The sequence below is a fragment of the Oxyura jamaicensis genome, chromosome 7 (genome assembly GCF_011077185.1).
Source record: "Oxyura jamaicensis isolate SHBP4307 breed ruddy duck chromosome 7, BPBGC_Ojam_1.0, whole genome shotgun sequence".
In the NCBI taxonomy this organism is placed as follows: domain Eukaryota; kingdom Metazoa; phylum Chordata; class Aves; order Anseriformes; family Anatidae; genus Oxyura; species Oxyura jamaicensis.
In genome coordinates, this window is record NC_048899.1 from 33,833,469 (window position 1) to 33,905,349 (window position 71,881).

Consider the following 71,881-nt stretch of genomic DNA (forward strand, 5'->3'; position numbering starts at 1 on the left):
TACAATGCTGAGTAAAAATACATGGCAATAAAATCATGGCTTACAGCTAAGTTACAAAAGCACCAAACACCGAACCCATAGCAATAAATCCGAGCTTATATACAGCTAGAACGAGGACACTATACAGAATACAAAGTAGAACATCTTGTAGGAATTGACGATAATCGACAAACTAAAAAACATCATTTAGAACAGGAGAGACTCTATAAAATGGAGGAAAACATTCAGATTTGTGATGAAACAAAACCACACATTTAAGTTTTTCACCTAAAGAGAAAAACAAATTAACCATTACCTTTATATTTTTGACAGAATAAATCTTTGTGTGTGACTTTACCGTGGAAATCAGAATTAATCTCATGAGCGAGTCCTTCAGAGCTGCCAGTCATTTGTCTGGGTGCATAACACTTGAGCAAAGTATTTTAACAGTTCTTCATTTAAGCTGCGCATAGCTTCTTGGGCCCTGCGTGTTAATTTGATTATAGGTTAGAAAAAGCACTTCCTCAGCCAGCTTTTTGCACGGGACCTGTAATATCAGGCTGTCACAGGGGTCTGTGATAGCAGACCGGCAGCAGCAGTAAAATCAAAGAAAGCCCAGGGGATTTGTGCTTGGCGCTGCACCACTGGAGCTAGCTGCTACTGACTTCAGAGGGAGCGATAGCTGTGCTACTGAAGCACATCCACAGCCAGACCCTAGGTTTTTACAACTAAGAGATGCTTTCTGCACAAGGTGTGAGTCTGGCTGAGTGTTTTCATATTGATAGCAATTGTTTAAAATCTGCTTTATGAGGTGAAGATGCATAGATTTTTGTTGTCCACTTTGTTTTTCATTGCTTATGTATTGACCCTCGATATGCAATGCAATGCTAAGGAAGACAACTGGGTGCCGTCAAGCAGAAAGATCATGTTACTCAGGTGTCATCCTTACGCTGTGATGTATTTTCCTTGCCACAGTATAGTGGTAGCGAGACAATTGCTTCCTCTGAGGGAAAACCAGCCCGTTACCATTTTCAGACTTAAACAGAGATTATCTTTTTCCAGGGTATGTACACTCTCTATCACCATGAAACTAGTACTGGTGGGTGTGTACAAACACTTGAGAATGACCAAAACCAGTGATGACCACAAAAGGAAGAAATGTACACCAAACCTGCACACCTGGTGGGTCTAATAAACTAAAACTCATCAATGTTTAATTACATCATTGCATATCCATGGGTAAAAGTCTGAAGGAAGAACTACTCACTCTTCACTTCAACAAATACGTACAACTACTACAACTCATAGAAATGCAGCTTCGTTTCATTTTCTTTTTTCTAGAAATAACACTCAATATTTGGACTTGATTCTTTGAGCCCTGTGTGTATAACATTCTTTGTGAAATTAGTGGGAGAGCTGTTTATTTAGGTTTGCATATAAACAGCTGAGAGTCGTCCTTACCACTTGTTCTTTATATTGTCACCTCCTAAAGTTCCCAATGAGAAACAGGTTCGTTTCCTGCTAAGTGTTGTCCAATTCAAGTAAAAGATAACCTCTCTGCCATTGAGTCTTCTTTAAAAAAAAAAAATATTTTCACGATCGATGCTCATTAAGAGACAAAATTTGCTTTGATTTCTTTTTTTCATCATGTGTCTGCCTGGTGGTTCCCTTGTGAGCGATGAGAGCGCTAAAGTGCAATGGTCTCAAATGAAAAGGATTGTTACATAAACAGTTTGATTATTTACGATACAGCACAAACACAGCTACAGTTTTAAAAGACTTTTTAACCTGATTGGAAAACATATTTCTCCAGAAGGTTAATGGGAATGCTGATTTTTATGACTGATGCTGGATCTCTGCAGTTGGTGGCCGCTGTGTCAGCCAGAGGACAGGTACGGAGTCTCACTGTGGTAGTTGTAATCAGGACAGACCTTCTGCACCAGTTTGTAATCTACGCTGTAAAAAGCAATGTAAATGCAGATAACTTTAAAGGGTTTAGAACACAACCAGGAGACATGGCTTTGAGTCTGCTCTTGATAGCAGATCTTGGAGGGGTCGAAATTGCACAAGGCAGTTTTTTTAGCGCGATCTGTTTTTTCGTACTCGATCCGGCAATTGAAGGACTTGGATTCCTTGGTCTCCAGCGTTGACTGCGGAGACGACTCAAACTCAACCACCTTGGAAGGTGGCACCAGGCTTACAGAAACGTTCCCGAGACCTGTGGAGTTATGTCGGAAATAAACACTGAAGGTGCCGTTGCCATGATCAACGATTTTCCCTGTGATCAGGAGGTTCAGTTTAACAGTTTTGATGTTAGAGTGGAAGTCGCCCCATCCAAACATCTTCTTGAATTTCCCAGTTTTTACGATAGGTCTGCGTTTAGTTCGTGCGAGAGATTCCTGAACTTCCGTGATGTTGGACAACCAATCCCAAAAGTTTTCTGTGCTGTCTGAGTAGGACACCTGGCCGTGTTTCAGTACTGGGGATGGCTTAACAAACAGGCGTAAGGGATTGATGATCCTGGAGTGGACCACGTTGTCGACCAATGTCTCTGCAGCATCCTTGTCTTCCCAGTCCAGCACGTCCGTGGCTTGCACGACTTGATTAGCATCACAAAATACCTGTTTCAAAACAGAAGAAGAATCGTATGAAGTATAAAAATAAAAATGTCAAGATCCAAAAGGAGCCATTAATATTTCTTTTTATATCAGTGGGGACTGAACCACATCTGTGCCAGTCACGCAGACTTCTGTAATGAGTAATTTCTACCGCCCCATGAAAGCTCAAGGATTTTATTCACAATAGCTTACAGCAGATGCAAAAAGCTCAATGGGAGCCATCCAGGGGAACAAATGCATAAATCTCTGGACAGGTCGAGGACTGTCACGTCTCAAGCACACTTTGCTCACAGATGTTAAATAAAACCATGCCTAAGGATGCAAGAAAACCTGAACAGCAAAGCAGCACCTCTGCTAAAAGATGGGGTGACATAGAAAAGCAGATTTTTTCCATTCTGTTTTCTTTCCTGCCAAATGCTTAAAATCCTCCTATCTGCACAATAACATGTTTATTATACATTTGTATTTTTGGTCTTGCCTCTTCCGTTCCTTCCCTAACGTGGTATGCCCACTTGTGCTCTCAGTTTGAGGCAGACTGTGAACGCAATCATAGCTTTTGGTGCATTGGTTGCAGGTGCTAAGCTGCCTGTATTTTGCCAGGCCTAACGTGCACAAAGAGCTGAGCAACTCCACTCACAGAGCACCTCTCTTGAAACACGACTAGAGCAAGCTAAGTCTAATGCAAAATAGTTTGCAATCAGAGAGCAAATAACAGTTCGTAGCAGTGACAAAAGGTGTTAGCTTTCAGACCCACGTGTCTCAGTAAATATCAGGTTCCCAACTTAACGCACAGAGATACTGACCAGGTACATTCTTCCTGCACACACCTTTGTGGGTTCCACCCCCAAAGAAAAACTCCTTCCTCCTCCTCCTGGCAAAACACTGTCCCGAGTTCATCTTGGATCTCGCAGGGCCAGGCGCTGGATGGCGGGCTGGGGAGGAAGGCGCGTCCCTCTGTAGGTAAATTATTTTCTTCTTTAGATTGGAAAGGGGGAAAAAGACACCAGCGATCACTCTCAGCCTGAGACCTGGTATGTCAAGTCTCTGCCTCCATGCTACGTTTTTTATGGCTGAGCTACGAACTCGGGAAAATAGGAGATCCTAATGGAAGCAGAGACGGATGCTTATCGGCACCAGCATGAGTACCACTGTCATAACGATGCTGGGGGAAGCTGTCACGGTGATGGAAAGCTCCTGGTGAAGCACCGCATGTTTATGCATGGGTCCTCAGCCACTGCTAAGCCAGCCCTGGGTCTGAATGTGAGCTGGGTGGTGCTGGGAGCAGCTGGCACCCCAGGAGGGAGCTCCCCACCACAGGCCAGGGCTGGCACCGAGGATGCGGAGGTGATGCAGGCGGGATGCTGTCCTCTGGCAGCCCCAGGTTCCAGCAGGGACAGGGCTGAAACGCCAGAAGCTTTTGCTCCAATTCAAAGTGCTAACGACCACTTGGAGGCACAGGCACCCACAGCTGGCTCCTCTTCCAGTACCTGCCTGGGGTCTGCAGGGGGCAAGATGAAGGAGCTCTGCTGGCCCCAAAGCCGCTCGGTGTGCAGGAGGTCCCGGCTTGCTGTCCGCACGCAGCTCTGCCTGTCCTTTGGCAAGGGCACAGCCATCCTTCTGGGCTGCTCTCCTTCCGCAGTGCTTATTGGTATGTGTGTAGCAGCTCTTTGGCTTTCCTCCCCTTCCTTTTAGGAAGAGATCTAGAGGGCATTGAGCCATGTGTTAGCGGTAATGCTCGGCATATGGCTCTTCTGGGGGTGCTCACTCCAAATGAGATAGCAGAGCATTGCTTTTGGAAGGGCTTCTTTCCGCAGGCTCCGATATAAAAAGGAATATGTAGTATAAGGTTCGGGGGAGCTATAGGATGGGAAACATTACCGCATGCTACAACAAGTCAGGATTGTCACATCGGGAAGGTACGAGGGCACAGTTATTTCAAAACCGGGGTGGTGGAATTGCGGAATTGCACCACGCCAAGCCACTGCCATGACATTTAATTGGGTATGTGTTGCAGTGAAGGAGCAGCTGGATCACAGTGAGACCTGCTGCTGGAGCTGCAGTGACATGGGCTGGTTCATGTGGCAATGAACTGGCTTTCATAACACAGGAATACAAAATCATTAATGCGTTGAATCATGAGGATGCAATATTCCTGTTTAAGGCACATACAGCACCCAATAAGCACTGCAGCTTCCTTAAAATTACTATGTTTTCCTTCCTCTCTCAAACAGCTTGAAGACTACAGGACTTGGGCAGCCTTAATTCTTGTCTCTGCCTCCTCCTGCTGCTGCCCTGTTCCCTCATCTCGTTGTAGGAACGAGGCTCGGGGGCTGACAAAGTCGTCGGCTCAGTCAGTCACAGGAAAGGGGACTTTGCAAGCAAATGGTACATTTGTTGTGTTTTGCAAACGTTCAATAAATGGTGTCTAACAAAGAACAGCCTGGTTCTGCTCGGTGCCCAGCGCAGGAGCACGAGTGAGGGCGCCTTGTTCAGAAACATGAATAATATTTGTACAAAACCCTTTGTGTGTGTGCACAGATTTTTGCTATTTTAAAAAAGCCTTCTGCCACATGAGAGAACCAAACCCTAACCCATCATTTGCTGCTACGCATTGCACAGACCCCTCAGGTGATGACAGCCTTTTGCTATTAGCAGGGATGGCCCGATGCGTTTTGTTCAGCTGGTTATTCACTTTGGTTAGCAATTTCCGGGAAATAAAAAAATCCGTATCAAAAGAGTGCAGCGCATGCTGGAAAAATGACCTCCTCAGCATCTTCCCATCTCACTGTGATGCTTCTCTATAGAGGAAAATATTGCTAGGAGGGTATCTGAAAAAATACTAGCTTAGGGAAGTTGGTATATACATTTAAATAGATGGCTATTGCTGTAGTTCTCCTCCGCTGCACCTGCATTTTCCCATTCCCTCCAACCCATCAATTCCCAAGCAGAGGAAATCGTCTCATCTATTTTCTGCATTACAGAGGCTGTAAACTGTCACCTGGTTACCCCAAAATTTCCATCAGACCGCAGACACTTTCCCGTACCGGGCATTATTTTGGACCTGTCGCGCTGCGCAGAACCCACAACACGCCTTGCCCTTTTGGTGGGGTACGCTACCCACAGAAGCATTTCAGACCAAAGCATAACGTCGTGGTTATTTGGGTGGTTTTCAGCCTCAAACCACTGGCTCTTCCTGCGTGCTTCTCTGAAAGATTGTGATTTCTCTTCAAAGCCTTTCCCTTCCATGAATGATTCTGATCATGGCAGAAAGGCACAGGGTTAAATGAGGTCCCTGTCAACTATTTTTAAGAAATTACCCTGTGTTGAAGCAACACCGGTATCAGTAAATGCTGTACTTTTTTTGTATTTGCCCCGTTAAATTTGCTCGCTCACCTGGAACCTGCTCCCACACCTTCCTCTGTTGGCAAGGCACTAAATAAAGGAGGAGTTGCCATGCAAGAGTTAACAGCTGTGATACTTCGGGGACTTTATCCAGGTTAGTCATCAATCACCAGCAATCATTTCTATAGCTTCACCCCTGCCAGGAATCATTTAAAAACCGCCGGCAATTAGCTGAAATAAATAGGTCTGGTGGGATAAACTGCTCTGAAGCACCAGTCTGCCACTCGCCGGTGCTGCAGCGAGCGTTTTATCCCGCAGACAAGAGAAAAACTCATCCTGGGGGAGCTTCCAGTGGGCTCCGAGCTCTCTGCTGGTCCCAGCCTTGCCGCTGCATCGCGAGGGTTTGTATTCACCTCACTGCTGTAGCTGCAGAGGATGCTGCCCTGGCTTCCTCGTGCTAATCTCAGCATCTTGCAAGCCACGCGCTGCAAGAATAAAGCAGAATCATTGAGCGGCCTCACAAAAACCTTGCTCTAAATGGGGGGGTAGGAGGAAGAGAAATAGCTCTGCTTTATCTGTTTGAAAATTCAATGATTTCAACACATTTATCAAATTTTAAATAATTTATGTCTTGACAGGCCTTATCAATTTTGCAAAGCACACACATTAACCAGATACAATGATCTCATATTAGCTTTTTCAGCATCTTACACCAGAGCCCAGGAAGATTAATAAAAATTCAGACCATCATCAATTAAACGGAAAAACATAAAATTGTGTTCCATTAAACCTTTTTTTTTTTTCAAGAAAATGATGACGGCTTCTAATAATTCATCACAACAAGCTGAGTTTGAACTTTACCGATTATTAAATACATTTATCCCAAAGGCAGAGGCTGCGATGGGTTTTATGGCAGCAGCTGTGACTGCTGTCAGGAATGCTTCAAGGAATTTAGGAATTAAGCAACATCTTTTAGCAGGACTAGATCTAAGTGCCATGGTTGTCCCGTCCAGTCACAGCCTCATTTTGCAGGATGTTATCAGCACACTGGCTGCAATTTTAAGATGGTTTAACTCTCATTTACCACTGCAGCGTTTGCTAGGAATGAAAGCTTTGAATTAACACCCAGGCAAAAATTCTTTTGGATACCTGGATCTTCAGCAGCCCAGACTTATGCGCAGGTTTTTGCTTGGAAAACTTTAGATTTTGCTTCCCTTCTCCCAGAAATGCTGCTGGGAAACTTTTGGCTTTCCCTTGAGAAAAGAAAATAAAAGATAATGTAAAAAGATGCTGCACCAAGGAACGAGTCGCTGCTTGCAGCGAGGTGAAGAGGTTTCATTGCCAGGCAGGTCCAAGGTTTTGCACTGATTCCTCCTCCACTGGACTTTGCAGTCAGCTGTGGGCCCTGGTCCCGATGCACCGAGCCATGGACACGCGGCTGCAGCTGCAGCAGGTGGGAGGCTGAGCTCATTGCAGGAAGCACGGAGCATCCCGCCGTGATCTGGGGCTTGTGCCTTTTCCCAGGAGCTGTTTTAAATCAGATAGAGGAGTTGAGATAAGCTGCTTTATTAGAAATTATTAAGTTCAAAAGTGTCTGTAAATACCTGAGGGCCTGGCAGCAGGGAATGTGGCTCACATACTGGGAAAATATCGAGAGCTGCAAAGGAACGCAACTTCTGCCTTTCTCTTCAGCTGTGAGGAAAGTATAAAAATTCCTCAGAGATGAAGCTAAGCTAACACAAGGTCCTGTATTTGATTGCTGGCTTTACTTCCCGAGACGAATCCTTCTGCTGCAGTGATGGAGGAGCTGCTGGCTGACCCAAGGGTGCTCGGGGTGGCCGCAGGATGCCCTGGTGGGAGCTGGGGGTGCCCCTGGGCCGGCACCACGGTGCAGCAGCCTTTGAGCCCTTGGTGGTGGACAGGAGCAGACTGAAGAGGGAAGGAAGTACGTTTGTCACAACTTCCAGAAATGAAAGGAATGACAGAAGGCATCGCAACTGGAGGCAAAGATCAGGCACTACCAAGCCTTATAGCCCATTAAATTTCCCACCTGTAAAGGAATCCTGCAAGGAGATTTCCCTCACGGAGGGACGCTGTGCTCGGGGCCGCGCCACGTCCTGCTGCCAGCCACTGGCAGTGTGATGCCCTCCTGCACCGAACCTCCCCAGCAGCTCTGGGAAAGTGCCAGAGCAGTGAAACAAGGATGTGACAGGAAGAAAACGGGGACTGAGTCAATCGGACTATCGATCCACATATTATTTGTGGATATTTATATTTCCTGACAATGCATATCACTGCCTGAAATTCAACAAATCCTGATAAACACGAATATAAACTTAAATACCTGAAGGAGACACGGCAGTAACAGCAAGCCCGAAGCTTTCTTTTACTGCTTAGGCTTTTGCCTTTCAGGAGTTTCAGATTGTCGTGGAAAGTAAGGCAGAAAACATAAATTGGAAACATAAAAGCAAATGTGCAGATTCAGCACCATTTCCCCCACTATAATACAGCAAGTTCCTCTTTTATTCTCATGGCAGAAATAGGGGAATTGAATGAAGTGGGTTCGCTGAGCGCCACTGAAAGGTGCTCTGCCATTTTTCTGCAAAAGATCTGAGAGAGAAAACCTCTATCCACATCTATGTACCCCTGAAGGCTACGGAAGGTAACAGGTAGAAATCTTTACTTTAACAAGAATATAGCTAACATTCAAATAATCCACAGACAAACGTATCAATCTAAAACAAATGGGCATGCTGAGAGAAGTTCCAATTCGGGCTATGGTTTCACTGCATATTTTTCAACAAAATGTATCCTCGATATCGTATTTTAGAGCAAAAAAATATCACTTTAAGATTCTCCACTTTTTTGTGAGAAAGCAAGATAGTATTTTACTAAAACAGCACTTTAATAGGGAAATAAATTTGGGAGGAGGAAGAAGCAGAAGAAAAAAGAAAGAAAAAAAAAAAAAAAAGCTTGTAATTAATGATTTTTCCAGAAAGGTATCTGTGGAAAGCATTTGCCATTTTACCCATAACCCCTACTAGTAGTTTCAGCTTAAGTGTTCCCTGCAGCCTCAATTGGATAAATTGCGTAGATGGCTTTTAAATGATATCCCTGTATTGCATTGATCTACCTTTTTGCTGAAACAACAGAAAATTCATTCTGAGAAATGCTTCTTGCCAAAAAAATGCGCACAATTCTGCTGTTGAAGACTTCACCTTATTCTACTTAAATCCCTTAAAGATTCCCTTAAAGCTAAAATAGAGATCTCTGAGATAAAGAATGGGTATCTTATTTGTTTATAGAAAAAAAAAAGGCTCATAATTTTGTCTGACATTGATTAGATATAAATGTTGGTATTACTAAGTAGTTTTTCTCTTTGCCACTTGTGAGGCATCCGGCTCTTTTTGAAGGGTGGGGAGGTAGTAGAGATGTAAACCATTCTATGACTGATCTGAAAAGCAGTGTCAGAACACCTCAATCAGTCACGATAGATAAAGAAATCTTAGTTGGGATCTGTACTTATATAAGTACCTAAAATATTCGAGAAGCATGTGTAGTTGATGAGAGGTCAGGAAAGGGAATGCTGCGGTGGGGGGGCTCAGCGGGGCAGCATCTCTGTTAGAGATGAGCTGCCCTTCAGCAAGTGAAATAAAAAGGTCATCAAGTCTATGAAATACTAATGACATAATCTGCCTAGATGGGACTTCTGAAGGACTTCCAAAGTCAGACAGCTAAAAGCTGAAAATCTGACTTTAAAAGTGGAAGTGCACTTTTCTCAAGGCCAGTTTCTGAACCTGGTAAGGGGAAGGGGGAACCGAAAGCTGACCTGAGCATACAGGTTCCTCACTGCAGTGGGCCAGGGGCTCTGGCCATTCGCCTGTGTGCCTGGAATGCTTCTTCTGGTGGGTGCCTTTTGGCCCCATTTGCTCCTGCCCCCCTCGCAGCCTCCCCCTGACCACCCTGCCTGCTGCCAGTGAGGCCAGGGCACCAGTCCAGCTTTCAGAAGGAAACACCTCAGCTGCTGGGGAGGCTGCACCGAGCTCCTTGAGGTCTCTGGCCCTGCTCCCTGGGCACCCGCAAAGAGCTTCTGGTGCTCTTTGAATCACCGTGTTCAGCTGCTGGAAGTTCAGGCTGTGCTCATGAAACCTATTTTGTATGGAGCTTAACTGGTGCTATGGACATGTATCAGCTTGTGGGACTGAGACTTGTCCTTTCGGATGAATCTGGCATCCCAAACAATATTTAGTTATTTTTAGAAGCCTGGTAAGCCTGTGAGATGTCCCAGGTGCTTTCAACCTCCACCACGCCACTTGCAGACACTGCTGAGCAGCTTGCACGACTAAAACCTAAAAAAGCTTCCTCCGACAGCAAATTGAAATGGAACCACTTCAAGTCCTTTGCCAAGACAGCACCTGCTGACCATTCGTCCGTTGAACTTTACAGTTAATAATTCTCTCTCCTACTTATTTCTTTAATGCCTGGGAGACTTCGCTTTACATTTGTGGAGATCAGTTCATTAAAATACTAATTTCAAAGTGTAATTATCTGTTGGTGAGCACTGCTGTTTGAACCAGCGGTAGCACTGATAGGCTCTGAACAGCAGGAGAGTTCACGGCTGCCCCAGTCCCACAAAGCTCCGAACAGAAGTCACCAAGGCACTCAGATGGAGGTGGGCATGCAAGGATTTGGGGGGAGAGGGGTTTTAAGAGTCACAGTAAACCATTAAGATGATTTTATGTGTCGGGGAAACTGCATTAATGTAAAACTGCTGTACCTGTTAGAAATCAACTTGATTTTACTCAAGTTGTCATCTAGGTTTTGTATGCCTTATAAATTTTAAATTAAAAATCAATTACAGAACAGCCCTTAATCTTGTCTTTGGAGTTGATTCATATTTGGATGAGAACTCCGAGACCCAGCTGACCTCCCTCAACGCTGAGCACGACACAGAAAATGGTGATTTTCTATCTCACCACTCACGTGCCATTGCTCATTTTTTTTTTACAGCATTATGAGGTAGAGTTTTAATAATCTAGCCAGATTAAATGAATAAAAGTATGCTCCTGACAAGTTAGAAACAGAGAGAAGCTGTGCGTTTCTAGCACATTTCAAACTCCGTATTATTACAGCACGTAAGAGATGATTAACAAAGAAAAATATTACAGTTATCTACTCCCTTTGAGAGTCTAACTAATGAACCTCTAACAGCTGCTGTTGAAAAATCAGTAACACTATCACTATCAATTTCAAGACAAAGCGCAGCTGACAGATGTTTGCAGTGATAAATCAGGCTGCACAAGGATTAAAATAACAAGCCCCAAATGGCCTTTAAAAGACAAAGGTGCTGTAGCAAACTATTTTCAGCCACTTTGGATACTGTCAAAAGTTAGATCACTGATACAATTATCTTGCAAAACAGTAATGGCCAAAGTAATATGTTACGCAAAATCTAACAATGGCAATACTGGAGCCAAGTTTTTGAAAAGAACAGGTTTTATATTCATTTGCGCTTTTAATGGCAGGACTGAGAATGCCGTGCTGCCCTGAATATTACTTCTGGGAACGAGCTATGAAAAGCGTGCGCTGGGCTGAAGCATAAAATGTAACTGAATTGCATTCTTGTACATTTTAATTAATCCTATTTTAAAGCGAAGAGTTATATTTTAATAGGCAATGAACACACACATTTAAATAAGGCATCAGATTTTTCTGTTGCTTCACTGCAGGCTGCGTTTCCTAACAACCTGAAGAGACGGAGATAGTTAAAAGGGTCCATCCCAGGAAGGCCGTGTGTGTCTGCTTGCAGACTGCTGCCTTCTGTGGGACCCCGCTGTAATGAGGGGAGAGAGAGACAAACTCAACATATCTGAACTTGATTTCAGCTTTCACTGTTGTGTGCCTCTTGCCAGAGGGTGTGTAACTCTCTGTTGGGTTAGGAAATGTCCCGTTTGAGGAATGAAATGCATGAATATTGTCCTGACATTGGCCTCGGGCTTGCCAGGCCGGGCACGCTGTGCGTTGAGGGGCCTGGCAGCAAGGCTTGGCAATCCCTTGTCAATCTTCCGCCCCGCCATCTGAAGAGGATGTGTCCAAGAGCTGGGCAGGGATGTGGGGAACAATCATAATCACAAGGCCAACGCTTGCCTCTAGAAAATCCATTTCAGTGTTTGCTTTCTGCGTGGTGACCCTTCCTGGAAACCTGACTTCCAGGCTCCGCTGGAGGGTAGGCCAAGGCAGAGGAGGAAGGCGGCCTATGGCTCTGGAAGAGCTGCTGCTTGCAGGGCTGAGCAGCACAGGGCCCCTAGAGGCTGGCAGCAAGCATGAGGGGGGACGTCTGGGGAGAAGACCCCTGCCCGCAGCCTTGGGGTGCGATGGGGCCTGGGGCCTGGGCCTGGGCCTTGGGACGACAGCCCCCTGGTGCAAGCACAGCCCGGCCCCTTCTCGCTGCCCACCCCAGTGTGGGCATGAGGGGGGGAGACCATGGCAGTTTTCTAAACTAAATTAAAGTCTTTTTCCTTTTGAAGCCACCTAGCGTGAGGGAGCACACGGGGGCACTTCCAGATACTTCATTGCTGCCTACACACAAGCATGCATGCTGTTTTCCGAAATGAATTACCCTCTTAAAGAAGAGAAGATCATGAACTGATGCTGCCTTATGATTAAGTTTGAAGGCGAAACAATATTACCCTTTGACCAGCAGCAGTCAGCCATGCGTGCAGCTGCTGTGCACTGCACTGTGGTGTAGTAGCACTGACTTACACTGTAAGGTCCTGTTTAAACTCAAATTTAATCCCTTTTAATTTAGTCAGCCATCTTTTGTGTCCCCAAGAAAAGGAAAAACAGAATTCCTTCCAGCTTGAATTTGGTTGTGCTTTGAAGATCTGGGGAGCAGTTAGAGATTAGTTGGTCAAATCCTTTCTAAATTAAAAGCTTCCTAAAATAGAAATATTTTCCTTAGCAATTTTTTAGCTGCTTATCAATCTAAGAACTCAACTTTCTGGATTAATGTTAAAAACAAAGAATCCACAACTACTCTCATTCAAGACCCCTGCTAGATACATGAAATGTTAATTCCAAAATGAAATGGCAGTTTTGAGACACTTAAATGGTGAGGTCCCAATTTGAAATCCAGCCGCCATGTGATTTTTAACAGGGTTTAACTAGAAGTTATTTAGTCATCTGGCATGTACCCAGGTGCACCAAAGTCATGACTTGGGTTTGAAAAACAGAGAAGGGATGACTTTGACATCCAGTTCACCTGGAAGACTGTCACAATACATGCCTGGCTTGTTCCTGTTCAACAATTCACAGAGGTGTTTAGTATCTAGGATCTTTAAATATGCACTCAAAGAACACAAAAAGGATCTGAAAAAAGAAAGGCTTACATCAGACATCAATGTTACGTTCTAGCACAATAGGAGTTAATACAAATTGCTGTCATTTGCATATAAAAATATAATTTCAAATCTATTTGCTCCACATATGCTATATCTGTATCAAAGAAAAAGGGAATACATTCAGTGCATCTTTACATCTTTCAATCTCTCTTTTACTGTAAATTACTGTGCACATCACCCCAAGTATTAATTTGGTCTCATCACAAGATGCATTTGATGCATTTCAATTAGCATTTACAGAATAACGTTTCCAGGTTGTATAAAAGAATGATACCGGCAGGGTGCTTGCAGTTGGTGAAACAAGCACTAAAGGCAGATAAATCACCCGCTGGCAGACCAGGGCTGGGGGAGATGGGACTCTAGCACAGCGCTTTCAAGGCACACACATCTAAAATGTATAGCCTAGAAAATGTACAACCCTAGAAAAGAGACAGCAGGAAGCATTCTCTTCATATGCATATTAAAGGTGTTTTAGAGGAAAGGCTATGAAAATACATGACCTTAAAAAGTCTTCCCTGTGTTACCATGAATAATGCAAATAGGAATCCAGATTTCGGTGGATACATGTGTTCTAACAGCTAATGTTTCTGTCCACTCTGTTTCCCAAACCTTTGACTACAAACACCTCAGAAGGCCTAAATATGATGCCAGTTTGGATAACCATTCGATGAGAAATCTCTGCCCTGTTGGCTTTGTTGACTTCACTCACAGCAGACGTTTTTCCCAAAAGTTTAGATAATGTCTGTGTTATTCTGTTCTCTGTCAACAACCCCCATGATTCTCTTCACTGGTCCTGCCCTTGACTATGTACAGTAACAAAAAAAAAAAAAGTGTCTCTTTTAAATCAGTTCGTTTAAATTTCCTTTGGGATTTTTGTTTTTCATTTGATTACAGTGGTGAGCTCTTGGGCAGATAATGAATGTCCTTCTGATCTGCTTTCCAGAATCCATAACCGCAAACAAGACTTACAGGTCACTGCTTAATTCACTTACTGTCTAAAAGGGTTTAATACGAAATCAAGTCTTTCTCATTAAGTAGCCAAATTCTGAGTCTGTACATAAAACCTAAGCAAAATATACGAGTGAGTTTGGGACTGAGATTATTCATGCTGCTTGTTAACACTCAAAACTGAACAAATTGGGGTTGGGAGGAACAGATTTTTAAGCAAGAGATATGAGATGTGATCCAATAAGCAGAAGGTACAAAGAGCAGATGACGTGTAAGTAAAGTCAGGCTCAAAAAGGCACACATTCCTTCTTGTTTTTAATGCGTGTTTTCATACAGATTGAGGAGATCAAAGGAGACAAATCTAGCTGTAACTGCTGCCTAGGCCAAAGCTGGTAATAAGCATAAGACAGCCAAAAAAACAACTCCGTTGTAAATGTTTTAAAGTGCCTCCTCTGCATACCAATGGTGGTTCTACAGGGACTGCAAGTAATCCCTTGTATTAAAATTGAATGTGCTGCCCTACTCAATCAATTACAAAGATTTTTAAAAGTCTATAAATATGTATGTGCATGACTGAATCAGTAATAAAAATGTGATTTTATAAATCTCCAAGTTTCCGTGCTCGGGTCAATAGACTGCGCTACATCAAACAACGTTACGAGTCCTGATACCTGAGAAGTGCCGGCTGGCTGTGATGATGAAGCCTTCCAGGAACGGCTGGCTTGTCTGTGCCACCTGCCTGCACTGCTGCAGGGGAAGGACGCAAGGAGCACAGCACTGGCACCGGGTGGCACTGGCACAGGACACATCCAAACCCTGGGGAGATGTTAGCAGCAGGAGGCAAGCATTAAGTGCAGTGAAATTAGCCTAGCCATTTTTCTGCTGTTGCATTAGTGAGATAACCAGGGAGGCCCTTGCTTGCTTCTTTTCTCTGCCCTTTCTCCAGCAGTTAAAGAAACAGTCCGGGTTTTTGGTGCCCTGAGGCTGTGGTTCCACATTCCCCGGTGCCAGTTCCCTGTGTGCCAGGCTCACCCATCGCTACAAACTTAATCTGAATCAGGATTATCCATCTAATTAGCCAGAGTATATGCATAGTTTTGGATTAGAAATTTCTAAATAAATCTGTTTCACTGTTTCCTCCTTTGGGGTGGAAGCAGAGAACCTTTCAGCTGCTCTTTGAGGTGTAGCAGCTCCTTGCTGTCCACCACTCATGCACCAAGGAGAGCAGGACTGCTGGACTCGCAGTGAGATACATGTGTTGCTATCACCCATGATAACAAGAGCTTGAATACATTATTTCACTGAACAGAGACTTCATATTTCCAAATCATGCTCCAGAAAAAAATCTTGGCAGATCTCCTTCCAGTCAGCAAAGGGCGACACCTCATTAGTGTAGATAAGATGTTTGTGGCTTGCGTCTGAGTTTGTTTACAGCTCAGCTGAATTTCAGCCAAAATTCTGATAGCTGAATATGGATCGAAATGTCTAAACAATTTTGATGTGCACTTCATTGCTGCTCAATACTCAGAAGGGGATATTTTCTCCAGGGTGCCAGCAGCATGTTTCACTTAGCTGCTTTTTCTCCCCTTGTCCTCACGGTCACTATGCACGACAAACCTAGCCCAGCTGGGAGGGAGGAGGAGAGGTCGCTTGCTCCTCTCTCGGGAACGGGCTGCTGCTTTCCCGGCCTCCTGCTTCTCCCACTGCTGTCCCTTCTCTCAACGTACAAGAGCTCCTCCTGCTGAGGTCCGGATTGAGGAATGTGTGTCTGCCATGCACCAACAGCTTCCCTGCTCCTTGTGCTCCTGCCCAGTGTCATCCTGCCTAGTGCTGTAGGCTGGCAGTGGCCACCACCACTGGTCCTTGCACTTCTGAGGGTCCTCTTCTGTGTACCCAAGTGCCCTGGGAACACCCTCATTCCAGATTGCCGCTGAAAGGGTGTTCAGCCATGTACACAAGAAACTGAGAAAAGCAATGAATTTCAGTAAGTGTCTCAAGAGCCACGTTGGCTGCAGATTTGCCTTCTTGCGTCTGATTGCTACGGGCTAGGCTCATGCAAATAACTGGTATGTGTGATCGTTTCAAAAGTGAATTATAACATCACGTAGTGCTGAGAGAACATATTCTATAGCAGAAGATCAAGAATGGCTAGCCACTGCCCTTGGTTTTAATTATTTATATTATATGATAAATGACTGAACAAGATATACGTGCTTTTATTGCTACACTCACGACTTCAGCTGAGCAGCTCTTATTTTTTGCTATATGGCTAATATTGTAATTAAACCTTGGTATACACTTTGGGAATTATTAAAAAGCCTTCTGAGCTGTGCTGCGCAAAACACTTCTTACAGAACCGTTCCTTTTCTTTTTCATTCATGTTTATATTATTTATATAACTGAGAGAGGGAATGAAATCACACAACCTACAAAAAAAGAGTGAAAAACAGGGCCTTACTTGTTCCCAGTAGTAAAGAAATGTAGCGTTAAGACTTGAAACTCATTTCCAATTTTCTGTGTTCGTAACACGGTCTCTAAACAGTGCATTATCTCACATACCAGATGTGCAGCAGTATCTAGGTACAACAGGGTGCGATAAGTATGGAATTTCAGCCTTATTTCTTCTTTTATGCTTTAAGTCAAATCCTTACTCTGATTTTAATTTAGGTTTCTGCCTTGTTTTGGTGTGTTTTAGAGGGTTTGAGAGTGGTGGGGAGTTTGGCATTCAATTACAGACATGGAAAAAGAAATCAGCTGGGATTCAGAGTATCTTAAGTTAACAGCACAAGAGAAATCAACATCCAAGCCTCTAATTTTATTTAAATTGGTGTAAAACTAGACTATAGAAACAACTTATGCTGATGTGATTAACTCCACTCAAGTGGAATTTGGCCCCAAGACAACAGTCTCTTGGCTGATTGCAGCAAGCTGCGTTTGGAACTAAAATAAAGTGGAGGGATCTTGAAAGTTACTTGAATCACTGTCAAATGCCATTCTGAAAATACTATTTGCCTATTAAGTAATTTGAACACATTTAAATAAATAGCCCATTTATTTTTGTGTTACTAAGAGGTACACCAATAAAAAAAAAAAACAATTAGTGTTCTCTCTCAGCTGAGATGCGGTAACCTCATAAAGCAATCAAACGGTGTTGCAAGAGCATGTTTTTCATTTATAAATAGTCACCCTGGAAATAGAGGAAATAAAACTTTGCACCAGGCTGAATATAAAAACTTGGATACAGCATGCTAATTTTCTGGTATGTTAATAGCATTTGGGAGTTGGAAGGTGGGAGTTTCAGCTCAAGGGAAAAGAGAGACCACAGTGGGGGAAAACTGGCTTTATTCTTCAAGGCACTTTTCGTCCTGCTGTTTCTCAGGGAAGGTTCCTTTGTCTGCAAGGAGTCTTCGAGAGCTCTTTGGATTCAAAGGAAACTTCTTGCTGGTTTCTGTGGGCTTTGACTGGGGCCCAGAGTCTGAACATCAGCATGGTGCTGAGCAGCCCCATAAGACACGAAGGAGGTTTCTGTGAACATTGAAAAGGTTCAGTTCCTTGCAGGATCAAACGGCTGCACACCTTTAAAGAAGCTGAGCATGATATACAGTGCTTCCTTCCAGTCAGCCACAAATGAATGAGCTAATTATTTTTTTTTCCTCTGGTATAGTCCAATTTAGTTGCTAAGCCAATCACATTGAAATAAATCAACCATATTGTTACATAATTCTTTTTAATAAACAGAGATATCATTACATGCACTAGGTTCTAAGGGTGCCAGATGCTCCTAAACAGGGAGTCTAATTTATATCATTGATTTCAAGAAGCAACCCATTCATGTGTGATAGCTGTTATCTCAGTTTAAAGTATCTCATATATAAATGAGAGCACAGATGAGCAAAACGTGGACCTTACTTAATTCCCCATCACACAATCACACAAAACTGTTGTCCAAAACAGTGAATAAATGGCTTTGCTGAGGTTGTTCTGTTTAACACAGTTAATGTGTTCTGCGCACAGTTACTGTGCAGCAGAACAGAGAGGCAAAAATACCCTCTCAAAATTATTGCACCCAACGTGATGAAAAAACACTTGATCTTCAAAAAAACAAACATTTTGCTCAAGTGAGAAGCTAAGCTGGAAGGTTATGTCTCTGTAATGTGAAGGATGGTTCATGGCCTCACCCGTGGCTGCCAGCCCTCAATGCTCCCCAGAGCAGAGCGCTCCGGGAGCCAGCGGGGACTGCCACAGACTTAGTGCCTCAGACAGGGCAGGAAAGCCAGTCCCCCCCTGCAAAAAAAAAAGATTATGTTCTTTAGTTTTGATTAAGGCTTCAAGGATACTATTAGAGGAGAGGGGAAGCAGAGGGGTTCCCCTCAAATACTGTCAGTGACGTAGGCTCCCTCAGAGAAGAACATAATGCGCAGATCTAGCCCAGTAATCAAAGGTTGTTTTTATCTTTCATGCCCTTGGTTTAGGCTTTTTTTTTTCCACCCTTGGAGGAGATTATACAAAACAAAAACCATCTTGGTTTGTTTTTTTTTTTGTCAGCTTCACCGGGGGGCTGAGTGAGTCACACAGAAGCCAAGGTAGGCCGAGGAAGCTTAGCTGACTCCGCGAGGCCCTCAGCAAGCCTTTCTGTGAGGAACTGCCGCTGAGCAGTAATAACCTTCACCCCTCGGAGATGGACACCACCAGGACATCATTGAGAGGGAAGAAATGGTGATTACCGAACATTTTTGCTGCTCCCATGCCTACCACCCAAGCTTGTTCCTGCTTATTTTGGACCTCAACGAAACAGCCTTAGCTTTGTGTGTTTACACGGACAGCGATGATTGAGAGCTACTTCTCTGGAAAAAAGCTGAAGGAAAAACCCCTGTGGTTTCCATTTGGACATTAGAGGCTTGATGTGTTTTGCTGTCACGTTCTATTTTTAAATGCATGACACTGCACAGGTGTTCAGACTCCAAATCCTTGGCTAAATCTGTCATCTCTCAGCAGCTTGTCACTATATCAACTAACAAACTAAGGGAGAACCAAGTTCCAGTATGGTAGAAAACTGCAAGTGCTTGACAACGGTTGACCACAGTTTCTTTCCGTCACTGAATTGATCAATTTTCAGGTGTTACATTTGCTTTGAGTTCATTTGTCTACCTAGAATTACTCAATTTAGTAATTTATCCACAAGCCCTTAATTTGTAGGACACAAGCTAACAGACAATTAAAAATGCAAATCATTTTTGCAGGAGCAAAAGTTGTTAGTCTAACTCAAAGCACAGGCTGGCACTTTTACCTCTGAGCTTGCCATCTGTAATACACTGGTTGAATTCATAAAGACAAGATTTATGGTGAATTGCAAATCATCTTCCTGCGTCTGCCTTAAGCGACATTATTTCTGTACCTGTGGGTATAGCTGAATGTAATACAGCTAAGAATCTAATAATCAGTACTTTAGGCAAGAGATTCTACTCCAAAAGGTAGCTAACCCACACTCATGTTGTTCTGGAACTTTTTGTTCAATCTTTTGCATTGCTGATGAGGACTTTAGGGAAAAATGTACCATGTTCAAGCTACATAGAAGGAAGGTTGAAGCAGTTCGTACAGGACTGCTGCTCCAGGGTGACCAGGAGAGAGCATGTTGCTGCTTCCCCTGGAGCACCCTCATCCTACAGAAATGTTTCCGATGCCCAGAAGCACATTTGCTTCTGACTCCACATGGCTATTTGCTGCTGCAGCATTGGAAGACCAAACTGAAGACCCATGTTTGCATGTTTTAGATCTCCCTAGATAGACCTATAGTGGATCATCATGCCCACCTCGCTCATCTAGAAGGAAAAAAAAAAAAAAGTGAACTATTCCTTTGCAAGAGATTCTTTAAAATTTAGCTTGATTTAGATCATTTAACAAGAACATCACTAAACAAGAACAGTGGTGCCTGTTTCTGTGGCGTGCTATTGATTATGTAGTGTAGATTCATTGCAATAGATGAATTTGACTCTTGTACGCCTAAGCACAAATAATTCAAGTCCCCTGAGATGTTGATTCTATTCCCTATGCAATCTTTACTATCAGTAGAAAAGAACTGAGTAAGGGATCCCCTGAGCAATCCCAACCCGTACACAGACTATGAGAGCGATGGGTATCAACCAAGCATGCTGAGCAAGCTAGCTGATGTCTCTATAAGGTTGTTCTCTATCAGGTTTGAAAGTATTTGTAGACTGGGAGATGTCCCTGATGACTGGAGAAAAGCAAACATAGTGACCGTTCTAAAAAAAAAAAAAAAACACAAACAAACAAACCAAAAAAAAACCAAGAACAATCTGGGGGATTACCAGCTGCTCAGACTCCCTTTCAGCCCCTGGGGAAATCATGGAGCAAATCCTCTCTAAAGTCTTGTCTGGGCACATGAAGGGGAAGATGATGACTGGGAATAGCCAGTCAGATTTACCATGGATTTACTAAATTTGCCATGCTTGACTAAACCGATTGTCAAACATTTATCAAAATACTAGATCTGGAGGTTGGGGGATAACAGAAGAAAGTCATCTACTTTGGTTAGCCATATTTAACACGGGATGTTACAGCCTGGATGAGTAGACTACCATTTGGGTGTAAAAGTGGCTGGACCCTTGCTGGAAATCAGTAAGAGTCCCATGCTTCTACAAGAGTGTAGACAGAATTCACAAAGGGATTTTCTTGGGTTAAGTCTTCATAATCATGAGTGTTACTGAAAGGTTTTAAGGTGGTTTGCTATAAAGCACAGTGTAAACAAACAAACAAAAAATCAGAACTGCATAAGATGATTTTAAAAATGTTGTTTACTTCTTATTTCTTTATAAAGTTAGTTTCAGAATATATTAATTGAAGTTGTTGCTGTCGAGACTGAAGAATCTGAAGGAGGGACTTAATACAGGTGCAAGTATTTAAGTTAACTTATTCCTCTTAATATTTGCAGTGTACTTCAATCTACCAAGGTCCAGACTTATGCCAGAGGTGCAATAAAATGTGACAGAAGTACAGCCTTCCACAGGTTAAGCAAGCAAGGCCAGCAGAAGAGGTACTGCCACCCGGTCCTCCCACTCGTAGTCTATCCTTCATCGGAGAAATGCCTGTGCTAAGATGCTGGAAATGATCCATTAAAAATATTTTACTAACAGCTTTATTTTTTAAACATGGTGACTAACAGTTGATTACCTCAATTATAAGCTTAGAATGGCAGCATATAAATGAATTTTCATGTCCCTTGAAACAAAAAGTGTATGTACACCGTGGTAGACTCAAAGGATAGTTTTTGTCTGCTAACTTCCAAGGACATTGCTTTACATATATATACACTCTGTGATAGGATGAGATGTTCTTACTTGCCTGGTAATATAACTAGACACAGATTGTTTCATACTTAAGTTGTCTGGAAGAAAGTGCACTTCTTGAATTATGGTTAGGACCAGTGTTCAAAAGCATTTCGAAGAGAACAGAGGTTTTAGGTGTTTTTCTTTTTTTTTTTTCTCCCCTCTAGCTGATGGATTTCAAAATATCCCAGTACAGACACGATTAGAACCGTGTGGGATAAGAATTTATCTCAAAAGCTGACTTCTGAGTATTGCATTTATATTTCACAAAGCTGGAAAACGATTAATTGTGATCTACTGGCACAATCTACCATCCTACACAGCGAGGCTGCATTGCAGACCCCATCACTTCCAGCACTGGGACACTCCGCAGAGGGGACTCAACCAATTGGTCCTAGAACTGGGACTGCAACCAGAAAGTGAGCAACCAGATTGGAAAAATAGACACATCTACACACTTTAGTGACTCACATCAACCAGTTTGACTTATTTATACTGTTTTAGAACAGTAAATTTAGTAAATGCATAAACCATTAATACATTATTACAGTACTGTAATTTATAAAAATAACAAATTTAGGAAAAGCTATAATGCATCTACTACTAATCCTTTGCTGAGCAGGAAGAGACTGCTAAAATACCCACCTTGCAAACACTACTTAAACTTGACAAAGTACAGCCTGGAAAGGTTATTCTGTATCTTATCCTCCAGGGTCAATAATTCTATACTTGGAGCCTTCTCTGTACTGATTTGTGTTTCCATGCAGTGTATATTTCACATAGACATGCACCTTGATGTTCTAACAAAATTGATGAATTTCTCCCACATATTTATTGTTCTTATTTCTGACTACTGCAAGAAAAAAATAGCACCTTGTCTAGCTCTTAATGGAAAGTTTATCTATTAAAGATGATCACTTGTATGAGAAACAGGTTGTGGTGCCAGGTAAGAGGACTATTTTACAGACTTCTCCAAACACTTTTCTTTCAGGAATAGGAAATGTGAAGTAATACCGGGTTTATATCAACAGCACATCTGATGATTTTCCACAGCCTCTTTCAGCAGAAGCTTTTCTCACATATTGACAGCTACGAAGGTTGCCATTGCTTGCAAAGAAACGTGTCCCTCAGGAGTTTGTGGCATGTTTCTTTAGCCAGAAATTAAGAGACTGAGCAAAATATTCAGGTATACAATCTGTTTACACACAATTCCTGCTGTTACTTTTCTTTTCAGCCACCACTGTATTTTGTCTGAGCATTGATGGGTGTTGAGCCCTGTACATGAAGTAGAAGGCACTCTTCAAGAGCTCGCAATGGAAGCAATATGTTAGGGAGATTGGTAATGATGTTTCTGGCTAGATATGAGAACATGCTCCCTGAGTGCTAAACTGATCAAAACTGCGTAGCTGTTCTCATCCTACCTTTTGGTGTTGTGCTCATTAGCTTGCGCATAGTGCTAATACAGTCACGTAGCTCAAACCTTCAGAATATATGCCTGGTGTACACAGTGTGCCACTCCCACAGGCTGACTGCTGGTGTCCAGAGTTGGATAAAAACATATGGTAGTGAATACATTGCAGTTTGAAGTAGAATAAATACACTATTGATAGAGCAGGAAAGAAAACATTGGGATAAAAGTACAAGGTATTTAATTTCACTGGTTTCAGATGTGCATTTGTTATTTTATTCAAAAGAAGAGTTGGCCAAGAGTATCATTCAGAATATACTGTCTTCCTCCTGAATCTAACCAATTTTCTTCATCTGCAAAATTGCTGGATTCTCTAACAGCCCTATATGCTTAGATGGTATCTTTTAACACTAACAAGCTGTCTTAATACTGACTGTCGGCCCTGCAGATATCTTTACATTAAGAGGCTCTGGGAACGCCAATGGGAGTCAGAAACAAAAAAAAGACAAAAGTCACTCCAAACATGCATGCTCAGTAACAGAGATCAACAGAGAGGCAAAGCTTGATGTGACTCACAGCAGCACCACTGTGGTTCTTCGAGGAAAAAGTCCCCAGGAACAGGCAAGTAACGCAGCCTACAGCAAAGCATATCAATAGTGGTAAAAAAAAATGATAGCTAAGCGTAACAGGAAGGAATTAAAACTTTGTGCATAATATTAGGAGATATTATGAATATTAGGAAAAGCTTACTACACAACACAATGTTGTCAGCTCTGAAGCTTCCTAGGGACTATTGTGAGACCTAAAACAAGCTGAGGAAGAGTACTAGGAAGCGTAATGCAGCAGCAATCCTACATTGCAGGAAGATATTGGATACCTCTGCCTGGTGTCTGTCTTCTGAAGTGAACCGCAAGAATAGGGAGAGCTCAAGAGACAGCACACAGCTTTTCACAGGTTTGCAAGGGATGCCTAGGTCCTAAATCTATAACTTTTAAAATCACCCTGTAAGACATACGACCCAAGTAGTCCTTATGTTTTAAGGAAGAAAATTGCCTTTAGTTGTTTTGGAGCCCATCTCACCAAGGACATCAGCCCTACTCCGTGTATGGGCTCTGTCGGGACACAAGTCCAGGCATTTCTGCATCGATTTCTGCTGAAGGATCCAATCCAGGCCATGGTTTTCACACACCTTATACTAAGGTCAAAGAAGGAGGAAAAATGGTTGCAGTGAGTCCTCCACCGCTTTGTGTTCTGTGCATCTCCTGGTAGGTGTGAAAGGAAAGCCACCTTTCTGACCTCACTGAATTTCAGCTGGCATATCCCACTGCCAAATTTGTGTGTATTCTCTCTTCCTCCAAAAAGTGAATCTAAATAGCTTTGAGGGAAGGGACTGAGCACCCTCATGAAATATACTGTCTACCTGGGTAAATATGATACTGTCTTGAGAGACACAGGCTCCCTTTCCCTTCCAGTACCATAAACTAGGATAACCACTAATTCATTTGGGCATAGACAATGTAGGTATCACCGATTTACTCATCAGCCCTTAAAAGCTGTTGTATGTTAAGTTAAACAGCTTAATGTAGCAAGGCTGCTGGACTCAAGAGGAAAAAAGCACTCCTGGGGGAAGGCTCTGCAGCTTCTAAAAGGGACACAGTTAAGTCACTGCTCCTTTCTGCCTGGGATCTTACCAGGTATGGATGTGCAGTGAGCTCTCCTGAATGCCATCTCAGGCACGATATGCAAACTGCAGGTGTTTAATTCAAAGCTGTGACAGGGATAACTTCTGTAGTATCTTTTCAGACCTTGAAATTTTCCAGAACTGTAGAAAAACGCCTGACCGCTTTTAGTTAAGATGTTATTCTTAAACTGAGGAAGTGAGCAAAACCTCTGTATTAGCGTAGGTTTTTTTGCCTGACTAAAATTGATTACTTTTTTCCAGTTGAGTATTTTGAAGAGGAACCCGAACCAGATGAATTATGCAGTAGCCCACGTTTTCATCAAAGCCAAGCAAAGATTAAAATGTCTTGCGGCCTCTACTTGCCTGTACAAAAACAACCAAATCCCTGAAATGTGGCTGTCCCAGGAAGTGCTAAAGAACTTCTGATCAGGATGCAGGTTTCTTTTGGCTTTCAGATTAGTTTCTGTTTAGAATATTGTGTTAGCCCATTTTCTATGAAAAAAGCAAGCTTCCTATGATGCTGCTGCTGCAGCTATATGTCAGTCCTTCTCTAATAACTGTTCAACCATTCTGTGCACTTCAACTAGATCAAAAAGACCTGGTGGTCTCAAAGATAATTACATTCCTATTAAATAATGGTAGTGGGAAGACAGAAGTCAGGGTACAGGGCCCATATTCAGAGTAGAGAAGGCTTATTAATGCCTGCTCACAGACCAGTTTATCTCAATACTAACATCCTTCAGTGCCTTCAGAGAACATCACTGGTTCAGGACAACTCAGGTAAAGTGACTACTGGTTTGCGTTATCAGCACTACAATTGTCATATCTAAATAGTACAAAATTGAATTTTATTTACATTTATCTGCTTTATTGACATGAAATAAAAATAAAGTCTAGTTGTTGATCTGGACAAGACAATGCAATCCATCAAACCCAAAGAAAGATACAAAAACTATTACATTTTTTTTATTATTTTTCACGTATTAATTTTGTTGTTCCACCAAAATAAAATTTGTTGTTCATTGAAAGAATACTGCAAACCTCACCAGAAGGCAAAATTCCTGCAAAATGGTATTCTTGGTCACCATAACACAAAGTTAGGTATTTTAGATTCCTTCCTTCCCCAGTTGTTCAACATTAAGTAGTTAAAAAAAAAAAAAAAAAGTAACACTGAACCTTGACTCTAGCGCACGCAGAGTAACAGATCCCATCCAATATTCACAAAAGTGTTTTGTTAAATAAAATGTGGAGTTTAATTCCCCGGTCCCAGTGCTAAGAACAGAGTCAAAAACTATATAGTTTTAAACGGAAATATTCTCGAAGTGCATTACACGATCTGATTCAAATCGATAAGGCCTTTGGATTGTCCTGCTACCAGGCATTTCAGACAGACAGCTCTCAGGATGGTGTGAACTGATGACCACTAGGAGATCCTGGAAAGGTAGCTGCAACTCCTTAGTTTCCTGTACAGATAGAGTATGTTTTGCTTTAAAAACACACAAACAAAAACGTGCAGTTGGGCAGTAGAAAGGAAGGCAGTCCTTCTACCTGGTCCCGGCTGCTGTACTTTGGATCTCGTGGACATCTCCAGGAGGCAGAGAATGCCTGGTGGGACTCGGTGCCTGGGCTGATGGCTGGACTTCACCATTATGAAGGTCTTTTCCAGCCTAACTGATCCTATGACTTTTAACAGAGCAGACTGAAGTGGGATTCAAAACTAACTCAAATTTTGATGTTTCCAGGAATGGCAGACTAATTCCACGGCTATACAACTACAACCAATTCCAAGCTACACAAGCGATCAGCAGGGGGATGAACCTGAGTCTGGCATCCATCTCCAGCAGTACCACAGCATCCATCCCAACCCAACAAGGAGTTTAATGTCAGTCTTTTCTTTGCCTTGAGCGATCAAAACATTGAGATTAAACAATGGGCAAAACGTCATCCATTTTAAAAGAAAGGTGCAATTTAGCTAGTGATTGCTGTATATAACTGTTTCAATCATCTAAATTAATGAGGACCAGGCTAACAGACCAGATAACCCTTCAGCGGTGTCACAGCAACAAAGGTAACATTATCTTCTATGAATCTTTCCACAAAGCTGATTAGCATTTTGTTAGCTTAATGAGTGGAAAACAGACCAGGCTTTCGGCTTCTCCCTTGCACGTTGTTTGCTCAAGAAACTGAAGGACTGGGTTTTGCCCGTCCCTTGCTTCCCATTGTGTCACTCTAAAAAAGCCTGTCTCCAGCACTTCTCTTCAGCTGCTACTGTGCTTTCCTCAAAAACCAAGCAAACAAATAACAAGAACTCCACACACCTTTTTCTTTCTTTCTTTTTTCTTTTTTTTTTTTTTTTTAATGAGTATCTTACTGGTTTTCTTTGCTTTTAAACTAAGAAGGCTCCAAACTAAGAACATGTTTTAATAATCCATAGTAGAGTAAAACAGAAGTAGCAGGTTTTATAATTATCCCCAAATCAAATGATAACATTCTGGAAATGGAGTTTTGTTTCTTAGAGACAACACGAACTTCTGCTACATGAGAAAACACAGAACATGTCTACATGGCCAACAACCAGGCGTCATACACTGGTTTCTTCTGTGCTTACATCTGAAGGCCGTACAGACAGATTTATGCACAAACTTTGCCATTCTTGTCTCTCAGCAACATTTAGTGGCACTAAACGCACGTGGTACAGCACTGCAGTTCCACTTGGAAAACATCTGCAGTGCCACCTAAGTATTAATGGGTTAAAAACCCTAAGCAATAAGTCGTATGAATCAACATGTGGTCATACACTACAGATGCAAACACACCGGAGAAGTCAGCCTCTCCTCTGACAAATTCATCCTTGCCCCTGCTGTTGTATTGAGGCAGGCCACTGGAAGGAGGGTCAGCAGTGCGGGACATTCTCCTGGCACACTGGGGGCAAAAAGTGACAAACACACCGTGAGGCTCTGGTTTATGTTCAGCCAGCCTTTGGTCCTTGGTTTTGCAAAAAAATGAGTGCACAGCTCTTGACTATGAAGTGCCACGAAGTCATGCTACTGAGTACTATAAAGCTACCATCACGTACCAGTTCCTGCACTACAGTCTCTGAAGAATGCAGTAACCAGCCTGTGGGAACTACAAGAACCCAACTGCTTGGGGTAAGGAGAAAATTTGGGCTGGGAATCCCACGGGTGGTTAAGCTGGCAGTGGTGGAGGAAGACACTCAGTAGTACCAGCTGCAGCTGAAGGTTGGAGGGAAATCACTGGCCATGAGACCCGCCAGGGGAACAGCAACTCCAACTTGCCAGACACACATAATGAACAACAGAAGCAGCCAGCAGATGCTTGCAGGGAGAGAAATAAACAAGAAAAAAAAAAAAGCTGAGCAGCCAGCCTTAGAGGAAAAAACTTCAGGGTCCATGACTTACCATGCTGGGATGCTCAACTTTGTGGTTCCCACTCCCTTTTCAAGGCATAAAACCAAGCATCAGTGCCCAGAACTGCTGATGGAAACCACCAGGTTCTTGCACTTGTACAAGCAAAGACTCAGAACAGGTCGGGCAAACAGACCTTGCTCCTCTCGGTCCCTCTGTTCCTCTCCTCCTGCAGTGACTGCTCGGGGTCACTCCACCGGCCCATTAGGGTTTTTGTTTGGTTTCCATCATCTTCCTCTCTCTGATATTCACCTCCTACTCCCACAGCCAAGTCCCAGTGTTCCTCTTCCTCAGGTCAGCCTCAAGCACAGCCAGCTCCTTCGCCAAAGCCCTTAAACTACACAATAACAGAACAAATACAGCAGCACATCCATGCACAGTGCTTTATTTTCCTAGATACTGGCTACAGCACGATGAAATTCAGGTTGAGTTTATACTGGTGATTCATGGTTCCAGAAATACCCGGTCATCACCAAACCCAAGTATTGTAAAGCCAGGAAATTCTCAAATGGTTATTCATCACAAACATAAGCCAAACATGCTGGATTTGGGGAAGCAGAACTAAAGTGCTCTAAATAACCTTAACTCTTCATTGTAATGGCACAATAACCACAATTGGTCCCAGCGCACATAAAAACTGCTTCTTGAGACATTCAATTTTTAGTTTTATTTTTTTATTTCTCCCTATTCTTACATTTTCACTTGCCTGCTATTAGTAACTTATATTGCTACCAGTCATTTGGAACAAATAGAAAACCTGAGCTCGAGAACTCCAGCTCTTAAAGCTCTTTACAAATAATTCCACTTTAAGTTATAGTCAAGTTGCTCAAATTGTGTATTTACAGCAAGCGCTGCCATCCCAGGGGGAACAGAGCACTGTACCAGCACCAAAGTCTGTCACAAGGACACAACTACTTGGTCTTATGTGGATCCATCTTCATAGCTCTTCATTTCTTCTTCCCATCTTAAGATGTTTCCTTGTCCTTCCAGCCCTGAAATAAGCTTTAGCTGCAGCTAAACCAATGGCTGGCCACAACACCAGCCACAAGAGATCCCCTACAGTGAAGGAACTACAGTATTTTCTGTGCCCTGACCTGCAGACCTCGGCTTTGGTGAGACATCCATCCCCAGACTCATCCAGCCACCCCTTCCACCCCTTGTTCATCCAGCAGCGTGCTGACAACCCCCTAGATTTCGGCGTGGGTTCATGGCCGCAGCCTGGCATTGGGGCTGCCCCATTGGCTTGTATCATGATGTGCGTATCGTATCGCGACACAACACGCGGGCACGGCCGTGCTGCAGGACTCCAGGCAGACAGCAGCGTGCTTTCAGTGCGGCAATGGCACAGTGAGTGTCTGGAGAGTGAGCCACAGCGCAACGGCTGATGGATGGGCTGAATTTACAGAGCATCAGAGAAAGCCTGCAAGTGTGGGAAGTGCTAAATTGCAGAAGAGAGGTTCCAAGAGGGTGAAACGTGACTGACAGGGACTTAACACTACTGATGCTCTGCTTCTGTACAGGTCCTCCCATTTTTAACTCTGACCAATTCTTTACCTACCCAAGAAAACCACAAACTACAGCCACAGACAGGGTAGGAAAGGAAGAGAATGCAAATGAGATGGGAACAAGGGATGGGGCAAGGGGAAACATACACAAAGATATTTAGCCTATTATGGTCAAAGGTCCAAACCAGATCATTTGGAAATCGAGGTCAGGGTGAACACATCAGAGTCACGTAAATGGGAACTTCCCCTGTGATGCAGTAGAAATGTCACAGCCGGTCGTTTTGCTTTATAACTGGGAATAGCTAAGTGGTGAGCTACAGATAGGCAGGCAAAAATCAAGACTAGAGACAGACTGACAGAGAAAATGCACCGTCCTGTGAAGTACATTTGCTTTTAGATGTGTTTTTCTTTAGATATGTTTTTAGATGTGTTTTCCTTTTGACCCACAACTCTGAACTCCCTCCTTGCTGAAACCAAGGCTCGGGAAGCAAGCAGAAAGGTGGGACTGACCAGTGCATCCCAATTTACCAACTTAGCATTTGGGCTCCACTGACTTCTCTGTTTAGCTTCCCTGGCAGTTACACTACGATACAGGTAACATAAATTCCTTACAGCACATCTCTGGTAGGCAGATCCCAAGGCTCTTTACAGTGGCAGACAAATGCTCTCCATGTTCCAAGTGGAAAGACTGAGGCTTGGATTTTGAGCATCCCGTGCTATCTTGTGGTCCCGGGCTATCTTGTGGTCTCATAGACATCACTCAAACTGACTTGCTCTACAGTTTTTAAATAGGATCCACAACCTTCCTGAGCCCCAGTCAATCTACAAATAAACCATGAAAAACATCAGGCACCAGCTCAACAGAACTGGGTTAAAAGACGTGACACTGATCCAAGCTGAGTTTCACGTGGCATCTAAACACCCTACCTAAACTACACCTAGCCCATCCACCTTGATGCATACTCTTTTGGGATGATGGAAGTCCCAAAGTGCTGAAACCAGCGTTTCTTGGGCTGTCTTAACTTCAAATTACCTTCACTTCTTGGATAACTTCTAGTACCTTATTACACCAGAATAAGATGCGGGTGTACAGTCCTAGAGCACCGAGAACACCAAAAACAAAAGGAATGCCGGGCTGAATGTATTTCATGGCAAATAATGAAATTAAGAGGGATGGAATTTCATCTGTGTGCTTCCTGATGACCAGAGGGTAGCATTTACCTTTCCCAAACAAAGTTTGGAGTTTTACATGGTGGCTATTTCTGATTCTCACTGCACTGGCACGTTACACACTGTAAGTCTGCAAGGTGGCAGTGACAAAATTAAAGAAGCCAAGAGAAACACACTTCTGTTTCTATGCCCCACGTAATATAAATATTTTAAATGCAAATGCAGCTTTATCTCAGTTTTTGAGCTATTTCTGCTGACGAAGCATTGTCTTGTACTACAGCATGTTATGAAATGTTCTTTCTTACTTAAGTTGTTAAGACCTTTTAACTCTGTTTTAAAATCATGCTGTAAAATTTTTGGCTTAACTGTCAGGCAAAATTATATTCATTATAGGTAAAAATGTCATCCCTTACAAAGGCCAAAACAAAGCGTCATTGAAATTCACAGAAATAGATGCTATATTCAGCCTACGTGGAGAAAAATCTTGAAATAATATAATTTGTCACTCTATTTTTTTCTCATCTATCCGAACGCTATTGGGAAACAAAACAAAACAAAAACAAAAGCACAGTTTTAAGTGTTTGTAAAATAACTAACTTGCTAGGTTTATAAATGGTGACAGCTCTGCCCACTGCTAACACTGGAAGCGAGTTACTTGAGAGGACTGCTGACACAACTTTAGCTATAGGCACTGGAAAATGCTGCTGCAATCCCTTTTTAATTCCAGCCGGCCGAGATCAGGAGCGACCCCACAGCTGAGGCACCTGAATACCCTATGGAACCACGGGTCCCACCTGCGAGTGCTGCTCTGTCCCTGCCCCTCGCCAAGTCAAAGAACTGCTTACACCACCCACCTACAGCGAAAGCAGACCCGAGCTGATTCAAACCCCGCATACAGCACCCTGCTCCCCCCCTGTTAAAGCAAAGGGCGAGTCTCGTACATATTAAAGACCCCATAAGCTATTTTAAACAATGATATGAAATGTGGCATTTTAACAGTGCAAATTAGGAACATGGAACCACCAAATATTAACGGCATGTATTTTAATAAGATCTCCTTAAAATGAAAATTCCCAATACCTCAGTCTTTTCAATTTCCAATATGTAGAACTCCATTATTCATATTGAGATAATTAACAAGGTATTCAGCAGCTATGTGAAAATTAAAAAGCTTACTGATGACTAACAGTAAAGGAAAAGCATCTCCTAGTGACAATACAGCGTATCAGTTTTGGGGCTTCTTATCAATAACAGCCTGGACACACACTGACCGAGCACTGCAAATTATTTTTTGATCTATACTGACAGCACGAGGCAAAATTCACTTTTGAACTGAATGCATTTATACAGACGCCAGTTAGCACCTCAACCTGACACAACAGCATGCTTCCTGCCTTACTGCTTTACATACCCAAATATGCAAGGTAGTTTAAGAGATACAGCCGTGCTCATACTGCATGTGTCATTGGCACGCCATCCACTAGTTAAAAATAATAATCCAGGAAAGTGTTACAAAAATGTAACCATACTTCACAGAGAAAATACCAAACATGAACTTCTGATTGAGCGGTATTGTATATAACACCGTCACCTAACGCTGTTCAGAAATGCAGTGAGGTTTTCTGCCAGCATCTTTAGCATCTCCTCAAATTTATGAAGTTTTACCCCACATCTGCGCATCTTTAAACAGTGGGCACACAGATGACACACTTCTGTATTTAAAAGCCAAGCAAGAGTTTGAGGTTTAATGAAAAAGTACTTCTGGCTTCATTAAAATGTAGAATACAGATGCAAAGATGTTTTGCATTCTACCAAGCCTGTTTGCATTTAAAAATTAAGACTGTGCCACCAGTAAGGGTTTGATGGCAGCACTTCTGGGTTTCTAGAGTGCTGCTGTATTACAACACTGCAAGCCACTTTTTTTTTCTTTGTTGGCTGTAATGCTGAGCAGTCTGCATTTTAATTAATATTAACCATACTCATTGTTGGTTAAGAAACAGTTGAGAATTAGCATCACCGATTCCTGCCTGCTGAAACTGCTAATTAGATTCCAGGAAGCCACCAGGCACTCCAAGTATTGCACAGAGAGCAGGGAACAGCACAGAGACTTGTATTCTGTGTATCACCACCAGCACCAAATATTTGCCTGCAACGTATAATAAGCTTTAGCTTTAACCAGATGTTTACCAGAAGTTAACCAGATGTTCTGGAAACGCATGCCAACGTGTTTTCACACATATTTTTAGTAATAGATGAGCACTAAAAAGCAGACCTAAAACACCTCTAAAATCTCAAACATTCTCACTTTGCTTTAATTTGTTACTTACACTAACTTGTGCAAGCAATAAAACTAATTGTCAGCAAAACTTTGCTGGTTTGTATGTGAGGAAAGCAGGAAACTGAGCACTCCTGCACCAGTTCTGTGCCACATCCACCTGGAAACCTGCACTGGCTGCGTGCGAGACAGCAACTTTGCTTCTTCCAAGCAGCCAGCCTCCCTGTAAAGCGCGTTTAGCACCGCAGCAAGTAACCACACCACGCTACCCGAAACACGATCCACACAACCGATCCCTCGTGATACAAGCTTTAATGAATCCCTCTGCTATCTGTCTAATAAATAAAACGGGGCATGTGTGAGAGGGCTCGCAGGTGCGAGGAAGGAGCGTTGCTATTCGGTCCCCTTCTGCTCAGCAACTTGGTCATCCATTCAGTGCTCCCCATCCGCACCTCTCACCCCTGCCTTGCTCAGCTGGGAGCCGCCGTGCGAGCGAAGGATGCCAACAGCCTTTGGTCGTCCGAAAGGGTGGCGGCGCGGGTGCCTTATCGCAGGGCTGCAGCTCGGCGCCTCGCTGCTATACGATAAAGTGCGGGAGCGAGAAACGTTACACGACAAGCACAATCCAGAGAACGGATTAGAATTTGACATAAGCTTCCTCGAAAACTAATCAATCAATTCACGCTGCAACGTTAGGAGCCGGTTCTTAGGGAGGGTGGTTAATCCCTTCAGGGTTTATTACACGCTCCCTGTTGGCTTCGGTGACAAACTTTGAGGTGCGAGGAGGCTGGGGAAGAGAGGCAGAAGTTTTGCAGCACGAAGCGGAGGTGACAGGGGCACGCAGCGGGCTGCCGCAACCCGGAATTCCCGAAATAATAATAATAATAGTGATGGAAAGGGGAAAAAGTCTTAAAAAACGCGTTTGGTTCGGCTGCGGCCGCTGGCCCCGAAGGGAAATGTCCCGCCGGAGGCCGCCCCGCTCCCCTACCACAGGATTTATATGAAAAAAAAAGGGGGGGAAAGGGAATAAAAGGGAAGAAGGAAGCCCCTCGGCAGCCAGCGGTCGCTCCGGGGGCCGGCGGCAAACTTCAGGAGGGCGCTGCCGGGCCTCGCCCCCGCGCTCCCCTGGCCCGAAGGGGTGTAATTAATAGAGGAAGATAATTAATAAATAAATAAAGGAGGGTTGAGGGGAGGGCGGAGGGGGGTCCGGAGCCTGGAGGGGGGGAGCAGAGGGGGGCACTTACGAGCTGCAGCAGGACGCCCTGGAGCACGACGAGGGGCCGCAGGGGCACCATGGCGGCTGCCGGTCTAGGCGGCGGCTCCCTCGGCGGGGCCGTGGCGCATCCCCGCCGCGGAGGGGGGCGTCCGGGGCTCGGGGAGGCTCCGTGCCCCCCTCACAGGGCGCTGCGGGCCGGCGGCGAGCCCCCGGCGCTGCCCCCGGCTCTGCCCCGCCGCTCGGCTCCGCGGGCGGCCATGGCGGGCGGGGGGCGGGCAGGGGGCGGGAGCGCTGCCGGCCCGGAGGGGTCTCCTCGTAGCCCGGTGGTGATGGCGCTGGTGGCGTCCCCCGCTGGGGGAGAGCCGTGGTGGGGCTCCCGCTCCCGACGCCCCGGCTTTTGCCGGCAAGTTTAAAGCCGCGCCGCAGCGGCCGCCCCCTCCTCCTCCGCCCGCCCGCCGCTGCCGGGGCGGGCTCCGTGAGGCCGGCGTGGTGCCGAAGGGGAGGCGGGCGGAGGGCTGCTGCCGCTCGCAGGGAGCCGGCCGGGCCCCCTCCTCGTCCCCTGCCCACCCTCGGGGGGAGCGGAGCTCTTCGGGGGAATTAAGCCTGCTCCCGCCTGCCCAGCCGAGGCCCGGGGTGCCCGCAGGGCCCCGGGGTGCTGTGCCCGGCCGGTCCCTGTGGGTGCTGAGGGGCTCGGCAGGTTTCTCACACGAGTCTGGGCAATGGCATTTGGGCATGAGGGCACTCGGTGCTGGGACATGAGGGGAGGCGGTGAGGGCTGCAGCACCCACCTCCTGCCTGAGGTGCAGTCCTTTTAATGGTCAAAGTCTGTGAATCACAGAGTCACAGAATCATTAAGGTTGGAAAAGACCTCCAAGATCACCTGCTCCAACCACCCCACTACCACCAATATCACCCACTAAACTATGTCCTTAAGTGCCAGCTCCAACCTTTCCTTGAACACCCTCGTGGATGGTGACTCCACCACCTCACTGGGCAACCTGTCCCAATGCCTGACCACGCTTTCTGAGAGGAAATTTGGCCTAATTTCCAACCTCCATTTGCACAACTCTCAATGAGCACTCTCTGCATCCACTTTCAAGATGTGTGATGTTTACAGCAGCGAACCTGTTACTGTGCTTTCAAGCTGCAACCTCAAAAGGAGAATGAAGTTCTGGGCTCGCTGGGCTGCTGTGGAGGCCAGGGTGCCCGGGGCTGGCAGAAAGCCAGGCCATGTTCAGCATGCAAGGCTGTGGTGGGAGCGCTGTTACCCCGAGCATCACCCTGAGCGTGCAGTTTGTGTGGGGTGCGACACGCCAGTGCTCTTTGAGTACCCTCGTACCTTCAACTTCAAAAATATTTGCCACTGGAAGGAGCTTTGGAAACGCTTTTACTGCACATGAGTTTACCTGACAGCAGCTGTACCTATTTGTATGCTGTGTCCCTGCGGCTGGGTGCCCGAGTGTGTCATGCGGGTATGAACGAGCCACCGACCACATTCCTTCGTTTGGGTCCAGAAAATACGCTCAGGTGTAGGGAAGAAGACTACATCTAAGCTGAACAAGTCCAAAATGGGTTCACATGCATCAGACTTAAGATTCGGAGAAGTACCCACTGAGGCAACGTATGATAATCCATGTAGCTTGCAACACTACTTAAAAGTTCACATAAAATGTTTATTTTAGTGGTCTTTTACTACAGAATAACAGTTGCAAGCTATGTTAGGGCTTCCCTATCAGAACGTAACCCCAGAAGCCCCGAACGTAACCCCTGGCTGTCCACCAAACCCACACCTCCGTGTTTAAGAGCTTTTACCCTAAAACGATGTTTTCTGTGATGCTGGCCCTCTCCCCCGGCACGTGTCAATGCAGCAGTTATCGCCTCGCCTGGGGCAGAAGGACGCGGAGCGGGGCAGGCAGCGGCGGTGCCGCCCGTCGCGGCTCCAGCCGGGCCGTCGCGACCCGAAGTGGCTCCGGCGACACTTGGACATGTCGCCAGCGCCCTCTGCTGCCCGACGGCAGCGCCTGCGAGCCCCCCGAGGGGGGTTTCGCCTCCCCGTGAGCCGTCATGCCGGTAGGCAGCGGGGCGAGAAGCGCCGTGCAATTAGCCGGAGTGACGAAGGCCGAAGCCGGATGAGGTATTGAGATAGATCTTTCTTAAAATGAAAAAGCCTCCATAAATTCAAGGAGAGCTGAGTTTCTGTAATTGGCTTTTAATGGAACAATAGTGGTTAAACCGAAGCGCTGTAGTTCTATCCTATTAAAGGCGGGCAGACTCAATTTAAATGGCATTAACTTTGTCACACAAGCTATCAGAAGCTCGCCCTAAATCATACTATTTCCAGATTAACTACCCATAAATGTTTGTAAAGCGCTTTGAAGATGAAAAGTACCGTGCACAGTAAGTGGTAAGTGGTATTGTTATTTGTATTACTCCCCAGAAAAGTCACGGTAGCGGTGGTTAAGAACAGAATGTAAGGCTGAGCTTTGCACCCCCTGGCTTTGGTTGTTAGCATGATCTTCAAATGTCGTCTGAATGGGGAAGTGAAAATTTTCTGGTCTAATTTTAAGGCACAGTAACAAATAGTTGGTTCAACTTGGGAAATACGAGTTGCAGGAGGTAATCCTGCTTTCTCTCTAGAAGTGGCTTGGTGATCCAGCTGTGGAAAAGCTAAAGTTACAGTTTAAGGTCCTAGTGAACCATCCCAGCTGTTATGAGACAGTGAAAAACACCTGATTAGCACGTCTCTAGTGATTGTGCACAAAGTCAAGAGTGATTTTTATTCATTTATCAAGTCTTTTACAAGGACAAACAAGTAAAACCTGTAGTAAGCATCAAAGTCATCTGTTGTTCAACCCCAATTTAATTTCCAAGTACTCCAGGTGCATATCAAGCACCAGCTCCAACCTTTGCTCTTCTTGGTCCTCCTCACTCCATTTCCGATATTAGGAATTCTGGACTGGAGAGAGCAGCCCACGCCGTTCGGTCCATCGCCTTTGGCTGCAGACAGTGGGTCCTTTTGGGAAACACTTCAAGCTCCGTCTTTAAAGTAGTCATCCAGGAGTGGGGAGAGCCCCGTACTGCATTAAGAAGTGGTTCCAAAATTTAACTCCTCTGGCATTCAAAAACCTTCTTCTAGCTTCTAGTTTCCAGATTCACTGTGCTTGATGCCCAGTTTTACACACGCTTGTCCCTTTGCAGCCATGGGGCTTGTTTTTAACATGCTCTTCTTCATCCCTCTGGTAATGTCTACCCCAAAAAATTGATAAGGTGCAGACAAATTTCCTCTAAAATGCTACTAATTATGTGAGCCAGGCAGTGTTTCTCAGACAATAGCACTCAATTTCCAGTATCATTATAGTAAACCTTTCCTTCTGTTTCCATTGGAACAAGCTTTTCTTGAAGATGTGTGAACATCCAAATTTAGATGGTAGTAGTCATGTGGAACATCATTAACGCTCAATGTATTGCTGTTGGAAATACATTCTGTGATACATGGCGTTAGCGTATTTTCATTTTCAATAATATGTCACATACGTGACTGAAGTCTGTCTCCTCTGCTTTGCTGTAACTAATAACTTCAACCCTGTGCCAGAATTTTGGTTATTTCATCCTAGACATTCAATGTACCCTGTTAAGCCGTACCTTACCCTCTCCACCACTTTTTCCCTAATCACCTTCTCCAGCATATCTATTTTTTCCCATCCGACATCCAATGACATTTTGATTGAGGTCCTGATAGATGACTCTATTTCATTTGTCTAGAAAATTAGCAACCTAATCAAAGACAGGTAATGAAACATTCATCATCCTCTATGATCTACCTTTCGGAAAAATATATATATATATAAAATAAAATAAACACACCACAATGCAACAAATTAATCTAATTTTCTATTTACCTTTTTTTTTTTTTTTTTCTTTTTTCCTTTTTTTTTTTGTCCTTCAGGCTGTGTGCATTTCTAAAGCTCACATTTGCTGTTATTGTATTTCTCTTTCTTTCTGTATTCTCAGGCAGAATGGCATTTGCTCTTCTACATATTCACCCTTCCTGACTGTACAGACCCATTACAGAATCACAGAATCACAGAATTTCTAGGTTGGAAGAGACCTCAAGATCATCAAGTCCAACCTCTGACCTAACACTAACAGTCCCCACTAACCCAGATCCCTAAGCTCTACATCTAAACGTCTTTTAAAGACCTCCAGGGATGGTGACTCCACCACTTCCCTGGGCAGCCCGTTCCAGTGTCTAACAACCCTTTCAGTAAAGAAGTTCTTCCTAATATCCAACCTAAAACTCCCCTGGCGCAACTTTAGCCCATTCCCCCTCGTCCTGTCACCAGGCACGTGGGAGAACAGACCAACCCCCACCTTGCCACAGCCTCCCTTGAGGTACCTGTAGAGAGCGATAAGGTCACCCCTGAGCCTCCTTTTCTCCAGGCTGAACAAGCCCAGCTCCCTCAGCCGCTCCTCGTAAGACTTGTTCTCCAGGCCCCTCACCAGCTTCGTAGCCCTTCTCTGGACTCGCTCAAGCAGATCTTTCAGATCTTTCCTCCTGACTTGCAGTTTCCCAAGACTGATGGTTCAGAATTTGGGGCTGGAGGTTGCTTGCCACCACTTCTGCGTCTTGGCTTGTCTGACCATACCAACTGTCAGACTTTGATTTTGTTGTGGCCGTTAAAACTCCCATTTCCATTTTTTTCTGTCCTTTATATTAGTTATATTTGCCAGATATCCAGAATCTTCATTTGTATTTAGAACTAAGCAGAAGATGAATTTTAAGGCACACCTAGACTATCTTCAGTTCTTTCTTCATCCTAAAGAGACAGTGCCTTGTTTTTGTTTGTTTGTTTGTTTTTTTCATATACACTTTTTTGAGGCTGAAGAATCTTTTCCACTTTTTCATTTGAATTTATATGTTTCTCACTTTATTACACATTCTGACCTCTAATAAATTATCAATCCTTTTTGCCATTTTTTGTGGTCTGTGCTTCTACTTTTTGTCCAGTTGGACCCAGCACACTTGACACCGAGACATTAAGAAATTGAGTTGCCAGACGATTTTCTTGCTTCTATTCATTTAATTTGGACAACGTGAATATTCTTTTTTAAACCTTTACAAGTTGATTTTCTCTACATATCTTAACTATACACTAAGAAAATAAGCCTGTCAGCAAGCTGACCTGCTCTGCATCGCTACTTCTGGGTCCTCTTGTTCTCCAGTATAGCTGCCAGAGTCTTTTAGTTCATTCTCTCACCCTACGTAGGGTCTTTTTTATAATTTCTAAATCTTAATTTTCTCACTTTTTTTTTTTTTTTTTCTCTACACCTGCATTACCAGCAGCACTTCTTGTCCCTTTGCTTTCCATCCTCTTGCCTTCTGTTTTTTCTGCATTCATTGTTTCCTCGTTTATCTGAGGTGCTCAGTTGTCATTAAGCTGAGCTGTAAGCTTTGCTTGAGACAGAGATTGCCTCTCCACTGGAATTTTGTATCACATCAGTTAACTCTTTTTCTCAGTGCAGCCAGCGTACTGCCTTTCTCTGTTGTGAGTAGTCTAAATAGAGAATAACAGCCTGCTACCGCTCTTTACTACTGCTGCTTTAGCTCAGGTGATGGGTCTGTGCCGTAGCACTGACAAATTCTAGCCCAACTCCTCGAAGGGGGTTGTTACACCTTTAGATTTAAAGCTTGGTTTCGGAAGGCTATGAGTGACCACTGTATTGAGCTGTTTTCCCACCGTATGCTTAAACATGATTTTTGACCTTGAAAACCATTTGAAAGAAAGTGAGGAGACTCACCGGTGCTCGCTAACTCTTTCTGAATTCGTATAGCTTACATATATTCAGAGAAGTTTAAAAATGAAGCAAGTGAAGTATCAGACACTTCATCACACACTTTACCAATGAGGGCAGATCTGTGCGTAAATAAAAGGGCATATCCAGACCAAATGGCCAAATGAAACCTTTTAGACATGCTGGCACTCCTGGAAGAGAGCCTTGGTGAGAGCAGATCACCAATTAAAACTGAGAGGCAGGTGGTAATGGTAATCAATACATCTTAAACCTTTTTACAAACATGAAAGAATAAGAAGGGACATCCAGGAAATTAGTAATTGTTAGTTAAAGTCGAATTCCGGGCAAGATATCTGAGCAGATATTAGAGGAATTAATACTAATGGACCTAGAAGATGGATCAGTAAAATAGTTAAATTTCCAGAGTTTATAAACTATGGCTAGACATGTAGAAAGCAGGATCATGGGAAATATTTTATGTCATAATGAGAAAAAGTAATGATAAAAATTCAATTTTAAAAGAAAACAAGTCTGTAACTGTATCAGAAGAGCTATTCACTATAATTGGTCTTAGAAGTTACACTAGCTGGAGTTGTTGTATACTGCATATACACATACAGCAATCGTAGCGTTTGAGGGCAGAGCGTCCCTGCACTAATGCTCTCAGATTTTTTTCCACCTTCAGAATTAATACATTTCCTCATCGGAAATGGATGTATTCTTTCATCAGTTAATTTCTTGCAAAGGAATATTTTATAATTCAGATGGGACACTCACATGAGATTCATTTATGTTGCAGCTGCCCAATTTCCTTTAGTTTTAAGTTCTAAAAAGCTTTATTTTTGAAATTTTTTTTTTTTACAATGTTAGAGTTTAAATTGTTTAACCATTTTTTTTTCCATAGAATGTGAATAAACAGTATCATTACAACTGTACTGTGCTGCTTATGTTTGAAACTGGAGACAAAACAAGCAAAGCTGCATTATGACAAAAATATACGCTGTGTAATTCTGCTAAAAAAATCCTGCTTAACATTATGAAAAAAACATCACAGAGCTGTACTAAAATGAAGGCTGTGACTTGAGATTAGAATTTGCTATTGCATTCATCTAGCATTGAAAATATAATGTGATCTTTGGTTCAGTGAACGCTTCCAAATCCACTTCACTTTCACCTTTATTATAGTTCTAAGTCATAATCTCTTACATAAAAAGAAGCAATTTTTTTTACTGTCAACTTTCATATGGGGAGTGATTAAAAAAACCTGCCCTGAACACGTGTGATTACTAAGTATCAAGGTGAATCTGGGTAGCTCTGGAAGACAACTGAAATACAACTTTTTTAGTGTTTTTTAGAGTTTTAGCTAGTCAAGGAACGCACAGATATGATAACATGCCCAAGTGAACTTTTTGAAAGATAGAGAAAAATGTTTATTTTTGGTTATAAAGAGGCCAAACATGGATTTTTAAATCATCATTTTTTCTGGCTAATTTGACCAAAATGGGTATCTCTTTCTCTATATCATTTCCAACATAAGCAATTATTTTAATCAGTGATTAAGACGTTGTGGTCTGCATCTCCTTACATATTATTTACCAGCAATTTTCACATTACATTGCTCTGTTCATCACCTGCATGAGACTCACCAGTGAGCTCTACCCAAGCTTTATACGAAGTATATATCCAGTGCACATGTCGCAATGGTACCTGGTGACATAAATGCCACATAGAACATCCAGAAGATGCGTTACGTTATCCGAGCAGTTATAGCAGGCTGACAGATAATGCAGCTACCAGGCTAAGTACATAATTGGTTGTTTCTGAACATGGGTGCAAATTCTTTGTTTTCTTCATCATCTTCCACAATGCCAAAGCAATTATTCACAAGACATTTTAATTTCCAAGGGAAGCCTGGAATCTTGGGGCTTTCCTCGCATCGTTCCTGGCAGTACCCTATGGGAGGGGTTGTGTTTCCCAGATCCAACTCTAAGCTTGCCATTAGGCAGCTGAGGCGACGAGTAAGCACAATACACGCTACTGATTTCCTATACTCAGTGCCACAGCGAGGAGATCAAAGAGGTAGAACCTGTAATGCAAACCCTGCTGCTGCTAAATTTGGGATAGGTGTCGTAGGGCACTGCAGCCTGGAGTGAGCTACTTAGTCAGCCATTAGCTGAAACTTGTATTTATATATATATATTTTCTGCTTCATAACTCAGAAGTTTTCTTTGACGCTCAATATCAAATGTTGTACTTTGAATGATAATGAAAAAAAAAAGTAAAAATAACTAAACCAAAAAAAAAAAAAAAAAGGCAAAACAAAACAGCCAACCCCTCAACCATTTAAATCCTTAGCTTCTAATAAATAATTTTTCATTGTAAAGGTGATTGTGCTCTTTGGCATCTTATTTTGGGCAGTGGAAACAGTCTTCCTCTCCCTCCCTCCTGGTTTCTTTCCCTATGTTTCTTTACATATCAACTCCATTTCCTGTTCTTTCTCAGTTCATTGTCGGCCCTTCAGCACAAGGCACAGGTGCCCGGCACCAGCCCACTGCATCCACCTTTAAATTGCAGCCCAGGTGGGTGGGGAGCTGCTGGGGGAGGAAGGAAATGCTTTAGGAGGGTTGTGGCTGGGGAAATAATACAAGCTTCTTGGTTTTGTTTAGAATCCAGACCAAAATTACTGAAGAAATTTGGGTGGAGCAATGCTTTGGCCCCCTGGAGATGCAACTTCTCTGTGTGGATGAAGAGAGGCAGGCCTTGGCTTCCAGGAGAGTTATCTGGGAGGTCTGGCAGAGCCTGCTGCCAATGTGCCTGGTTCATGCTGAGCAGGAAGAGCTTTGGAATTCATCAGAGAGACTAAGGAGTCAACCCTGAAACAAGGTAGGATTTGTTGTTACTTTTTATTTTGCATTTGCTGGAATTTTATTTGAAAAACCTTGTGGCTGCAGGAAACCAGGTGCTTGAAATTTGAGCAAATGTGGGAAAGGCAAAAAAAAAAAAAAAAAAAAGCCAGTTAGGAGAAATTCTTTCTTGAAAAGATGCCCAGGAGTACAGGCATGGGTTTGTAATGAAGTTTGCCACGTATTCCAGTCAACACTATTTTGCTTTGCCCCTTGCTCTGGAAAACCTGTCTCAACCAGGGCAAGCTTTGCCAGCTGCCTGAAACTGGCATATTGAGGGCAGCTGGCTTAGTTAAGGAGAGCAGCAATAACTGATGGATGGCCTGCTGCCTCTTCCTATGTAGAGCCAGGCTGCGGTTTGTTCTGCGTTGACCTCAGTTTTTACCCCTCCATAAAGCTGGTGTGTGAAAACTGAAGTACAGCGGTGATGCTATGCTACCTTTGAAAGGTCTGGAGCAGGCAAAGTAGTGAGTAGCACTCTTCTGCTTGGAAAGTGCAGTAGCAATTAGTCTGCAATGGCCTTGAGGTTACAGGACTTTAAAATTTCAGCCTGTTTGATACTGCTGGCCTTAATGGGAGATGTGGTCTCTGGCGGTGGAGGCACCAACCCATAAAGCTGGAGTGACCAGCTGAGGGAAGGAGCGTTCCAGCTGGTGACACTGGAGAGGTTTTCTGCCTCTTACAGTGGAAAGAGGCATACCTGTATCGTGTTGCTTTCATTTCCATGCACTGGGTCTTTGAGAAATGTGTTGCTCGTTTTTCTCACTTGCTGAGTTCTGTCAGCTTTATTTGTAGGACTAAGCTGAAAAGGCCCACGGAAGCCTCTGCCATCTTTAAAAGTCTCAGAACTAGAGAAAGAAAAACTTGTCACTAATTTTTATTTTTAGTAAGCAATGGAGAGGAAGGCAGAAAAGCAAGGGTTTGCCCAGGTGGATTAGTAAAGTTAATTTTCTTGAATCCAAAAAAATTCCTCAAAAGCATTATGTAAAATTAAAAATCTTACCAGACTTCTTTGATCTGATGATTAGTGGAAACAAGTACTGCTGTAACTTTTCAATCAGCAAATATCATCAATAAAGTAATGAATCAAGGGAAATATTCGTTGTAGGACTAAATAAATCATGAGAGACAGCCTGGGACTTGGTGCAGCCATGCAGTTCTGTCCTTATTAATCAGATCACATCCGGCACGACGCAGCCCGAGTGCGAATGGGGAGCGTAGTGAGCAGAAACCTTCCACGGCAAAACTGAAGCATGTGGTATTTAAAGGCCTATAGGTCAAAATTCATTTTAGAAGTCAAAACCATTGCTGTAAATAGATAATGCTCCTTGCCCTGCCATTAGCAGTATGCTTCCAGTCATTTCAAAGCAGCAGTGGACATTAATTTGGGATGCGCTTTGCAGGTCTCATGCTCCAGAGGAGTTTGACCGATAAACTCTACGCTTTGTATTTCATGCTGCAATAACAATACATTCGGGATCAGATTTTATGGCCAGTGATATGATTTTTTTATTTTAATAACAGAAAAACATAGACTATCAATTTACCAGAGGGACAAAAAGTAGTTAAACGTTTCTTCCTGAAAGGCATGTGTAATCTGGTATGTATGGACTCCTCCAAAGTTACTCCACAAAGCTCACCAGAAATGTTTGTTTAGCAACTGCAGTTTCCACACTCCTACAACATTTGTAACGGTCTTCTAGAAAGCTCTTACTACTATTAATTTTCTAGGAAAAAGCAATGTTCCAGATGAAATCTGTCGATACCGGTGCTCAATGCAATGTGTGTGGCAACACAGGCCTTACTGAAAGGAGTGAAAAGATGCAGGGACATTCAAAAAAGAAAAACCATTATAGCAAGGTGGCTTCTGTTTGCTTTGTCACTTGTCCTTCTTTTCACAGTGGTTGAAAGGGCTTTGAAAAACCTTATCTGCTTTTACTGGAAGCTGATTTTAGTGGCCATGTGTGAATGCACCAACAGGGAACAGTCCAAGCGCAGAGCTCTGCCTACGCGGAATGGCCTTGAGCTGTGGCTTTTGACCCGTTGTCTTCAGGTCAACTTATTTTTATTAAAGGATCGAGAAGAATAACTGGGAAAAAAACATGCTACTTATAAGTAGGTTGACAATTACGGTATATAAATCTGCTTTTCCGCTGGAACATTTTTAAGGGCCTGTCAGCACACAGAAGGTGGAAATCATGGATTTATCTATCCAGTTTAATAAAGCAGTGGTTTTACGCAGTTGGATGTGATTACACAGTGAGGCACAGAAATAATTTCTTCCTTTCAGAAGAGAGACAGTGCCACGTGTATGGCTATGTCCGTGGTACCTTTTGGTTCCTTCCTGTGTCTGTCCTGCAGTGCCACGCCTGGCACACATTGCATAGAGGGGCCGTACTGACAACCTTTCCTGTGCTGACGCCTTCCCAGAGCGTGCAGGCTTTTATCCACCAGGGCTGGCTGTGGGTTATCCTGCAGTTATTCCTCAGGGCAGAGACAGCTACTTGGTGCCTCTCTTCCTTCCATTCGTGACTGCCTAATGAGACTCAAAACATGATCAGTCGCTCTGTAGTGTGTATTTCGTATCAAAAGGAAGTCGCTGACTGCAGGCAGGAGGTCATTCAGTATTGCTGCCATCAGCTTCAGATATTTCTGCATTAAAACCCAAACCCAACGTTACAGGCACTGAACCATCTGTAGGCACAAGTAGGCTTATTGTTGCTTAACTTAGCACAAATGAAGAGGTTTATGTACTTCTACCTGCTTTTGTGTGATCAGTGCTCCTAAACAGTGAGAGTCTGCTGCTCTCACTCTTGTGTCAGAGTTGAACAAGATGCAAAGAGGTCCTTTTATTTTATTAAGTGTGTGTTGTTGCTCTCTGCTCCCTCCCAGCAATGTGACTTGACAATAACAGAGACAGGTCTTCGTAATGCAATGTCAATAGGTTTTTCTTTTCCCCAGAACAGCCTGACATACCTGTAATCCTCCTCCTCGGGGTTCATTTCTCTGTGACCTGAGCCCCAGCTTGCACACAGCATGCCTGTGTAACTGTGGCTCAGGCTTCTGAGAAATCTGCTAAACTGATAGAAAGAGCTGCAATAAAGCACGGGGAACGTAGCCATGCAAAACGAGAGAGGTGAAACTACAGAGATAAGGCAGGTGAGAAGTGCATAGCAGGCAGTTCAAGGACTCCCAAGGAGAACAAACACAAAGTGTTGCACAATTCTAAGGAGAGTATAAGCTCAGGGGGTGTATATATATCAGACAACAGCTAATTGGTTTATACCTGGGTGTCTCCTGCTTGCAGATCTCTTTATGCATGCTAGATGTTGCCTTAAGTGATGTGGGGAGAGCCAAGAATTTGCCTTCAGAGGGAATTGCAGGCAATCGTGCCTTCAGTTTGCCTGAGCGTGGCCTTTATTCTCAGCTGATTATTTGCCCACAAACTTTCTCCTTGCTAATAGCTCCTCCTCCTTCAGGAGTAAGCCAGGTTTTTAAAATCATCTTCAGACCTTTTGTGCTTGAAGTCATGGAAGGACTGAAGTCCAGCTGTAGCTTAATCAGTCATCAGAGCTTCACTCACAGGTGGCTTCAGTAGCTGTACTGCCTATTTGGACTCCTGACCTCTTTTGACTGAGCTTCATGTCCAAAGCATTTCATGTGTACAAGGAAAGAATGTTGAGGAAAAAATTCTCAGCTCTCCTGACTGTGTTCTATAAATGATTAAATGAAATAATTTTGTAGGTATAGATGCTTGCATAAGGCTAGGGGTTGCCTAATACAAGCAATACTAGAAGATAGTCTGAGATGTTTTGTTTATCAGGAAAAAAATATGAAGGATTGTAAAGATGTTTGAAGTATTCTTAATGTGGAGCAGATCTAATTTTTAGCTGTGGTGATGTTCATTGTATATTGCATAATGTGGGAAATTTTCATCTCCATCAGCCTGTCACGTAAATAAAGTTTTGGAGCATTTTCTGAAGCTAATGGTTGCTAGTGGCTTCTGTATTTGTAAGAGACTCCACCAGAACATCGCTCACAGCTGAATCTGGTTGGATTGCAGAACTGAAGCATACTTCATTGCCATACCTTCCACTGGTGGTGTTGGACATGTGTGGAAGCTTCCTGGAGAAGTGGTATACACAATAAATGTTATTAACCTAGACAAAATGCAGCAGCAGAGCTAAAGGTTGTTTCTAAGTAAGCAACCACTAATCTCTCTTGGTTGAAAAAACCCCGAACAAAATGCTAACTTATCTAAGAATTTCAGAGATTGCTTCTACAACGTCAGATTGTTTCTGCTGAAGGTCTGAAACAATGCAGGCATAGCAGGCTGCCAGAGATTGCTTTGTCTGGATGCCAAGATGAGACGTAACTCCTCTTCAGATACCGAGTCAATGAAGAAAAGTGGTATGTGTAAGAGCCAGGAAAAGCCAAGGGCAAGGACTTAGAGGGTGCATGTTTAGATGTAGACAGCCAAAATCAAGTATCCAGATTCTTTGTATCCATACACCTAGTTCATTCTCACTTCCATTTGTAGGCACTGTTCTTGATTCCCAATAATGGGACAGGAAGCAAGAAGTTGGCTCCTCATAAATATTGATCAGTTTATTTTCTAACTGCACTTAGGTGCCAGTTAACCTCAGCGATTTGAAACTGTCCAGATCAGATACTGTTAGCTGCAACTCAATGGCTGTTCTATTAGGTGGACAGAGCACAGTTATCTCTTGCTTCTGCTAAGCTGTGGCTTAATTTCTTGTATGTTTCTACATCCTAAACTATTTCCCATGCATAACTCAAAGTTAAGCAAACGTTGTTTGTTTCTTTGGTGGTATCATCCATATATAAAATAATATATTATTCTCTATATATACACATGTATAAAATCAGCTCTGAGGAATCTTGTTATGAAAACTAATCCCCTCTGCTTTAGCAAACACTATCAAACCTCTGCTGTGTTATCTGTAACACCACATGTAATATTTATATTTCAAATGACAGAACAACATAGATTTCTGAAAGCAGATAAATTAGAGCTCCAGTTCTAATGGAGCAGATTCCATATTTTTTTGTCCTAAGATACGTTACAACAGTTGTTAAACTGGGCTATAATGTGAGGAGACAGAAAGCTGGCTTGGACCTTCAGGAACAGCTGGTGGGTTCTGGCATGCCTGCTCATGCGGTATTATCAGTATTTTAAATATAATTACATTAGATCCCGTTGCCCTGTTTTAACCTCATCTTTGTTAAATACTAATTCAGAGGAGTATTACAATATGTCAAACTTACTAAGATGGGAGGAAATACTGGAAAAGAGAAGTCAGGGAGGAAATGGAAATTAATGGTAAAGTAAAAAGGAAACAAAGAGAAGAGGACGAGAAGAGCATCAAAGTGAGGAAGAATTGTCATTGGCCTTGTTGAATACAAGGTGTTTGGGAACTGAGAAGCCATACTTGAAATTAGGATGTATTGGGGAGAGCTAGAAGCCAGAGAAGTGGAAGTCTGTTTGCCTGTGTTTATAATATTAGGTTGATGCAGGCCTTTTATTGCTGTTCATCGCTGTAAGTCTTACTATTTAAATTGCTATTACCTTGGGGGTCTTTACATCATTTTACTCTATTAATACTGCTTAGCAGTACAATGTATTTGAGCATCTTGCTTTTACAGTTCATCTGTTTCAACTCAAAGCAGGCTGAATTTCAAAGGCATGTTGAAATTGGGATTCTTTGAGATAGTCCGTGGCGATAATTGCCTGGTAATGCTCTCCACAAGTGAGCAGCTGGTTTCAACTTCTGCTCCTTGGCAGATGGACTCTCAGAGACTCAATAACTCGAGGAGCTGCAAGGAGGAGCCTGGGGGAGCGGGTGCCCATCCTGGCAGGCACTGGGAGCGCTGGGGAGCAGGAGGCAGGGAAAAGCCCCAGGTTGGGCACCCAGACCTGGTGGGCTGGGCGGACCTCGTGGCACCGTCACAGGAGCCCACTCCAGCATGGGAGCCATACCAACTACCCTTACAAGCCCAAACCAAGGGCATTTGCAGTTATTTATTTGTGAAGTCTATATGCTTTTACATGTTGGAAGACCCTCCTGAGACTTTGCTTTATGATGATGTTGTGTGTATGTGATCTGTTGTAATATAAAAAACCACTATATTTGACAGAAGTGCTCCCTCTCACAAGTGCTGAAGCAGCTGCTACTTGCTGTGTGATGCATGTGGAATTTTGGCCACTTCTGGGGGGACAGGGAAAGGCTAATGTGGTCACCTCAAGTGAGGAAAAAGCACAACGCCTCTGAAAAATCCTTTGCTCCTTAACGTGTATTTTGAAGTGGCCAAGTCATTCTGGCGACAGCATCGAAATGACATGGGATGCACGAGCTGGTCGCTCTTTTCGTGCTTACATAAAATGGCCAGCCACATATACTTCTGCTGATACAGCAGCTTAGAAAGTGAGAGGGACACACCTAGTCTCCTTTACTAGGGTACAAGAGGACACGTTAGAAGGCTGCCTATGTGCTATGAAGACTCAAGTTATAGACATGCCCTACAGTGTCTAGCCTGAAAGAATCACACCCTACAAATTGAAACAAACCTTACATATGATGGACTGAAAAATGCACTTTTGTCCTACCGGCCACAGCATTTAATACCAATTCTTACTTATAGGACTTACTTATAGGAGGTTGGAAGTGCAGCTAGCAGTGTTCATTCTATCAAGCATGTTTTGGTTCTGAGAATGCAGAGTTAGGAATTTAGAGTGACTGAAATCTGTACTTTGATTTCATTTTTACTAAAATTATCATACGGAAAATATCTAGCAATAGTAAAATTTGGGAGCCCATTATTTTAAATTTTTAGGTGTGTGCTCACAGATACCCTGCTGCTGCCTGTTATACCAGTAGGAAAGGAGGAAAATTGTTATATATGTCTGCATATTGTTTGGTAACAGGAAAATATATTGTGTCTTCAAGAATTTTGAAGAGGCAAGGATACAAGAGCTGGTTTTGCTGCTAGAAATGATGTCCAAAACTGCAGATACAGGGCTGGAATTCCACATTTGCAAACCTTTCTGAGTGGCTGTACCAACAGACTTTGTCCAGCTTATCTCTGCTTTCCAGAAATCTTTTAATTTCTGTGAAACATTAGTTTGTTAAAAAAAGAAAAAAAATCAAGGAGAACTTAACTCTTTGCCTCAGCCCCAGAAGGGTTGCAAGCGACACAATGAGAGTATTTTGCTGTGAGAGAATGTATAGGAATGTGGATTTGACAAAATGAAATAAACTATTGTGTAGGGTTTTTGTTTCTCTTAAAGTTTCTGCTTTAGGGATTTTGCACAGAGCCCTTACAACTAAGCAGCAACATGCTGCCATCTCCTGGCGAAATGCACGACAGGCACTCAAATACCAGCAAGTACTATCGCATTTATGTCACAACTTTTTATTTAAATTGGTACGCTGTAGAAAACCACACAGTTTAAAAAAAAAAATCGAGCAAAAAGCATATTTGATCAGAATAAAAAATTACAATGAAACGGAGTGAAGCAAGTGCTATAAATCACAGCATTACGCAAGTCATCAATATGCAGCACGTAAAAATTGTATTCTGCATTAGAGAGGAAATGTGGGAGGAAATAAACCAATTATTTATGAATGATTCATCCCTTTCTCGATGTGCTGAGAAGAGGAGAAATATGCAGCGTTTCCCTCCAGGAAGGTACTGGAGATAGAAATGGTCCTACACCTACAAACCCAAAAGGTAACAATTGCGTGAACATGTGTGCTGAGCAGTACTCAGCGTGGGAGAGATTCAGTGGCAAAAATGGCACTTGTAATCCCCTCTGGAGCTGTCTGACTTCACACACCTGAATGAGCAACAGGTCTTGGTGCTTTTAACTCTTTGATGCAGTCCCTTAGGAGTAGGTCCGTAAGGTGCACGCAGCCAGCGCATCACCTGGGGGGAAAATGTGTAAGCAAAATCATTCTTCAGTGCTCCTAATGAATCGTTCTGGTCCTGTTTTTCAAAGCATGGTCTGCTTTGGTTTCCCAGGTTGCTATACAACACGGGAAGAAGGGGAAAGAAAATAAAATAAATGCTTTCACTGAATTTCACTGAAAGTTCCCTGCTAAATTTCACTAAGTATTTTGTATATGAATGAAGAAATTCATTAATTATTCCTTCATTCACAGAAGATAGGAAACTATATAAAACTCATGACTACTTGATATGTCTGTATATTGACCAGAAAGGAAAATGATTGTATTTGTGACCCTGCTTACCATTTGCCACTAGTAATCAAATGTATTTTCAAAGAGGTATCCCTCCCGAAGCTGCAGAAATATCCAAGAGCTTCTTAGCTTTTGGAGACAAGTACTGACTCTCAAGGAGTCCAAGGGAGCAAGTGTCTCACGAGCTCTTGTTCCTCCTGCTGGCAGCATGTCTGGCTGAGGGTGCAAACTGTGCCTCTGCTCATCCCTTCTTGTCCCCCAAACACCTCCTCCTCTTGCTCCAGAAGTCCCCTTCTTCCACTTCCCAGCTTTTCCTGTTCCATCTACTTTGTTGTTTCTGTCTGACAAATGGCTCTTAGAGGAAGAAAATGCTTGTTCACATTCATCCAAAGCACTTTAAAATGTGTGTTCAGTTAAAACTTTCACTGTGAAGTTTACGTTCTGTTCCTTGTTGATAGGACATTTTGTCTTTAGGATCCTCCCTTTGCACATCTGTGTACCTGTTGCATGTTTTTTCAGTGAATGCATGTAATGCTTGGATGGGTTTTCTTATTTGAAGTAGTGAAATATAAATATATTTACTAAAACTTAGTTCTGACCATAAATGAGGAAAATATTCACAAGCACGTTCATGTGTAATTTCCAATGTGTTTTATGCCACCCCATCTCATTCAGAATACCACCAGAAACAATATTTATGTTTTAGAGAGTAATAGATAACATTTGTATTTGGAGAGGAGGTGGTTATTCTGTGATGGAGATAAAAGATTTGCAATGAGGGCTTGTAGGCTGACTTTTCTGTGACGTAGTGTTGGCTCCCTATGATTTTTTTTGTGCTATTTTACTATTCAGATAGTAGGATTTTGTGATGTTAACCTACAGCTGGGTGTTGATACTGCCTGGCCAGTCCAAGACCGGGCAAAACCTGGACAATTGGAAAGCTCAAATGCCTTGAAGCTTCAAAGTGCTCAAATGATGTCTGAGGAAAGGCTGAGCAGGAGTAGCATCTACCTCTTTCCCAGGACACGTGTACTAATGGTGTCCTCAGTTTGTTACTGTGCTGCAACCCAAGTGGCTGAAACTTCAAGTAGCAGCACTGATCTGGGAAAGGCAGTGTTGGTTACGGGGCTGTTGGTCCCTCCCCTAGCCCCCTTTGTGTTTTTTTTTTTTTTTTCTCTTCCATCCCTGTTTGGCTGAAGGACCACAACAATTCCTGAATGCTATTCAGCTACTTAGCACACATTTCTATAGAAACTCAAGCCTACTATGATGGATCAGTTATCTGAGGTTGTATTTTGGAGGAGTAAAAAGGCACAGGGCACATGCAGTGGTCAGCTAACTCACCTGGCTAATATCCCTATTGATTTCTTTTTACAGATTTCTGTTTGAAGGTTAAATAACGTGGCTCAGGTCTGTCCAAATGGTTGTGACATGGTTGTGACCTGCTCTCTTCAGGCAGCACAGACGCTTGGACTTCTGCAGCATAAAAAGACCAAGTAGCCAACAGGCTCTTTTCCTTGCCTGGCTACCACTTCGGCTCCTTGCTTTTCATCCTGTTAGAAGTTGTTGACTGTTGGTGTGCAGCGTATAAAGCTCCTCTCTTTATTGGGCCCTTCAGGGGAGGGGTGAATATCGTATGAGGGCGTACGAGTATCTATCCCTCCTGTTTTTATTTTGGGTGAAGTCCAAAACTGGAAGGCACCTGTTTTCTGGCTCTGGAGGGGCAGCAATCCAAGCTGGTGGAAATGTCACGAACAGCTGATCTTGAAGCAAGGCTGTCAAAACACTTGTGTTTTACAGCCTTAATCCCATTTTAGAACCAAACAAATAATGTTCTGGCATGGTGACCTGCGGAAAGCCTCCTGTTTTCTTTCTGTTGCTTGCTTTTGAAATTTTGTTGAAACCTTATCAAACATTGCTGCTTTCAGAGTCCAGATCCACATTCTGGTACAGTCATAAAGTCAAGTCTTCACTCTGAACATGCCCTGTGCCAACATCCAGGTCTGATGGCCTTGTGAGGCTACCTGTAATGAGCAAAAATGGTAGAAGGTGGGATGTGAAAGAGTTAAAAGCTTGTACCAAAATTATCTCTAACTAAAAAACATTTTGAAAGAAGTTAAATACAGAATTTATAAGGGTACATAAACACTTTGAGTCTTCTACAAGCCTTGACCAGCCAGCTATAGAAACACAGATGGTTTCAATGTTGCCCCTAGCCCTAAATAATTTCAACACAACTTTGCATTTTATTAGAACCTCTGCTCTCTCTTATGCTAAGTATTTCCTGAATTTTTGTATATGGCCTCATGGAAAAGTATAGGAGATGCAATGATGGTGGAAACATTTCTAAAAATGTCTCTATCCTGACTGATTTTTATAAGCAGTCTCTTTGGTTGCTGGGGTGGTGGGATCTCTCTGGTAACAAAACAAGTTCCTTCTAGCTTTTAATCAGGTTTTAAGCTGAAGGTTTGGCTAAATTTATGTGGCAGACTATTTTATTGATAGAAGAGCTTGCCAGACCTCTTTGGCAGTGCTCTCTTTTCACTTAAAGACCTTGGTGTAAATCTTTTTAATGGTTCGGCTACGAAAAATTTCAAAGAATCTTTCCCCGCTTCTTTCCATTGCACTATCATCTGTGTAAATCATCTTGCTTACTCATTCTCTTAGCTACTTTAGATTGTTAGTCTTAATGACAGTACTGCAGTAAAAGTGGGGAAAAAAGTATTTTAAACTGTCATTAGTCCATAAAACTTTGATCATTTATAGTAAGTGGGAATTCATTGTGGACTTCTAAGAGAAGGGAGAGGTCAGTCATACCATCCCCACTTAGTTGTGCACCTAGGTGATAAAGCACACCTCAGGGGAAAAATAGAAGGTGGAAATGTAAGGATTAAATGTGCTAAAACTTTGATGCAGCTACTCTTTGAGTTATAAAATATGATGTAATAAGTACCTAGGACTCTTCTTTGAACCTTTCTCGTGCTTTACTCTAAAATATGCAACACTAAAGTAAGAGTTATTTTAGTGGTGCAAAGTTAGACTGCAATAAATCAACTCAGAGTTATCATTGCCATCATTCAGCAGTTTCTGAAATGTGAATTCCATGCTAATTGTACTGAAAAGGTACTTTCAGTTGTATATTCTAGGTTTTTATTCATTTTTTTATTAAATGCGACAATGGGCTGGAAACTCTTCCAGGGTAAATGTGGGCCCAGTGCAGAGAAATCTTAAAATATCACTAGCATTTTTCTGGTTAAATCTTTAACAAAGCTTTTAGCGAATCCAAGTCTTCTCTGGCACCTAACGCTGTATTAATATGAACTTCAACCACAGACCCTGTTTGCCAAGCTTCGTTAATATTGATACACTGAAATGCATTGACAGATCTTAAATGTACTAAAAACAGACTTTGCTGTGGTGTGTTAGGGGTTGTTGCTGTGGTCTGTTGCCTGGTGGTGTGTTGTTGTTGTTGTTTTTTGTTTGTTTTGTTTTTTTTCTCTTTAAGATGTATCATTTGGCAGACTGAGTCAGTCACGTGAAATGCCAATACTTTGAATACTCACAGCGTAGAACTTGGAACTTAAAGGTGAATTTTTCACTACCTGACAGAAGGATTGCTCAAGTTTCAAGGTGTCATTCAGAACAATTCCATTAAAAAACGTTACGAGATTCAAAGCATTGAATAAGTACTTAGGAACACACCTCATAAAACAGAGAGAGACGTACTATCATCATTAATAAATATAAGTTGTTTTATGTGAGGAAGTATTGGAGTAGCAGTATGTGTGGTGTGTGTGTGTAATATATAGACATCTGAAGATTCCTTCCTGCCATTCTGGCAAATGGCATCTCAGTTCATTCAGTGACTTCCCCCATCCTCACTGTTCACAAACTTGCACAAATCCCATTTAGCCTTTTTGTTGTTGTTGTTGTGCTTAGTTTCAATATAAACAGGTAATTGCAGTAATAATTTGAAAAATCTAACCATCCCTTTTAAATAAGTGGAATATGAAAAATACGCTGTATTAAGCTTGCTATGTAGAACAGTCTGATTTTTTTTGGCTGATTTTGGAATATACTCACCTTATGTAGTTGTTGGTGTGTTTGTATACTACCTTTTAATGTGACCTTATGCTTTTGGTTTGCTGTATTGCTTGCATAAGAATCAACTGACTTTAGCAGGAGTTACCATCTAGGCAAACAGAGCAGAATAACACATGGATTACCTTGTTGAACAGTGTATGTCCTTCGGCGTGAATGCAAAAATTGTTTTAAGCAGAAACCATGTGGTATGTACTATGCTGTAGAAGTCTGCCATTTTTCTCTTTCTATAGTAATTTATATATACGCAGGTTGCATAAAACGAGGTAAACACTGGGCAAATATCTTTTATTGAATTTCATCCTGGATTATGAATAATGATTTTTGAAGTCTTCGAACCTAGAAAACAACATATACATTTCAAAAGGCTTTGTGCCTAGCTTGCTTTATTTAGCATTCTTGTGAATAGTTTTTTATTATTGATTGTTGTTGTTTTTTCCTACAAGACTTACTAGATGTACTGGAGTTGTCCTTTGTACAATTTCATTTTCTTTTATTGGTTCCCTTAGGACATCGTTATCCTCTGAATAAGAACAGAAAACTGTGTTCTCCTCCTGTTTGGTTTTCTTCCATGCTCTTTATTTCCATTTGAACAACAAGGTTGGTCAGGGAATTCAGAATTAAGATTCCATTTCACATCCTCTTCCTCACCTACCTGTGTTGCAGCTAATACTGTCCTCAGGGTATTTAATAAAGTGAGTCAAGAATGCATCCTGACAAAACAGTAGGGCTGTGTGTGAGGAGATGCAATGCGTAAGGTCGTGTACCCTGTGAAAATATTCCTCAAGTTAAAGGAGCTTATACAAAAACGTTTGCAGACAAAATTACTCTGCGAGGAGGAAGCTTGTCAAAATTAGAATATGATATCCATGAAGTAGTAGAGAAGTCTTCTGAATTGTATTCTTGTTTTTTTTTTTTTTTTTTTCTTTTACCTGCCCCATCTCTTTCTATAGTCTGACTTCTACTTTCCACTTATTAAGAAAACTCCTTTAAAATGAAGTTATAATCCAGTGGCGCAAGCGATTTCTCTTCAGTTGTGGCAAAGAGAACAAAAGAGGTTTTATCTCAGCTTGTTTATCCCAGAAGGATGGATGGTTTCTGCTATGGTTTCAGGAGAAAGAGATACTTAAGTGGCACACTTCCTACTGACGGTAAGATTTCAAGGACTTGTAAAGAAAGAAAGAAAATGGGAGCCAAATGAGAGCATAAATATCTTTAAACTAAAAAGTTAAAGAGTTTTTCATCCTCGTTTTATTTGTTCTCTAAAGCTTTGAGTGCTGGAAAGGGGGGAGGGGTGTCCAAACTTCAGCTGGAGTAGGAATGAAAAAGAGAAGTGTCAAGCCTTTCAGCTTGCTTTGGGGATTTGTTTTGGAAAGACATCCTCTTACTGCAGGATATAAGGGATAAGTTCTGCCTTAATTGCAAGGATGCAAAAACTCAGAAAACTGCAGAGCTGCTTGAAGTTGATGGATCACATAAAAGCAGTCAGACTGTCTTTTATTTGGTTTTCGTTTTATTTTATTATTTTATACATATCTTAAATGTAAGCTGGATTTATTTAGACTCAACTGTATGCTGCTACTCCCAGTTCAAACCGTGAACTCTTCACTCTATTGGAAGTGCCACAAAAAGATTTAAGTGAGAAGCACTTTTAGTAAAACCATTCCCGTTTCTCTGCTTTGGTGTCGTGTCAACCCCTTAATGTGTGTTGCTTTACTGCGCATTGGTGTTTGAGTGAGCAGCTTAGTGAGGCTCCATCTGCTTGGTTCTGGTAGAGTCCAGGAGGATGTGTAGGATTCGGTTACGGTGCTTGAAGTGCAGTAGCTAACTCCAGTCCTGTGGCTAATGCTCCCTTCTCTCACTTCATAGCTCTGCAGATTAACTGGCATTAATGCAAGCATTTGCAGCTACACACGGAATATTACAGAGAACATGGTGGCTCCATGTTTGCTTTGCAGGTGCTCATTTGCCTACAAATAGGTGTAGAGTCTTGTTTGGGTTCTCTTCATCTCCTCTAGCATCTCCCTTTCTTGTAAATTTTACAAGCATGGCAAAATCTATTCCGGTTGCTGTATGGGACCATTACTTTTGTTTCCATTTATTTGTATTAAAATCCTTCAAAGTGTGTTCTAAAGACCTGCACATTATTGAGGTCAGATGAATGAATCTGTAGTTCCCCAGCTCTTCTGTCCAACCATCCAACAAACAGTATATTTTCTTCTTTCAAGCCTTAATTTGATAGAACAATTTGTCCAAAAAAATAACCTATCAGACCTTCCTTATTCAGGAAAGGTGATTACTGGCTGTGTTCACTTTGAGAACACCAAGCTGTACTTGGTTTCATTTGCATCCATTCCTCAACCTCATTGCCTTTAGCCGTCTCATCCTCACTGAAAGGTTTGAGTAGTCCTCTCAGTGAGTATTCACAGGGACATGCATGTCGCCATCTAGAAGGTTAAACTGGAATCACAGCATATAATCAGAGGCTGAAACTAAAGATTCCCTCTTGAGTTATGTAGGTTGAATGCCTAAAACTGGACACTCTAAATATCATCTCTGCAAATTTTACTCACAGCTAGATCAGCTTTAATTTATTCCTCGCCGCAGTTTATAGCATCCCTGCTCTCCTTGTTCTCTTAACATATCACTGAAGAATACTTCTGTTCTATATTTTGCTGCAGATTCCCATTCTATGTGTTTTTTGATAGTTTTCACCTTTTTCTTTTGGATCTGGAGATGGCATTTGATCCTGAAGAGAGAAGAAAGGAGCTCTCTTTGCTGAACACTTTTTTTTCCCCCGTTTTTGCTCCCTGTAGCCTCTGCATATTTATAACACCATTCTGGTGTGGATTTAGCTCAGTGTGAAACTTTTTTACTAGCTTTTAATCTTTATTTGAAACATAAGCACCAGGTATGTTTTGAATTTAAAGACCTTCTAAACCTAAAAGATGTTTTTGGCCCAGTAATAGCTATGATTTTCAAAAGGTTAAGCTGCATGGAAAATGTGCCAAAATGTATTTATGAAATTAATTAGTAATGATTCAAGTCTGTATATTTTTAAATGTTTTAATGTACATTTTAAAATACCCAAATAATGGGATTTTTAATTTAAATCAATCTTCTACTTTGGCATCTCTGACTGGCACAGATGACGGGCAGCTGCTGAGCCCAGATCTTGTTTGTGGCTCTGCAGCATTTGCAGAAATGTCATGGTTGGATAGGGTGCTTGGTTGTAGTTACATCGATCCTAAAATTTTCAGGGAACCCTTCTTCCACTGAAAGGAGGCATAACTATATTGAAATAGAGCTGATTTTATGACTTTGGACCAGATCCAGGTGCTGTGACGTCTGCCTAACCTCAGAGCGGCTGGAACAACTGCGCAGCGTTGTGACCTGCGGTATTGGGGTGTCCTGGCTCCTACGAACCTCACGGTTCTCTGTGCTACTCTTCTCCTATCATTTCAACTCATTTCTTCCCAGGTGAGGCAGAATGCAGTCCTCTTTCCTCCCTGGACACCCCTGAAGGACAGGGCTGGCAGGCTGGCTGGCAGCAGGGTGAGCACCCGTGCCCAGTCCGCGTGCTTGTCCATAAGGCACTGTGGGTACGTGAATGTTGGCTTTAAGGGAGAAGTAGGAACACAAGCCAAACTTACCTGATTTCACCCCCTGGGGTGTTGTGGCTATGCCTGATAACACAGGGAGAGCCAGCAAAGTGTAGTTTTGCAGCGTACTGGGACGCGATCTAATTTTGGATGGGGTCTGCGTGCTGCTGCAGGGAGCTGCTGAATTGTTGTGCTACCGCGAGCCATGTTACTGTGCTTGGGGATGTGCTCACATGCTCTTTAAACAGTAATTAAATTTCATTTATAAGGGATGACTTAATGTCTGGTAAGACAGATCAAATAATCAAGGAACCCAATTATTCACAAAATCAATGGAAGTTCTAATAATCTTGTAAAGTACCACTTAATTTCTTTCATAAAACTGCTGGCTTCTTCATACTTCATGGTCTCTTCATGCATAGGTCAGTTTAATTTTAGGTAATAAATATACTTGTATTGGCCTTAGAAGGCAACTGTACATCACCTATTTATATAAACTACACTTGCACAGTCTATTTTAAACTTTCCATGCTTCAACAAATTGTCTGGCTGTTGACCTCTGTTGGGTCACACCTGTGTGTGTGACTGAGCAATAGCCAATTTGTTGTTCTAATCTGCTCAGTGCTCTTAATTTTTGATTGGACCTACAGTCTAAATAATTAAAGTTTATTTAAAGATATAGAAGTATGCTTGCTGGAAGACTAGGGAGGTTTGTGTTGGGAAATTACGAATTTTTGCAATGCCTCACAAGTGCCTGACAAACTTCAGAGTAAATATTACTGCTCTAATCTTTTGGGCGTTTTAACATTACACATTATTTCAGACTTGTAATGCCTCCATCTATATGAAAATCTAAACCAGAGAAGCTCTTAAATTGGAAATGTTATACCTCTGTACTTTCATTGCAGTGAAACAGATTAATATTAATCTTTATTCATGTGCTAATGACACCTAATAATCAGATACCTGCTGATATTGTCTTCAATCACTCAAAATGAATGTCTAAATGGAGTATGTATCATATAGATACTTTCGGGTCATCTGTTCATCTACGAATGCATTTCTTTCCACAGACTCACTTGCCAGGTGGAAACAGGGACAAAAATAAAATAATATTATTCCTGCAGTTTAATCATACATTCTTTTATAAAATTCAGCTTTAAACAAGGAAGAACATGTGCAAATAGATGTACATTTTAAATGAGTTATTAACCACCAGATTATTTAATGAAATGTTAGGGTATGAAGATGAGCAAAACACATAGTCTGACTGAGAGGGAAAACTGTACTGCTGCTGTCACTGTCACTCACAAGTTTAAAATACTCCTGACCGCAAGCCTTTCTGTCAGCAACCTTGAATTAAATTCGGCAAAGCTCCTAATTAACACCAAAATGTACAGTAACCTCACGGAATTGGAGGTTTGTTCCTGTACAAAGGACTTCAGCTAAATCTTGCATTAATTTCATTTAGAGGTGAACACTGAAATAATAGCTGAAAGCTAATACCCATATTATTATTACTCACATCATATAATTAAAATTATTTCTTTTGTCAGTATAAAACATATGAAGAAACCCACTGCCACCAAAACAAGTCAACCCCCCAAAATCAACAAAAACTGGAGACATTTTCTTTTGGGGCTAGATTAATAGCAAGTATCCGAGAGCCATCTGCAGAGGGCTCAGGCACCTCAGAATATTGAATGTTTCAATTTCTTCTCAGTTACTGCATCACAGTGCTCAAGGCCACTTCAGTGCCTATTTGTCATGCTTGTAAGCACCTGAAATCTGATTTTTCTTACCCACTGTGCAGCATACACAAACACCACTATGGAAAGATCCATAATAGGATTCTAAAGTTTTAGTGAATACAACACTTTATCAGTGCCTTGAGATTTGTTTTAGCCATACTTTCACATACAATCAAAACAAGAGCTACTATTTTAATTTTCCAAGGTGATGCGGAGTTATTAGAGACTGAAAGCAATCCTTAAATGTTGAGGCAGAGGGAGCTGTGGGCCTCCTTGCTGCCTGAAATGAGAGCATACTGGAGTACCAACCCAGAAACCAGGAGTTGGATGTTTCCTGATGTAATGCTCCAAGTCTGCATGGCAGACTGACTTGTCAGGGACTCACAACAAAACCCACACCATGTACAATATCCCATCAAGGAGCCACGCAAAAGGGGGTTTTGAGCTCTCGGTTTTTATTCCAGGCCTGCATATCACTCAGCTGCTGACATTTGGTTGTAGAACAGCAGTCGTGTTCAGAGACCCTCTTGGTGGAGAGAGCAGAACATGTGTTTTTTTTTGAGCTGAATTACTGAAATGTGTGTTTCTATTGTATGTTTTCGGGTTCTAAAATGGAGAAAACATCTTGTTTCACTACTCCTGTCTGTGACCTGGCTGCATGGCTTGTCCTGCCTCCATCAGTATCTTTCTGGAAGTAAGCTGGCAGAAACCATGTAGAGGTCACTGTGCTTCTCTTCTTGGCCGGTGCTCACCCTTATAAGTTATTCTGCATTAGTCTGATCACCTTCTCAGCTTGGAATACCCAAAGAAGGTCTCTTGTGCATTTGTTCATTTCAACGTTCTCTTGTTCATTTCAACATTCATCAGTTTTAGTGCAGTTCAGGTAACCCTTGGTCTACAAATACACAGGAGTGTGAGTGTTAGGGTGTATGTAGATGCTATATGTCCCTATGTATTGTAATTTTTTATCAGCATCTGCATACTGGCAATTAAAAACAAACAAAAAAAAACAAATACCAACAACTCTATTTTATCAACAAAGACATATTTCTTGTTGAAATTCAAATGGATTTGGGTACTGACAGGTGAGTTCTGGTTTTGGAAGCTGTTGTCGCAACAATATGTATGTCCTTCTCCTACGGCAGAGGTTACTAAGTTGGTAGCAGGGCTAGGAAAAGTAATTGGATCCTTACCAGCACAACTAGCAGTCTCATGTGTCCTTTGAAACCACTGCTGATCTGATATAAGATAATTTACCAGTCCAGAAGCACTGGTACTTCCAAGATTTGTATGTTTCTGCTGGTATGTACAGGAATTTTCAGCAGAGGGAGGTGGTAGGCAACAATTTCTAAATCACTTTTCTCTTTCTTCTGTTAAACTGTTTTTAAAGAGGACCAGATCTGGAGGGTAATGCAGTGAAATTATTAGCCTTTTAGAACCAGATGATAATTAAGCCAATGTGACAAGATCACTAACTGTAAATAACACCACTGCAAATAATGTTGGTAATTCTTACTTACACTATGGCTACTTTTGGACCCCTTTATACTCTTTGAGGCCGTAAGACCTCTAAAGTCCATAACAGAAATGAGATTGCGCTTTTTAAATAGTTTTAATTAATTAAGCAGTTTAACCAGCTTAATTAAAACACTTCACAAATGGTGCTGTTTTCCTAATGGTATTGATTTGTTAAGTCATTTCTGGTATATGTTTCCCATGCTGGGGAAAACCAGGCCACTCGAGTAGATGCAAACACACTGAGAAGGCAGTGAGAAATACAGTTTCTACACAGAAGAGGATCTACCCATTTGTAATACACTAGTGACAGCTGAAATGTGCCAATCAATGGATTGTCTCACGTAATGAAGCACATTGCAATGTTACAGCATTTGCTGGGACGTAAAGGCACGCTGTAACATGCATTTTATTTCTGCTTTATCTCATTACAGATGCTAAAATAAGCAGTAACATGTTTTATGTAGCAGAAAAATAGTCTTTGATTTTCAGCCTGATTCAGCTGTATTTTGCACAGCACAGGAATGTTGTGCTTGCTTTTGTTGGTTGTTTCTTACTGGCCTCTACTGGTCCTTCAGTGATCCCAGCCTATGCTTGGCCAGTCCAGGGCTGGTGCATTGCTGGTACAGATATTGAGCGATCCAGACACTGCCTCTCCCATCAGCCAGAAGCTCTTGCTTACCGTTATCTTTCTCCACACCTTTTATTAAAGGCTGTCTTTTCCACTCAGATTTTCCTCGAGCAGTACAGCAAATAAAGATAATCAGTTGCAGTGGTAAGAGAACAGCACACAGTAGGACCTGACTCGCCTGCAGCCTGGCTCCTGTTTCTCATGTCTACGTTTTGAATTGAGTTGTTACATCTCTTACCGTGATGCTGAAACTTCTGTCGTGCATTTCAGATACGGTAATTACTGTATCCATGCATTTAGTGCATATTTGGTCACTAGCAGCACGACACATTCTCTAAGTATCAGACTTGAAAATTTCAGGGCCTCGTAACTTCTTTTTATACTACTCCAGGTGCCTTCAGTAGTCCTTTGTTAGTTAATAACTTGCAGATACCCTGTGATACTGTGTCACTGTGATCTAGTTTGGCATTGACCATCACAAGTCCCCCTCCATTGTTTCATTTGCACAGTCACAGTAGCTAAGACTATACATTTCTCTACATGTAGTATTCTTTTAAGTTACGTTTTTAAACAGATTTTCCACCCAGCCACACGTTTCAGGTAGAGCTTGTCAAAATCTAATAATCATAGAAAATAGCACCCAAAGGGGGCTTCATGAAATATGCATCCTCTTTCCTTGGAAAGGTTTTTCATGTTGTTTGTGATATGCAACACCTCAAAAATAATTTTCTGCTTGTCATCCTTCATCATTTATTCGTGCAGTTGATTATCCCTAGTCATGTGAAGCACTGTGTATATTTCCTTATTGAATTGCATCTTTTTAAGAATATTTCTCCTTTATTTTTCCTTTTCAGTTCATGCTGAATTCTAATCTTACTCTCCAAAGTTACCACCTTAAAATTAAATCTTAACCCATCGTCCAAACAAATCATTAGAACTTTTTTTGCTAATTCAAGTCCAGAATAGTTTTGAGAGGATCTACTGATAAACAGAGACCTACCTGTTTTTGGAAGTCCCTTTTGGAGGCAGGTTCAGTTCCTTCTTTCCCCAGGAATTTCATTTGCTCTCCTGTTGACATGCGTTCCTGGATGCCCCTCATTTTCACCGTCAATCCTGGCACTGCCCAGAAGCATAGGAGAGTTTTTTCCTGTGAAGTCACTGCATTTATGAAGTCTTTCTTATGATTCTGGTCTACAGCTCTCCTTCCCAGCGAACCATAAGCTCATTCCATAGGATCGTACAAAAATAATCTTAAGAGGGCTTCTTGAGGTATTCAGTACCTCTTCCATTTTCAGAGTGAGGCTGACTCAGGTCAAGTTCCGAAAATCCCCCAGGGGAAGCTTCCCCAGCTTCCCATTCCAGTGCTTAACCACGCTCACGGTGAGGAACGTTCTTCTATCAGTCACACCCAAGCTTCCCTCACTTCATTTTGTGATTATTGTCACTGGTCCTTTCACTGCCCACCTCTTGGAACAGCCCGGCTCCACCTTCCCCTTTAGCTGCTGCACGACACCGACTGGATTTCTGCCTGGCTTGCTTCCTTGTCTCTGTTGTAGGGACCCCATCGCCCATCCTAGGAGTTGTGTGTCCCAGCACTCTTCTTATCCTAAAAGTCTGTCGTTCTTGTTGCTGAAGTAGCTTCTTGACTTTGTTTTTACTCTAAAGGATTAATTTGACTGAGAATATGAAGTGAGATGATCTTCCCACTCCCTATTTTTCACTGTTTGGTTCAGATGTTATCCTCCTCTTGTTCTACTTTTTTTTTTCCCTCCTGATATAGGGTTGGCATTTTAGATAAAAATGAGCTCTGAGACTTCCTGTTTTCTCAACTTATTTGCTTGGAGACTTCATTACGTTTTGCTGCCTTTCATACCAAAGACATTATTTCCCTAGGAAAGCTGAGCTTCACAATACCCTTTCAGGATAGAGCACAGCTGTCTGATCTTATCTGGGCCTGACAGATACCTACCATTTCCACCAAGCATAATCCTCCTCTTAAAAGAATTACATTTTTCTGTAATCTTTGCGTTTAAAAATGATCTGCATACATATGTTTGGAAAGTAGGGTTTATTTTAATAATGTGAAGGAAAGATAATCAGATGTTAGAGAGAGTTGCTGTAACAAATAGAATTACTTCTGTCACTTACTTATTTCATCACCCATTTTAGTGTAATTGTCTTATTTGTACTGGCTTCTCTCTTGGAAGAACCCATAGCAATTTCCAAATGTTTAATTAAAACCTCACAACACTAGTGTAATGTAAACGTAGTACACAAATGAGAGAAGATAAGGCCCTTTTATATTAATTGGTATCTCAATGTTTTGTTACAGGAAAGTTTTGTCTGGCACCAAAGCAGGGGACACTTCCTCTTTGTTGCATTACGGCTCACTTTGATTGGAATGTCAAATTGTTCTGAGAGCTAGATTAGTTATTTGTTTGTTTAAAACATAAATTATGACTTATCTCATTTGGTTTTAGACAGGGTCCACAAAAAGTTCCAGTTGATGCAACTGAGGGGTCAGGAAAGTGAAGCTGGAAGAACAACTGCCTCAAATTGGCCTTTCGCTGGGAAATAATTGCACACAACCATACTAATTTTCAATTAGGCATAATTCAGGTACCTAATAGGAGCATGAGCACCTCTTCTAGTTGTCTGAACGACCACAAACATCTAAATTTCCATTAAAACAACCACCACAAAAGCCCTCTGACTGTCTGCTGCGCAACTGGGCACGAGCTAGTCTTTGCAGAGCCTGATACCTAGATACCTGCATCGCACCGGGGGCTGCCTGGGAGCCTCAAAATAGACACCAAATATGCCTCATATGCACTCCTGGCAGGAGAATGAGGGGGAGGTACAACCCTTCGATGATTAGAGCATTTGTTAGGGTAGCTGTTGACCTGGACTGGAGCTGGGATTTCTCTGGGCACCACAAAGAATATCCTACTCAGCGGGCAACTCTTCTTCATCTGTGCCCTCTTTTTCTCCTCCTCCTTCTCCTGAGGAAGCCTGTATTCATTACTGTGCAACTTCAAAAATGGTAAGAATCTTCAAGGTGCTGAAACTCTGTATTATAACTGTTAAAGGATTTCTTTTGAAATAAGATACTGGGCTGCCTGGCTATGTACGTATACCCAAATTTTGAAAAAGTCTTTTTGAAGAAGAATAACTTTCTCTTCCTCCCCCACAATCCCCATGCTGATTCTTCAGAAACACATACCAGGAATCTTTTGAAGGTTAACGAAATAATATATCCCCCGCATCTTTTGCCTTGGCAGCATGCTGTCTGTTTTAGCTAATTTTGTATAAATTCTTTCTCTTAGCCTTCTATTATCCACTAGCTCAAACTCCCAATGAAGACCTTACCTCCTCTCTTTTGAAAAGTGGTATTTAGATAGCTGGCTTAGGTTTTGTCTCTTCTTGTGATGTTCTCCCAACATATTACATAGTGTCTCATAGTGTAACAGGCCAAGCCCACAGAAACCAGCTTTTGTTTTGGAGGCGGGAAGCTAAGGGCCTATCTTGAAAGCATCGCCTGACTTCCTATGTACCTGGGACACCTGGAAGCCTACGGCATCAAAGTTTTGTGTCCCAGATTTGCAGTGGACACTTCTTTGCAGTTAGCTTCTTCTGTGAAATGGCTCATATGGACTCGTGGTGTATATAGAATATGTGATGACATGAGGTCAAGTACGACAATTAAAGATTTACTATCCCTATTTGGATTTCAGATAGGGCCACAAAAGTTTGTGGCTGTATTTTTGAGAATCATTTTGATGACTAGTTTCAAAGGGTAAATTTGGCAGAGTTTCAACATTGTCACTTGACTGAGAAGCCTTGCCACTTGCAATGATGTTCTATGGGTCACTCAGTAACCATGAATCCCGTTTGTTATCAACTTGTAACATCCCTCCTTCCTCTCCCTCCCTCAGACTCCCCCAGTTTTTGGCACTTACAATGTTGTGCAGTCCCTGAGCTTGTTCATTTTTCCAAACTTGCTACCCGCCTTCCTTCGCTACCGCCAGCAAGGCTGGAAGGAAAGATGCAGTGTTGCAGATCAATCCCTACAATGCAATGAAAGCGCCGAGGATGCATCTTTAATGCCGTGTTAGGAATCTGAGGCACAATGTGTCCAGCTTACCATGGTAGGGGGAGTAGATACAGGAGGGTAAGTGGCTTGTGTGTTAGGGGGACAGCTCAGCCTTAAGTATCAGCGTAGACACTCTGTTTGGCCTCCTCAGTGCTAAACAAGCAGATAACAGGATCAGAATGCTGTCTCCAATGAATAGCTGGTACACAGTTAATGGTTTAAAAGCAACCCTGCTAGAAGTTTTAGTAGTCTGTTTTTATGTACACACACACACACACACACACACACATATATATATATATATATATATATATGTTTCTGAAATATCCTATGGATAAATTTGAAAGAGGTAAAGGAAAAGAAGAAATACTTGAACCTTTACTGGATGATTATAAAAGAGAACTACTGCTCAAGTATTACTGCAACGTTCTTAGTTTATTGTTTAAATTAGTAACAAAAATATTGTTTATTTTAGCAAACATAAGAAGCACCTTTTGCAAACCAATATAGATTTTGTTTTGTAGAGAAGCTGATTTTCCAAGAAAGTATTAGAAAGGAAACTTTGGTTTTGAACAAAACTGGAAACAGTAACAAACATAACTTTGAATTACATCATGATTAATCCATAAGTAATCAAGTATTATGTTCAAATACTTCTTTAAACTTAGCCAGTAAAATCAAACAAAATGATTTGTTTTGCTTGATGCTGCTGTTACATTGTGATGCAGCTGGCTAAATACAAAGATTTATACAAAGCACTATGCTTGGAATATTTTAACAGTCATTTAATAGGATCTAAGATCAAATGGTGTATATCTCACCGTTTCTGCTTCATTCATGCATCACATAAATTGAACAGCCAAGTGTATACAGGAAAACAGAGATGGGATTGGCATTAGGCATGCTTCCGTTCATACATACAGAACGGAATGCGCTTTAAAATATGTGGAAAAAACAATCTCTTTAGTAAAACAAGGGGGTGCTCAGCACCTCTGGGATAGCTCTTATCATACCAGTGCCTGACCATTCGGTAAAGTACTCCCTTTGAGACACCCAAGTTTCAAAATTTGGACTTATAAATACAGATTTTTGCATGCCACGAACAATGCCTCTCTAGCAAATGATTAAAAGAATAGAATTGAAGACACACAAACTCATATAGTCAAAACTCAATAAGAAATTTAATGATGAGTGAGCAAGCGTTCACACTCTTTAGAGGTGAAATCTGAGCACTCAATTCATCTGCGTCTCTAGAAATTAAATTCTTTTTCCCTAGCTTTATAGAAAAATCATTACACGTAACAGCTCACTCCTGTATCTCCTCTTGCTCCTGAGGGTAGAGAAGTTTTAAATTATAAATAAGTTTCAGCAGAAGTAAGGATCTGTCCCCATTTATGTTCAAATACATAATGTTACATCTGTATATATGCAGGCTTGGGGTCTGTTCCTCAGAGAAATTACAATCATAATTGTTTTGGATAGATATTATCTGTCTATACCATGAATATTTGGGCCATAGTGCTCTGGGGCCCAATTTCTGCCACACTCAATCAGTGTTACTGGAGGAATTCCAATATTATTTAGTAATTGAAACCCTGAGCATAATACTGAAATCTTCAAGCTCAGTTGAATTCAACAGTTTATCCTGAGTAAAGATAGAAGAATTTAATGCTACGCTGAGCCGCATTAAGCAGGAGATATGGCTGAGTCATACCAGCCTGCTCCTGCTTTTGTTATTGAAAAATATTTTGTATAAATCTTATACAAAACTAGGAAGATGAAATCCCATTTACAGTGAGAAAGCCAAGTTCCTGTAGAATTGTGCAAATTATTCAAGAGTTTCATTGAGCTTCCAGCTAATACTATGGTGAAAAAGTAGACCCCACTTTTTTTATGCTCATTTCTTTTAATAGCTAATTATAGAGATAGCCTATTAAATCCAAATACATTGCATTTGCCAAGAACTACTCTTAAAACTGCAGTGATGTCACAACATTTCAAAATTCAGAGCATATTCAATAAAAAAAAATTACCTCAAATTGATCGAAACTGCATTACTTCTTTCATTTCAGAGTATCATATTGAATGATACAGCTAAATGAATATATTAGTACTAATTGTCTGTAAACCAGCTCAGATGCTTTGGTTTAATGGATGTAGAAATCACTGTAAGATCAGCTTCAATTATAAACTAAGTAAGTTTTTAAAAGACAAACTTTTTTAAAGCTATAAAAAAAAAGCCATGTTTGGAAGGCACGTTTGTAGAAATCTATACCCCCGCACACTGACACAATGCAAAAATGAGAAAGCACTCTGTATAAATGCTGAAGAGTTCTAGCTTAAAGAATCAATGCCAAAACAAAGATCATAATCTGGCAGCAATTTCAAGTTCCCTGTCGAAAGAAAACTAATGACAGAAACCTGAAAACAAACAAACAAAACCCCTCTTCTCAATCCAGGAAAATACAGCATGTAGCTTTTAATAAGTGAGTAGGATGTGGGAGCACTGGAACTTTGCTTCAGTGTTTTTCTTGACTAGGATTTTAAAGAAGAAGGTTATTGCAGGTGCAGTGTGTTTTTCCTCAATGTGATAAAGGTAAGGTGAGATGGAAAACCAAAAATGTAAAGTTCCACGTGCAACAAACCAAGATGTTATTCTTGCTAATAGCGGTTCTTCATAATAAATGACAGAAATTGCCTTGCCCAGATTTAGGGAAGGAAGAGGAAAATTCTGTACACAAGGTAGGGTGACAAGCACAGCAACGCTTCTTCAGCCCTCCCGTTTGGCTGAGGCAAGGCTGCACGGGAGAGCTGCACAGATGGCAGCAGGGGAGGAGAACCAGGAAAGCACTCTGCAGCACTACTCACAGCAGTGCGCTTTGCAGGCTTTTAAAGAACACAGACTGCCTCATAAAGCAAAAAGTTAAGGATAATTAAGGACTAATTAAATATATGTATTATGTTTATAACCACAAAAGACACAGTAAAATTCAAGTAGCTATATATATATTTAAACCCACCATTACTGGGGTTTAAGAGTCTAGCCTGCCGCCTCATTAATGTCCCAAACAGGAACCAAGAGCATATTTACTCTTTAGACTTGCTTCCAGAAAAACCCAAATAACTATAAGTTAACAAACTGCAGGGAGGTAAGTGACATCAGTGACATACAGGCACAATTTGCGAACGGCCTGGAGCCTGGATGATGGCTAAATTTAGAGATCCCTTGGGAAACACCCTCTACTCCCTGTTTGCTGACAGGCCTAGGAATACCCCATGCTATTTAGAGGACTGGCACAACTCGTCCTGGTAATAAGAAAAAAGCAGCTCTTGCACAGCACATCCCTGCTTTCCTCTGCTGCCTATGTCCCTTGGCAAGGTGCTACAGGGCCAGTGCCCACTGGCTTCCTGTGCACACCGAAGCACCCTCGCAAAAGCATGCACACCAAAACATCCTCACTGCACCGTGCACACCAAAATACCCTCACGGCACCAAGCACCTCCTCATCACGGCAGCCATCGGGGTCCCCAGGCAGCAGGTGGCATCACCACGTGGCCATGGCCCAGACCCGGGCCCAGTGTGTTTTCCACATCTTCATCTCCCCTGGGGAAGAGCCGGCGATGCCTTGGGAAGCTCAAGTTCCATCATGTGGTGCAGGGTCGTGAGGCCGCAGGGTCAGGCCTCGGCCGCTCAGGTTTAGCAGTCCTGGAGCAAAAACAGCTGCTGCGCCAGGTGCAGCTGTCTGTGCAGGGTTCGGTTTCATCCGCGAGGCGCCCTGAGCAGACCTGGCACGACCACAGCCCCCAGCCTTTGGATGCGATGCTCTCAGGGCGCCGTCACCTCGCAGCGGCGGAGCTCCCCGGGCACCAGCAGCTTCTCTGCTCCCCAGTGCTGTGGGAGGGAGAGGAGCGGGGCTCAGGGCTGGTTGAAGCCATGAGGTGACCCCCGTGATGGAGCAGCGGAGAACGGCTCCCTCCTGGCTCCCCACCGCCCATTCCCTCCTCTCTCCCACTGCCCTTCACCCGCTTGCGCTGCTCGCTGAGGCAGAAGGTGCAGATGGGCCGTGGCGAGGCGGCGGCAGCGGGGTGCTGCAGGCAGGGCGTTGTGGTGGCGGCGGTGGTGGGGGTCCCCGCATCCCGTGCCTGCTGCAGCAGGAGCACGTTGGCCAGGTGCGAGATGTAGCTGGAGGCCAGGCGCAGCGTCTCCACCTTGGACAGCTTGCGGTCGGCCGGCTGGGTGGGGATGAGGGTGCGCAGGGTGCTGAAGGCCGTGTTGACGCTCTGCGTGCGGTCCCGCTCCCGGGCGTTGGCTGCCGCCCGCTGCCGCCCTCCGCCACCCGCAGCCGCCCTCCGACGCCTCCTCCGCCTGCCGCCCGCTGCCGGGGGCTGCCCGGAGCCCACCGCCGTCACCCCCCCGCCGGCCTTCATGGAGCCTCCCGCTGCCCTGCCGCACCATGACTTTTATGCGTGCTCCCTGCTCGCCGCGGCCCTCAGCCGGGGGCCGCTGCACCTGTCGCTGCTGGGGGCCTCGGCTCGGCTCCCAAGGAGGGAACCCGTGCCTCTGTCCTGCCCTGGGGAAAGGGAGACCCTGGCCTCACCCGGAGCGGCACCGGGACCCTGCCACCAGGACCTGGCCACCGGGACGCAGCCGCCTCCGACCCTGACAGGGCTGTGAGCACTTGGCTCCGGGTCTCCCCTCAGGGCACTGCTCCAGCACTTGCAGTCAGACAGTAGTAGTAGTAATAATAATAATAATAATAATAATAATAATAATAATATAAGCAGCAGGGTGGATCTCATCACCTTCCCCAGCAAGTACCAGGCATACATACAAATCCAATTTCTTGCTCTGTTCAAAATGCACGCCTACCTCAACCATTTACTTATTAAAAGGTCATCGTCAGCACTGGTTTATTACACCTCTCTTTTTCCACACAAGTTGGACAGGCTGTCTGCGCTC

General features: G+C 42.7%; 2 protein-coding genes and 1 long non-coding RNA gene across 3 annotated transcripts; all 3 read right to left on the reverse strand.

Moving 5' to 3' along the window:
• Window positions 1-1,615: 1,615 nt before the first annotated feature.
• Window positions 1,616-34,645, reverse strand: NXPH2 (neurexophilin 2). Its single transcript, XM_035332201.1, has 2 exons — window positions 34,339-34,645; window positions 1,616-2,600 (listed from the first exon to the last, which is right to left on the reverse strand). The coding sequence occupies exons 1-2, from the start codon at window positions 34,387-34,389 to the stop codon at window positions 1,857-1,859; spliced, it is 795 nt and encodes a 264-aa protein (XP_035188092.1). The 5' UTR covers window positions 34,390-34,645; the 3' UTR covers window positions 1,616-1,856.
• Window positions 34,646-49,396: 14,751 nt separating this feature from the next.
• On the reverse strand, window positions 49,397-49,739 carry LOC118170161. Its single transcript, XR_004752546.1, has 2 exons — window positions 49,468-49,739; window positions 49,397-49,429 (listed from the first exon to the last, which is right to left on the reverse strand). It is a non-coding gene; the product is annotated as an uncharacterized LOC118170161 (long non-coding RNA).
• A 20,719-nt stretch (window positions 49,740-70,458) lies between these two features.
• Window positions 70,459-71,424, reverse strand: LOC118170167 (transcription factor 15-like). Its single transcript, XM_035332211.1, has 2 exons — window positions 70,945-71,424; window positions 70,459-70,813 (listed from the first exon to the last, which is right to left on the reverse strand). The coding sequence occupies exons 1-2, from the start codon at window positions 71,347-71,349 to the stop codon at window positions 70,748-70,750; spliced, it is 471 nt and encodes a 156-aa protein (XP_035188102.1). The 5' UTR covers window positions 71,350-71,424; the 3' UTR covers window positions 70,459-70,747.
• Between the last annotated feature and the right edge of the window lie 457 nt (window positions 71,425-71,881).

What these genes read in the sequence shown, in the direction of transcription:
- NXPH2 (XM_035332201.1), bottom strand. Translation starts at nt 34,389, where the DNA reads ATGGTGCCCCTGCGGCCCCTCGTCGTGCTCCAGGGCGTCCTGCTGCAG. An exon ending in AGGGCGTCCTGCTGCAGCTC is followed by an intron (nt 2,601 to 34,338) that starts GTAAGTGCCCCC and finishes GTTTTGAAACAG; the next exon opens with GTATTTTGTGATGCTAATCA.
- LOC118170167 (XM_035332211.1), bottom strand. Translation starts at nt 71,349, where the DNA reads ATGAAGGCCGGCGGGGGGGTGACGGCGGTGGGCTCCGGGCAGCCCCCG. An exon ending in TCAGCGAGCAGCGCAAGCGG is followed by an intron (nt 70,814 to 70,944) that starts GTGAAGGGCAGT and finishes TCCCTCCCACAG; the next exon opens with CACTGGGGAGCAGAGAAGCT.